This window comes from Benincasa hispida, chromosome 8 (assembly GCF_027475165.1).
Source record: "Benincasa hispida cultivar pf3 chromosome 8, pf3_genome.v1.1, whole genome shotgun sequence".
Lineage (NCBI taxonomy): Eukaryota > Viridiplantae > Streptophyta > Magnoliopsida > Cucurbitales > Cucurbitaceae > Benincasa > Benincasa hispida.
The window spans coordinates 31,624,946-31,685,893 of NC_143485.1; the positions used below are offsets into that span (position 1 = coordinate 31,624,946).

At 36.0% G+C, this 60,948-nt stretch overlaps 2 protein-coding genes and 1 non-coding gene across 8 annotated transcripts; 1 reads left to right on the top strand and 2 right to left on the bottom strand.

Moving 5' to 3' along the window:
- Positions 1–10,716: 10,716 nt before the first annotated feature.
- Positions 10,717–10,823, bottom strand: LOC120084342 (small nucleolar RNA R71). The gene has a single exon (XR_005483702.1). It is a non-coding gene; the product is annotated as a small nucleolar RNA R71 (small nucleolar RNA).
- A 269-nt stretch (positions 10,824–11,092) lies between these two features.
- On the top strand, positions 11,093–12,409 carry LOC150034509 (uncharacterized). The gene is made up of 2 exons (XM_090316763.1): positions 11,093–11,188; positions 11,783–12,409. The coding sequence occupies exons 1-2, from the start codon at positions 11,093–11,095 to the stop codon at positions 12,407–12,409; spliced, it is 723 nt and encodes a 240-aa protein (XP_090172889.1).
- A 9,459-nt stretch (positions 12,410–21,868) lies between these two features.
- Positions 21,869–50,371, bottom strand: LOC120082786 (Vacuolar sorting protein 39). Of its 6 annotated transcripts, none has more exons than XR_016531356.1 (15): positions 49,000–50,371; positions 42,537–42,812; positions 41,816–42,012; positions 40,861–41,002; positions 35,485–35,754; positions 35,311–35,383; positions 33,206–33,254; positions 27,001–27,271; positions 26,725–26,780; positions 26,317–26,385; positions 26,074–26,185; positions 24,613–24,717; positions 24,435–24,524; positions 23,512–23,682; positions 21,869–22,207 (listed from the first exon to the last, which is right to left on the bottom strand). XR_016531356.1 is itself a non-coding variant. In XM_039038089.2 (14 exons), exons 1-14 carry the CDS (start codon positions 50,161–50,163, stop codon positions 22,115–22,117), a joined length of 3,033 nt encoding a protein of 1,010 aa, XP_038894017.1. In that variant the 5' UTR covers positions 50,164–50,371; the 3' UTR covers positions 21,869–22,114. The 6 variants fall into 6 exon arrangements, 2 of the variants coding, with proteins under 2 accessions (XP_038894017.1, XP_090172667.1); XR_016531355.1 differs by having other exon boundaries at positions 26,051–26,185; XR_016531354.1 differs by lacking the exon at positions 24,613–24,717 and having other exon boundaries at positions 26,051–26,185.
- Between the last annotated feature and the right edge of the window lie 10,577 nt (positions 50,372–60,948).

The following is a 60,948-nucleotide window of genomic DNA, read 5'->3' on the forward strand; positions in this document are numbered from 1 at the left end:
TGCACGAACTGCGCTACAAGGCAGATCTTTCCGAGATCCTCCCTAGGGTGATCGAGTGGGAGAGTTGTAAGCCTTTGTAGGGCTCCCCCTATGACAATCAGGATACATGAACATCGCTACAAGGCATACCTTTCCGGGATCCTCCCTAGGGTGATAGAATGGGAGAGTTATAAGCCTTTGCGGGGCTTCTCCCATGACGATCAGGATGTACGAACGGCGCTACAAGGCGGACCTTTCCGGGATTCTCCTTAAGGTGATCGAATGGGAGAGTTGTAAGCCTTTGTTGGGCCCATCACATGACGATCAGGATACATGAACGGTGCTACGAGACAGACTTTTTCGAGATCCTCCCTAGGATGATCGAATGGGAGAGTTGTAAGTCTTTGTGGAGCCCTCCTATGACGATCAGAATGCACGAATGGCACTACAAGCTAGACGGTGATCAAATGAGGTGGTTGTAAGCCTTTGCGGGGCCCCCCCATGATGATCAAGGAGCATGAACACGAGCGCGAATGGGGATATAAAAGAAAGACCATGTCAGGGTCGTCCTTATATGCACCAAAGAATCGGACACGCGGTCGGACATTTCTAAAAATAGGAAAAAAAGGAATTTGTGACGAAACAAAGCTTACGAGAGGAGGACCCACCCTTTAAGACTACTAACGGGACGGTGAGATTAAAAATTGCTTTGTTGTGCTCCCTTGGGTGTGCTGTAACTCCTCCAAAAAAGTAGTAAGGGGGCAAGTTAGTAAAAAAAAACAATTTTTTTTTAAAAAAAAAAAGAAAAAAAAACTTTGCTAAAAGAAAGAAAAAAAGGGGAATTTTCATTAAAAAAAAAAGGAAAAAAAGACGACATTTTTTCATCTGAAAAAAATGTTTTAAAAAAAAAAAAAAAAAGAAAAAAAAAAAGGACCCTACGACGCCCCCACCCCCCCTAATTTTTGGCCGCCGAAGTACACGAGCCTGGCGAGCGGCCGGGAAAAGAGCGGTAGTGACAAGCAGCATCGGTGGTGAGCCTCCGCGAGCCTCGGATGTCGAACGAGCGCGACAACCAAACGAACGAAGCTTCGACAACGATCGACGTCTGCGGCAGCCGAACAGACAAGCGGGTGGTGGCCTTCGACAAGCGGACGACAGGTGCAGCATCAGCGAGTTCGACGACGGCAGGCATGCGGTGGTTGGGTCGATCGGGCGAAGACGCGAAGAAGAAGCGAAGGCAGGTTGACTTTGATTGGGCTGCTGCATGAAGGCGCTGGAGATGGCTCTCGGCTCCAACGACTCAAGCAAAAAAAAAAAAAGAAAATGGAAGAAAGGAGGAAGTTTTTTTTTCCTCTAGCTTTGACTGCTAGGGATGAAAATACAGAAGGCTTTGAGTGGACTCCACTAAACCTAGTATCCGATCAGGAAATCTTAGATTTTATTGGTTAAAAAAAAGATATCTTTTTTTTTTTTATCACTCAAATCTTATCTTTGATGATTTCTTTTTTTCAACCCTCATTTTCTAAAACTTTTGGCCATGCTCCAAACCTTTCTATTAATCGCATTTTAGCCTCAAGTTAAATCCCATTTGGGAAGAAACTTATTCCTTTACTTTTAAATTTTAGATTCCTGAGTTTATCACCAAAATCAAATTAAATGGGGACAAAACTCAATTTTTTTTTTCGAAAATTTGGCTATAATCCAAATTTCTTTCTTAAAACCAAAATTTTAAGTTTTTCATCTCCAAATTAAATCAAATTGGGGTGAAACTTTAATTTCTATTTTTTTTTAATTAAGAAATTGTTGAGTTTTATCCCTAAAATAAAATTACATTGGGATAAACCTCAAAGTTTTCTTGTAAAATTGGCCATATTCCAAATTTCTTTCTTAAAACCAAAATCTTAAAGTTTTCATCTCCAAATTAAATTAAATTAGGGATGAAACTTGAATTTCATTTTAAATTCAAAATTTTTTCATCTCTAAATCAAATTAATTTAGGATGAAACCTTAATTTTCTTTTTGGTTAAAAAAAAAAAGAAAAAAAGAAAAAAAAAATTGAGAATTCATACGTTTTATCTCTCCAAATAAAATCAAGTATGAGATAAAGATTGGGATTTTTGTTAAATTAAAATTTTGGTCGTCCTCTATTACAAATTTTAGTTAAACTTGTCACTAAACTCATGGTTTAATTAAATTGGGAGCATCGAAGTCAAGATCGAATTACTTGCATCTCGATGTCGGCTTTATCTTTTTCGAGATTCATTCACCCACATCTGTGCACAAATCTTGAAAATGGGCATTTATTGGAGGAGAAATTTTGGACCAATCATGGATCACCACGTCATTTATTAAATTAATGATCAAATGGCAACATCAATAAATTTAGGACCAGTTAAGAGTCGAAGTGGATCCCAAATTGGAATTGAAGATAGATTCTGATGATGTCACGTGTTCCCGTCAAGAGCATTGGGTTGAGTAAAATTAATTTCGCCTAATTTGACGTTATAATTTGGGCGTTGGCCCAGTTACACCCAAATATGAGCTTAATTTGGGCCTAAAATGCTAAAATTGGCCCAAAGGTCAGGCTCAAGTCCAATTAATTGGGCCCAAATACCAGGCCCAAGCCCATGAGGCCCATTAGAAAACTCTATAAATAGAAGAGCTCTTCTCATTTCAAGGGTCGGCAACTCTACATTCAGGGAGCTCAGAGAGAATTCATCAACAAGCAGAAGACTCCCTAGAAGAAAAAAGACCTTGAAGACACAAACACTCTTCCAAGACTTCTACTTCAAGAACGTTCGGTGCTTTTCTTCTTCAAGTCAAACACATCCACCCAACAGAGAGAGAATCAGAGGATCAAGTACTAGATATCGAACTACATCGCATCAAATCAACCTCAACATCAACACCAACTAAAGTTCAACTCCACGAAATGCATTTCTCCAGAAGCCTCGTGTGAACAAGGCCTTTTAAGGATTTTTATTTTACCGTAATTATAAATGTCTAAAATTACAGATGTTCGACATCTTTTGATAATTATTTTGTTTGTAGGAATCTTAAATAATTATTTTTGTTTCATAGGATTTCTAGGAATGTCCTAAATTTGTATTATATTCCAAGAATGTTCTTGCGTATATTCATTAATTTTTAATTAACTGACCATAATTTAAACTTATATAGCATCTTTGTTTTTAGGGTAAAATACACTTTTGGTCTCCAAGATTTGAGGTAGGTATCTATTTGGTCTCTTAAATTTCACAGAGACACTTTTAGTCCCCGAAGTTTGAAAAATAGATCTAAATAGTTCCAAGCTTGTTTAACCGTTAGTTGACAAATGGAAGGTGATATGGCATAGATGATGTGACACTTTTTTAATGATGTGCATTTTTTTTTTATTATTTTTATATTAATTTTGTTTCATTTTCCACTTTGAAGATAGGGAGAAGAATGCTCCATGGTGGTGGCTGCCATAAAACTTATAGTGGTAGAGAAGCTTAAAATTTACACGATGGTACCCCACTGTTCTCCCCATTTGTCCTCTCCTCTCATTTCTTCCTTCATCTAGCCTTTCTCCCAATCGTCACTCCTCACTCCCCACTCCCCACTCCCCACCCCCTCCCCCCTCCACCGCCACCATGATTAAGACCCTCACTCCCTTCACCTCCACCAAAAAGACAGCGAAGTTCATATCCAGGTATCGCCCCATTGCCCCTAAGCCCAAATCCACTAATCGTTCTCATAACATTCCCCATTCCACCTCCTTCTCCACCTTTCTTTGAAAATATATGGTCTTGGTCAGTTACAAGCTAGACCCATTTGGACAGTCGTACTTATAGGAAAGCTCGTCCTTCCCCTATTTCTCCTCATGCCTTGAAGCGATCCATAACTACAGCGCCTCCCAGTTTCTCCTTCCACCATCCCTTTTCCATTGCTTTTTTACTTCTCACTTTCTCTTCCATTTATTAATGTTGGGTTTGAAGATGTATCTCCTAATTCTAATTTTGTGACACTTTCGCTTCTTCCTTATGCTCTATCGTCCTCTGTTTCAGATAAAATCAAATAGCTTAAAGTGGTGGAGAAACTTAAAATAAAATTAGTATAAATATAATAAAAAAATCACATCATTAAAAAAGTGTCACCTCATCTTTCCATTAGTTAACTAACGGTCAAACAAGTTTAGGGACCATTTAAACCTATTTTTCAAACCTTGGGGTCTAAAAGTGACTCTTTTGAAACCACAGGGATCAAATAGATACCTACCTCAAACTTTAGAGACCAAAAGTGTAATTTGTTATTTTTTTTATTAAAGGAAAATTATATAGCAATCAAGCCTGTAGTATTTGCAGATATAGCACAATCTAAAATAATTTACAAATATAATAAAATTTAGATCCAGCTAGTAAATGTTGAGATTTATGCATAAAGCCTCGTAGCTAGTTAGTTATTTGACATAACAGTTGATTATTTTAAATATGCAATAATGAGTTATCCATTACAGTAAAGATCAAAGGTTATTTCATGAGACTTGAACAGTATGTAATTGACATACAGGTGGATAATGTTCAAGTAATAACCTAAAAGGTCTATAACGTATGGATAAGATTGGGTGCCTTAACCTGATAACATTATAGATACAACCTACTTTTTAAGAGTTAAAAATGATGTGATCTAAATCATTCGTGTGGAGACATGCGAGTGAATGGTATCTTTTGTTGGGGTTGATGCCCTAAATCTTGTAGGGTTTTATAGTTTATAATTGTATTGTACAAACATTTTATTTATGTAATAAAATATGTGATGTTTTATTTCAAAAATAGTTGCATTAACCACAAACCAATAAACTAACATCCAAGATTTTGTAGTTTAAATGTGTATGTACAGACCTACAGGTAGATCATGTTTGAGTGATAACCTAAATGGTCTGTAGTAGATGGATAAGACTGGATACTAGTCCTAGTGACACTATGAGTATGACCCGCTTTATAGATATTACAATTGTTGTAAAGTGCTACAAATGAGCTGATCCTAATAATTCATGTGGAGACATGTGAGCAGAGATATTCTATACAAAGAAGTTTGTGTAAGTCCGAACCACGAAATGTTTAGTCTCATTATATAACGCCGTTCATAGAGACTTTCATTTCACCAGAATGACCATAGGTAACATGACACGAATCCTGAGTGAGTTGTGAACTCTTGCCTATGAAAGTGGTTCTTTGATTTGTATGGGTGAGAGTGGCCAGATTGCCAACTCAACAAACCTACCATTTTGGAGATTTGTCTGATTGGGGAGCTGGGAACACAACTACACAAGAAGGAATTCACTCATTCCCCAATGTTGGGGTAAGTAGATAAATTGCTCCCTTAAGACCTGATTTCGGGACTTGAACAATGTGACGTCACACCCTCTCCTGGCCTTAGAGGGGTTTGGTCATAGTTGGACTATGATTTATTGTTCATTAGAGGGATCAGTGGTACTTAAAGAGTTAGATGTAACTATAGGGGCAAAACGGTAATTTTGGCCCAGTTGTACTTACGAGCAATTTGTGAAGGGTCATCGTACTGTTGATTGGTTATATCTAATGGACATAGAAATATATCTATGGTGCGAAGAGTGTAACTGTCGATCTTTAGCGGAGTGCCCGATAGTTAACGGATGGTGAATAATTTAATTAAAGAAGTTTAATTAATTATTTACGTACTATTGGAGCTTCAAGCTACAGGTCCATAAGGTCCTCTCTGTAGCTCAACGGGAATTAATGAGAATCAATTTTTGGATTAATTTGAATTGTTCAAATTAATTGAGGAAATTAATTATATGTGATATAATTAATTTAATGTATTTGATACATTATAATATAAAGTTTATTTGAGAGGAAATAAACCTTTGAATATGATTCAAATATTAATTATATAAATTTGATTCATATAATTAAATTTAATATAAATGAGATTTATATTAAATGCCATTGTTGAGAGAATAGAAATTATAGGTTATATTGTATTTGATACAATAAAGAATCTATAGGTTATGTGTTATATTTGATATAACGTAGAGTTTAATATATATATTATATGAGAAGGTACTTACCATATAAATATATATTAAATTGATTTATGAAATAAATTAATTAACTTTATTTTATTTTAAAAATCATTTTGGGAGGGATTAATTAACTTCTTCTTCCTGGTGTGTGATTTTTTCACAAGGTGAGATACACAGAAAAGTTCTGTGAGAAGATTGGAATATCATCTCTTCCTCTCAATACTCTAAAAAACCATCTGTTCCAAAATAGCCAGAGCCCACAAAACTCCTGGATTCTCAGAATACAGAAGAAACATTCATGGTGGTTTCCTCATTGATGGTTAGCGGGTTCGAGATTGTTCGTGACAAGTTTTGGAGAATAAATCTCGTGAAGAATAGTTCTTCAAGGGTAAGTTTTCTTAAACCCTTTTACTATTCTGCAATTTTTGTTTTAAAACATACTGAATTTTTCTTTTAAATGCATAATCTGTTTGTTTTTTGTTGTAAAATTTATGTTATGTAAAATTTGGATATTTGGTCTGATCCCATGCTTCCGCTTAAGGACCTTCAATGAGTCTTTCATCTTATACAATGGGTTTGTATAAGATTGGACTGCGAAATCATTAATCTCTCTTTGTAACGTTGTTGACTGAAGAGATTAATATACCATATGTAACTCGATTTCAATCCTGAGTGAGTTATGAACTCCAAACCTGTGAGGCTTGTCCTTTGATTTGTATGGGTGAGAGTGGCCCGAGTCACCAACTCAATAAGCCTATCATTTTAGAGACGAGACCAATTGGAGAGCTAGAAACATGTTGGGATTAGTGTCCTAAATCTCATGTGCCTTGTAGTATATGGATAAGGTTGGGTGACTTATCCTGATGACACTGTGGATACGACCCACTTTGTAAATGTTATAATAATTTTAAGTGTTACAAACGATTTTATCCAAATTGTTCATGTGGAGGCATGTGAGTGGAGGTATTTTGTATAAAGAGTTTAGATAAGAACAGACTATAAAATGATTGATCTCTCTTTATAACATCGTTCATTGAAGAGACTTAACATTTTATAGGATGACCATAGGTAACTTGATCTCAATCTTAAGTGAGTTATGAACTTCCGTCTATGAGAATAGTCTTTTGATTTGTATGGGCGAGAATGGCCCATGTCGCAAACTCAATATGCCTACCATTTTGGGAATTTGTTGAAGTAGGGAGCTAAGAACATAGCTACACAAGATGAAGTTTACTCCTTCCTGCCTTCAGAGAAGTAGATGAATTGCCCTTTTGAGTGTTGACTCTGAGTCTTGAACAAGGGGCCTCTCCCATTCATTGGCCTGATAGGGATTTATTTATGGTAGGACCATAAATAGGTTGTTTATTAGAAGATCAGTGGGACTTAAGAAGTAAGAAGTAATTATAAGGGTAAAATAGTAATTTGATTCAACTGTAATTACGAGTAATTTGTAAAGGGTCAACTTACTGATAATTGGTTATATTCATAGACATAGACATATATCTACAGTGCGAAGAATGCAACTGCGAGTCTTTAGTGGAATGACCCACATGAAAGAGTACGTGAATACTCGTAGTAGAAAGTTCGGAGTCCCAATTTTAATTTTATAGAACATAAAATACAGAGGACGGAAACCTATGATAAACACAAATTACTTTAAGCATGTTGGCATAGTTGGAGAGGAAGAAGGGATCAAGAACTTACTCTTGAAGACAAAACTCTTCACGAATCCTCTCCCGATCTACTACACGAATAACTCGTACGTGCCTCACAAAACACACGAACGCAACAACAAACACAACAATGTAAAGCTAAACTGAACATCACCACTAAATGAATCCTCGTTATTCTCAAGAATGAGAGTCACTGAGAGGAGCGGGCTTCAATAATTAATTTTGGATGAGAAGAGTCTCTCCAAAATCTTTCATTTGGAATTGGGCCACTAGCCATTGTTTTATATCAGTAGATAACTTGTAGAAATACAAGTTATTTTACCTATTTTATCTAGAACAATTAGGAAAAAAACTTGGAAAATGTGACAATTTGGTAAGAAATTCATGAAATCAATTATATCATGCGATCACATGCATACAAAATCTCACAATCCATGAAAGATATAAAACTCGTGATTTTTAGGTGCAGGAAATCTATTTATGAGATCACAAGGTATCACTGCAAAGGAATTCCTAACGCCAACATTGGAATCGCATAGTTGAAAACATAGACTCATGCGATAAAAGGTGACATGGCGCATGGGCGGTGGAGGTCATATCAGAGACCAAGTTTGTAGTTGATAAGAAAGCTTCACAGTAGAGCCAATGAACTTCTGATGTGGAGCAGGCGGTGCATCAGGGTATGAAAATTAATGCATCCTATTAGTACAATCATTAGTGAGAGAGGAATAAATGCTCCTTGAAGCCTATAAATACTTAACAAGATTTTCATGCAAAGAAGATAGCCAAGACATTGGAGGAAACTCTACATAATTTCTCACTTCATAAACACTCCCCTTTGGGCCCTCGTGAAATCTTGAGTGAAAGCTTAAGATTTCTTCTGGAAAACAAATGGGAGACTTCACCTTCAGCACAAGCTTGCAAAGTAGTCATCTACAGAGCCAGAAGAAGCAAGGAATTTCACCCCACGACTTGATATTCTATCTTTATCTCTTTTCCTCTGCTTCCAACATCTAAATGCTGGAAATATTTCCATAGGAAAGCTATTTATGTAATCACAAGGCATCACCACAAAGGAATTCCTAACGCCAATATTGGAATCACATATTTGAAAACATAGCCTCATGTGATAGAAGGTGACATGATGCATTGGTGGTGGACGTCAAATTAGAGAGCAAGTCGGTAGTTGTTAAGAAAGCTTCATGGCAGAGCCAATGAACTTCTGACGCGAAGCAGGGGTGCATCAGGGTATGGAAATTAATGCATCCTGTCAGTACAATCATTAGTGAGAGAAGAAAAAGTGCTCCTTGACGCCTATAAATACTCAACAAGATTTCCATGCAAAGGAGATAGCTAAGACATTGGAGGAAACTCTGCACAATTTCTCACTTCATAAACACCTTCCTTTGAGCCCTCATGAAATCTTGAGTGAAAACTTAAGATTTCTTCCGAAAAACAAAAGGGAGACTTCACCTTCAGCACAATCTTGTGAAGCAATCATCTATAGAGCCGGAAAGAGCAAGGAATTGCACCCTACGACTTGATATTCTATCTCTATGTCTTTCTGCTATTGTTGTTATTTATATTGTGTAAGACGTTGAAAAACTTCTTTTGTCAATATGAATGCATCTATAGTATTTCGTTTATCTATCTTTCCATCTTCTACCATGAGCAACTAATTTCCTTATGGGTTGAGAAACATTGCAAGTAAGATGAACTAAGTAAAGCTTAATCGTGTGTTCAACTTGTTTTATTTATGCTTTATAAACTATTTGAATAAGTCGAAAAATTGTCCTAAATAGAATGAATCTATGTTTGAAAAAGCAAAAGATTTAGACTGCATAAAACAAAAAGAGATTATCTTTAGAAATAAAGAGATATCTTGCATCAAATACTCATCGCATGCATCCTAGAAATAGGATATGATGGCTAAATACACTGAGAAGTGTAGGTTATGATTTTCGAGTGATTTGCTTGAATGCATGATTTATGCAGTTACTTAGGAATTGTTAGTGAATATTTTTCTCAACCCTATCTATATTCATTTAAAATCTATATCTCCTTGCATAGGTTGTTTTACTTATGATTGTGATTCCTATTGCATCCACCACTATTTTTTTAGCTATAGAATAGGAACAAACTCATTGCATATTTAACAAACAATTTGCATCAAGATCGAGACAATCATTGTCAATGCATTGATAGAACGCAATCCCTGAGTTCGACCCTGAACTCACTAGGATTCTAGTTGGATTTATATTTGGGTCTAACTTAGGTAAAAAAATGTGTTTATAAGATATTACATAGCAATTAATCGACAAAGCTTTTGGCGTCGTTGTCGGGGATTGCGGTAACTAAGTTGCGCTAAGATTATTGTTTCTGATTTTCACAAGTCTCGGTTTTTGGCGTATTGTACCCTAATTTTTGAAAAAGGTACAAACATTTTATGAGTGAAGAATCAACACCTGATCTAGTATATGACCTAGAGATCGAGAGGACCTTTCATAGAAGAAGAAGAGCAAATAAGAAAAGAAGACGAAGGAAAAAAGCTCAGAAGATGGAATATTAGCGAAACAATCCAGAAGAGCCAAATGCAGTAACCAATGATAATGTGGATGCTCTTGCCAACCCCATTTTCTAGCTAATGATCGTAATAGACCCATCAGGGATTATGCTTCGCCAATTCTATATGATTTCTCACCTGGAATTCTACATCCAACACTAGATGGTTCCAAGTTTGAAATGAAACCTGTCATGCTTCAGATGATTCAGACAACTGAACAATTTGAAGGGAGATGAGGTGAAGACTCTCATGCTTATTTAAGAAGTTTCATCGAAATCTGCAACACAGTTGTATTCCCCAACATTACTCCTGAAGAAGTTAGGCTCACCTTATTTCCATTTTCACTATGTGAAGATGCCAGGAAGTGGGCTTATTCACTCGAACCTGGTGAAATCACATCATGGGAACAAGTCATGGAAAAATTTATGAAGAAATATCCACCTATAGAAAACATAAAAATGAGAAGGGTAATCACAAATTTTCAACAGGAAGAGAATGAAACATTAAGCGATGCATGGGCGAGGTTTAAAGGGCTAGTAAGAAATTGTCCACATAATGGACTCTCTGATTGTTTACAAATGAAGATTTTTTTATTATGGCCTGAATTCAACATCTCAAACTACTGTAAACGTTGTCGCAGTAGGCAGTTTATTGGATAAAACTTATGTTGAATCCAAAAACATTCTTGATCACATTTCAAAGAACCATGAGGACTAGAAGGATAGTAAATATGGTTCAAGATTGAATAAGATAGGAAGAAATGCACATTGTAACGATGATGTTGCATTACAACAGATATAGGTGAATGCGATGACTAGTTTGTTGCAAGCAATGACAATGACAAAAACTGACGTCAGAAATGGGCAAGTGAATACGGTTACTCAGATGTCTAATGATGTTCTCTGCGAAGAAGCTCACTCATTTGAGGTATGCCCATGTAACCCATAATCTATCTGTTTTGTCAAAAATAACCCGTTTTCGAATACCTATAACCCTTGTTGAAGAAACCACCCAAATTTCTCTTGGGGTGGAAATTAACAAGCACACACTAACCATTATAGTGCCCTAGAGATGGACCACCTAGGTTCCATCAAGGACAGAATGGAAACCAACAGGCATCAAGCTCATCGCAACAACCAACAACTTCACCTTTAGAAAATATGTTAAAAGAATACATATAGAAAAATAAGGTGGTTCTGCAAAGTCAAGCAACATCCATTCAAAATCTTGAACTTTAAATGGGGCAGATCGTCGGGGAATTGAAAAATAGACCACAAGGCTCTTGAAGTTCCTTGCTAAGCGAGAAGTTCAGGCAAAGAACAATGTCACGCAGTGACACTGAGAAGTGGTCGCATAATGAAGGAAGATCAAAAGGAAAAATCAATCAAGCTTACTAATGAAGTGCATAGACAATTTTTTTATGAACAAACTGACAAGCAACCAGTGTAGGAAAGATAGATACCATCGCATGAAAATCAAGAGGAACGCAGAGACTCATCTACGAAAACTTCTACATCGAAGGCATCAAATGAGGTGCAACTCCCTCCATACCCACAAAGATTGAGGTGGAAGAATGATGAAAACCAATTTCAACGCTTCCTCGGAGTGTTAAAGCAGTTGCATATTAACATTCCACTCATCGAAGCGTTGGAGCAAATGCCATCTTATGCCAAATTATTAAAAGATATCATCTCAAAGAAAAGAAAAATAGGAAATTATGAGACCGTCACACTGACACAAGAATGTAGCACAATTATACAAGAAAGTATTCCACCTAAAATGCGAGATTCAGGGAGTTTCACCATTCCCTGTTCCATTGGAGGAGTTTACATAGGCCAAACCCTATGCAACCTTGAAGCTAGCATCAATCTCATGTCATTATCAATCTTTAAGCAACTGGGAATGGGAGAACTTGTACCCACAATGGTTACTTTGCAACTGGCAGACCATTCTTTGGTACATTTAGAGGGAAAATTAGAAGATGTGCTCATGAAGGTGGAGAAATTCATCTTGCCAGCTGATTTCACTATATTGGACTACAAAGCTGATAAAGATGTACCTATCATTTTGGGAAGACCTTTCTTATCCATAGGAAAAACCAAAATTGATGTGTATAAAGGTGAAATCACCATGCAGGTTAATGGTTAGAAGATGAAGTTTAACATTCTTAAGGCGATGGAATATCCTGATGAGACCAACACATGCCAAGCAGTTGAATTGGAAGAGGATTGGCCTTGTAGGCTGAAATTTGAAATTAATGAAGTGATAAAATTGAAGGATAAGGTGAATGCAAGATTTAAATCCTATTATACGATAAAAGAGATGCAAAGGAATTGTGAACCTTTGGATTTAGAAAATCGAGAAGGCAAAATCAAGCCATTGCTCGAGCAATCGCCAATTTTAGAGTTGAAAGCGCTCCCTACTCACCTGAAATATGCATTCCTTGGTGAGAACGATATTTTACCTGTAATTATTTCAATAACACTCTTAGAAGAAAAGGAAGATGCACTTCTGAAAGTTTTCGAAGAAATACATTAAGGCGATGGGCATGGACCCTAGATATCAAGGGAATCAGCCCATTCTATTGCATGCACAAAATTAAACTTGAGAATGGAAAGAAAAGCTCTATTGAACACCAACGAGGCTCAATCCTGCGATGAAGAAAGTTGTCAAGAAAGAAGTCATTAAATGGTTGGATGTGGGGATTGTTTTTCCTATTTCAGGCAGCACATGGGTCAGTCCCATGCAATACATCCCAAAAAAGGCGGAATGATTGTAGTTCCCAACCAAAATAACGAACTCATTCCAATGCGTATGGTTACAAGTTAGAGAATATGTATGAACTATAGGAAGCTCAATGCAGCGACTAAGAAGGATCACTTTCCCTTGCCATTTATTTATCAAATGTTGGACAAATTTGCAGGGAATCACATCTTCTGCTTCCTAGATGGCTATGCGGGGTACAACCACATCATGATCACACCCGAGGATTAAGAAAAAACAACTTTCACTTGCCCCTATGGGAAATTCGCCTTCCGGCGCATGCCCTTTAGACTATGTAACGCCCCGAACACTTATCAGAGGTGCATAATGGCCATCTTCTCTGATTACCTTGAAGAGTTAATTGAAATTTTTATAGATGGGTTTTTAGTATACGGCAAGACATATGAATAATTTCTAGCAAATCTTGAGAAAATTTTGAGGAGATGTGAAAATACCAATATAGTTTTGAATTAGGAAAAATGCCAATTCATGGTGACATGAGAAATTATGCTTGGGTACAAGGTGTCTAAATTTAGGCTGGAAGTTGACAAAGCTAAAGGCGACGCCATAGAAAAATTGCCACCATCTACAAATGTGAAAACACTTCGAAGCTTTCTCGGATATGTTGGATTCTACCGTAGATTTGTTAAGGACTTCTCTAAAACCGCACGACCTTTGAATTTGTTGTTGGAAGTTGATAGACCTTTCGAATTTGATCATAGCTATTTGAGAGCATTTTAGACATTGAAGCAAGTGATCACATGGGTATTAACTGTTTAATAGCATTTTAGATGATAACCTGTAGAAATACAAGTTATTTGACCTATTTCATCTAAAAATTAGGAAAAAGAAAAACTTGGAAAATGTGACAGCTTGGTAAGAAATTCATAAAATCAATTATATCATGCGATCACATGGGTACAAAATCTCACAATCCACAAAAGATATAAAAATCATGCTTTTTGGGTGCAAGAAATCTATTTATGCGATCACAAGATATCACTGCAAAGGAATTCCTAACGCCAACATTGGAATCACCTAGTTGAAAATATAGCCTCATGCGATAGAAGGTGGCATGGCACATGGACAGTGGAGGTCAAATCAGAGACCAAGTTGGTAGCTGACAAGAAAGCTACACGACAGAGCCAATGAACTTTTGACGTAGAGTAGGCGGCACATCAGGTTATGGAAATTAATGCATTCTGTCAGTACAATTATTAGTTAGAGAGAAAGAAGTTCTCCTTGATGCCTATAAATACTCAACGAGATTTCCATGCAAAGGAGATAGCCAAGACATTGGAGGAAACCCTGCACAATTTCTCACTTCATAAACATTTTTCTTCGAGCCCTCATGAAATCTTCAGTGAAAGCTCAAGATTTCTTCCGGAAAACAAAGGGGAGACTTCATCTTTAGCATAATCTTGCGAAGCAGCCATCTACAGAGCCGGAAGGAGTAAGGAATTGCACCCCACGACTTGATATTCTATCTCTATCTCGTTTCCTCTGGTATCATTGTTATTTATATTGTGTAAAACGTCGAAAAACTTCTTTTACCAATAGAATGCGTCTATAGTATTTTGTCTATCCATCTCTCCATCTTCTACCATGAGCAACTAATTTCCTTATGGGATGAGAAATATTGCAACTAAGATAAACTAAGTAAAACTTAATCATGCCTGCAACTTGTTTTATGTATGCTTTATAAACTATTTGAATAAGTCAAAAGATTGTTTTAAATAGAATGAATCTATGTTTGAAAAAGCAAAGGATTTAGACCGCATAAAATAAAAAGAGATTGTCCTTAGAAATAAAGAGACATCTTTTGCATCAAATACTGATGTCATGCATCTTAGAAATGGGATATGGTGGCTAAATACACTGATAAGTGTAGGTTATGATTTTCGAATGATTTGCTTGAATGCATGATTTATGCAGTTACTTAGGAATTGTTAGTGAATATTTTTCTCAACAATATATTTATTCATTTAAAATTTATATCTCTCCGCATAGGCTGTTTTACTTACAATTGCGATTCCCATCGCATCCACCACTATTTGTCTTAGTGATAGAATAAGAACAAACTCTTGCATATTTAACAAGCAATTCGCGTCAAGATCGAAACAATCATTGTTAGTGCATCAATAAAACGCAATCCCTGAGTTCAACCCTGGACTCACCAAGATTCTAATTGGATTTATATTTGGGTCTAACTACGTAAAACAATATGTTTATAGGATATTACATAGTAGTTAATTTATCGTATAGACATTGTCTGTTTATAGGATAATGGATCCTCAATGTCGCCATCAGATATGACAGTTAGGGTTTCTGTGAACCCATATAACGAATAGCCGGGTTCGTAACCCTCCCACTATTGGAATATAAAGACAGCATGCACAACGGAAGTAAAGATCGATAACGTTCTAATTACATTAAAACTAAGTATAAGCATGCAAAAAAGGTTAGAAAATACAACCTTTGTAGAATCCACTATAATCTTCCTCTCCATGCTCGATCGACACCACACCAACAGCAAATCATCACTATTCTCCGGTTGAAGAACACGGTTATAGGACCGAATTGTTAGTAAAAGTTAGGGAATTTTACCAATTAAATTGGAGAGCCAAAGAGAATTTGTGAAAAAATATATTGAATATTCAAAGAAGCATTAAGTTTTAATTTTTGAAAATCCAACCTATTTAAAGACAAAATACATGCAAAATCCCATCTTGCATATCTTCCACCTCAAACTCCACTAGCATGAAATCTCTAGATGTCAAACTTTGGAAGAGACACTTCAAAAACCACTTAGTGGGAAAATCTAACAAATGGATTTTCCACTAACTAATTTTTTAATTAAAAAAAATTATAATAAAACAATTTTTTGGCAAAAATATGGAATAATATTTTCATAATTTAGAAGTTATTTAATTAGAATAATTTTAATTAAATAAATAAACAAATTTAATATCACATATTAAATTGTCTTTGACACATAGCTTTTGATTAATCACATTAATCAATTTTCAAACACTTTCATGCTAATATTTTAATTAAAAAAACTCTCCAAAAATAATTAATTAATTATAAATTTTATCTTATATAAAATACAATTTTTCCTAAAGATCGAATTTGTATATTTCAAATTCTCACTTCACCTAGTTCTTCAATTTTGTCTGTAGTGAGCTAGTAAGGAGACCGATGGACCTACAGATCATGGACTCCAACGATTCAAGACTAACTGGTCAAACTATTTAACCTAGTTAATCAATATTCGTTAACTAACAGGATTGTCTACCATAGCCTGTAGTTGCACTCCCCTCACTGTATATATATTATGTGTCCATTTGATATAACCGTCATCGATAAGTTGATCCTTCACAGGTTGTTCGTAACCTTAGCTAGGTCAAATACCGAAATACCCCTAAGTTACATTTTTCTCCTGAAGTACCACTGTCCCTTTAATGAACAATTTATTTAGGATCTTAATCACTAAATCCATTCCCTCTTAGGCCAAGGAAAGGATGGGACCCCTTGTTCAAGACCTGGGATCAACCCTTAAGGGAACAACCTTTCTACTATCCCTAAAAATGGTAGGAGTGAATTCCATCTTGCAAATTCTATGTCTCTAGCTATCTACTCAGTCTTATTCCTGAAATGGGAGACATATTGAGCAACCCCGTTGAGCTTACCCTCACCTATGTAGATCAAGGGACAATCCCGAATAAATAGGAGTTCATAGATAGCTCAGGTTTAGATCAAGTTATCTAGGACATCAAAAAGTGAAATTAATCAGTGTTAATAGTAAACGGTGTTAATACATAACAGTGATTATTTCATGGTCAGTCTTACACAATCTCATCGTGTAGAATACCCCCGCTCACATGTCTCTACATGAACGAACTGATCACATCGTTTATGACACTTTACAATATTTGTAACAATCATAAAGCGGGTCGTATTCAATAGTATCTCCAGATATAGGTACCTAACCTAATCCAAGTACTATAGACTATTTAAGCTATTTTACTCGAACTTGATCCAGTTTATGTCTCCACACAAAGTCCAAGTACTCATTACAATAGCCAAGAGTTCGTAGTTTATTGGATTTAGAGTTATCAATTCATTTTCATTCAACAACATTTGTCTGAATAAACTTCATATATGTTTAGTATTTACAGACTACGAGTTTTAGTACATACAACCCAATACCCATTACCTCGAGGTTCCCTCAATGGTTGAGGTGGATGAGATCTACTAGATGAACCGACATCAACAACTCTTGTTGATGTACTAGGCTCTTCAACAACTCCTGTATGGGGGTCAAACGATTGGGAGGGGGAATCCCCGATTCATTATGACAGGAGCTTTCCCCAAATTTTTGTAATTGTTAATTTATATATATATATATATATATATAACTAATAAGCTATTGTTTTAGTTAATTTTTTTTTCTAATTTTAATTTTTTAATATAATAAATTTAACTTTCATTAAATTCATAATAAAAAGTACTAAAATATTTTTGTAATTATGAATTTAAACATTTATATCTAATAGAAATACTAACTTCTTACATAAAATTTACAATTTCAATATAAATACTAAATTTAGTTAATTTTAAATAATGAAAAATAATAAAATAAAAAAATAAAAAAGTGAAGATTTTTTCCTGTGGGGACCCAAATCCCCGAACGGGATTCTTCGAACCTAACCTCGACCCCCCAAAATGGAGAATGGGGTGAGGACTAATCCCCACGAGGATGAGGAAGGGGAATGCGTCCTGACTCACCTTGACCTCATTATAAGTTATTAAATTATGTTATATGTTATTTTTCTCCACAAACTAATATATATACTTTAAGGTTTTTTATCAAATAAAATTTAATTTTAATTTTAATTTCAATATCTTTCTAAAAAATATACAAGGATAATTATTTTAAATGGTAAAATTGCTAAAAATATTTTCAATTATAGTAAAATGTCACTGTCTATTAGTGATATACCGCGATAGACTTCTATCACTAATACTATGTTTATCACGATTTATCGCGGTCTATCACTAATAAATAGTGATATTTTGCTATATTTATAAATAAATTGGCTCATTTCTTTTATTTGAAAACAACCCATAAAACAATGAAATAACATAAAGAGTAATATGGTTGACAATGTTCATTTTAATAATAAAGTACAAATAAAGGAGAGTTATATATATATAAGGGGGAAAAAATAGTAAAAATGTATAAGGGCGATGCCTTTGACATGAGAATCCATAAAACTGATGTTTTATGAGTGTCACACCCTTTCCCAGATTACCCTCTTAATCTAGAAATGGATGTGAAGACAACAAATATCAATCCTCTTATGACATTTACTGCCCACCATTTTCCTGTTAAACCCGTTCACGTGTTTGACCTTATAAAATATAATATATCTATAACATGCAACCAACTCTTTCTTAAACTCTTAGGCAATCATAAAACTTTATACATATTTGGACCCAACATGCATAAATATTTACAAACATATTTATACATCCAGAAGGTTCTTTTCATCCCTTTTTGACATGTTACAAAACACCTAGGCAAACACAAAGTATGTAATTAAGACTTAGTAAGACTCCGTTCTGTTTGATAGATTGAGAATGTCGCAGACTGTCTATAGTAGGCTAGTATCGAAAACTCGTTCTTTACCTGGATAAGAAAACATTTTAAAACGTGAGTTGGAAAGCCTAGTGAGTGACTAGTTAAATATAAACATGTATGGAAACATTAATAGTCAATGAGAAATCAAGAATAGGTTTTTAGAACTTAAAGTTTATAAATATGCTTGAAAATTAACTAGCTTGGCAAAACTAATAACATCAAAAATCATTTTCATAATGTCAAACCAGGAATATCAGAAAAACCTTGAAACATAGAATATCATCCTTGAAAATATCACAATTCATAAAACATACATAAAACTTATACCATAAGTCTTAGTTGAGGTAGAGCAAGTTTAATACACTCAACGTTGATAACCTTAGTTGATGTAGAGTAATCTCAACACAATTAGCATCAATAACATTCATACGTGCACATAGAAATATCCCAAAAAGGTTAAGCACCCCTACACACAATCAATGCCTATATGTATGCCAAGGTGGGTCCCAAAGACCTATCATACTCAATCTCTAGACTTCCTAGATACCTTCATTTTCTTGGGTATTGAGAGTCTCTAAATCAGGGTAGATACTTCAAAGTTAGAAAAACTGTACTTTTAAATTGTCCAATTCACACTCACACTTAGAAAATTCTCCAATTAAGGTTATTTACATAGTTTCATAACTTACTTCCAACACTCAGACAACTTAGTTGCCCAATTTAACATTCAACTAGCACTTCTTTTTTACTTTACATTCTCCAAAATTTTTATCCTTAAGCTTCAATCACCTTTTACCATTTTAACTACACATAATACTTAGGATAAAATCCCCTTATTCTAATTCTAATTCTAAAATTCATTTAAGATAGTTATAAATCAAAGAAAAGACAAACCCTAAGAGGAAAAAGTCTCTTATGGTAATAAATGTCGGAGAATTTCAACCCATAATAAAAAACGGAAAGAAAAATAAAGCACATATCAACTTTAAAGATTTCTACCGGAATATGGAACCTCATATAAGTTTTATTTCAAACTTGAAATTTTCTAATCCTATACTGAAAATTATTAGTGAGTTTGTTGTTATTAATTGCTAACTTAAATATGCATGATATAATTATTTTGTTATAATATTTTGTCTTATTTATGGGATTTTGTGCTTAAGAAAATAGTACTCCCAAATTGAGCCCCAAGTGTTCAACTTATAATAATTAAGAAGCGATTCTAACTTGAGAGTGGAGGTTAATGTTGTGGTTGAATTTGGACCAATGAAATAGGCCAAAAGTAGGAAAAGATAAGTGAAGATAAATACAAGATAAAATGGACTTAATTCAAATAAGTCTAAATATCAACTAATTAGTTATCTCATATATAATCCTAACTTATTAGGATTAGGCACGAGATTTATGGTTTGAATCTCCATATTCCTAAATGTACTAAAAAAGAATACAAATAAATCATCTAAAATTTTATGAAAAAAATAAAATAAATATAACATTTAGATGCCAAAATAAATAAATTATATATATGTGTGGATTATAGTTATAAATAGTTGTAAGTTAACCAATGCCATTTCAATGCTAGAACCAAATAACATTATTACTCATTCTTTTCTTCATTTTATATTTAATTTTCCCCCTTCTTTTATTTTCGATTGTTTTTTTACGACGTGGAAGGGAAAAATTGAATCTTTTAACTTTGGGACTATCGTAAACACTTGATGCCAGTTTTAACTGCGCTCATTTTGGCTTTTATGTTCAATTGTTGTATCATTGTGTCTTGAAAGATAAAAAATTAGTCATTTTTCAAAGAATGAATTGAAATGTTACGATAATTAAAGAAGACAACAATGAAAAGGCGTATATAAACCACCGCAGTCCATATGAAGTCTTGAATTGATTTCGATTGTGAAGAACTATAATTTTTTTATAATATTAATTTTCTATCAATATTATACTATTTTTCTATCATATATCAATATTAATGATCTTTTTATATTCTATAGGAACTCAAATTCAAGTGTGATATATAATGAACTATTTCATAATCGGAGTAGAGTTGTTTTTAATTGTTTTTTTAGTTTTATTAATAGAGATCATTGTAATAATATAGAACTTCTTTACCTTCTCGAATAAAATTATAGAAAATTTTAAAACTTATGACATTTCGTTTACTTTTTAAAAAAAAAAAAAAAAAAAAAATCACAACAACAAACTAAAGAACAACATCAAGAGACAACAAAAAAGATAACCATTGAATATAAGGAGTATGAAGGAGAGAAAGCATCTACTCATTCAAAGCCTTTTTTTGCAAGAGAACGCACTAAAATGGTGTCAGTTTGAGTAAACGAGACGTTCCCAAAATTGTTGTGCTGCTGAAAAGTCTGAATAAATGAGACATCCCAAACTCATGGGCCCTAATCATGATCCTCAACCAGGTAATGTTTACCCCTATTTTTTGCATTTAATACTATTATTTCATTTTTTTGAAATGCATTCAATCACTCATATAGTGTATGGATATGCATTGATTGATCAATGCAATTCTCATTTTCTTAATACAATAATCATAGATATCGTAGTCACTAATGCATATAGATGTTAGTTGAGCAATACTCAATTTGACAATCAATACAATCCTTAATATCTATTTGTTATACATTTAAAAATTGTAAAGTTTCTTTTATTTTGATAAGTATAAAGTATAAATTTATGTGCTAGTGATTCATATACATGTGGTTCAAATTCCTTCTCCATATTGTACGAAAAAAAAAATCTTTTATTTTGATTGTTATATATTCATTTTAAAAAAACATAGGCAGTTTAAATTATATAAACTAATTTTTCCCTTATAAACTATTTAATTTAATAAATAGAGTTGAGCTTTAATAATCATAATTATAATTATCAATTCTTATTGAAAAACACATTACTCTTAACGGCTACCACATGCATAAAACGTGCTAAAAACTACTATACTTAAAAATGGAAAGCAAAACAGGTAGATAAAGATTCTCTCATTTAGCCACTTTTAGCTATAGTTAGATAAAGACAAGATAGTATAGATACAGAATATTTTTACTATTTCAAATTTATATTGAATTCACTCTTGTATGATAACTCAACAGGCTCAATTCTCCTTTTTTTTTTCTTTTTTTTTTTTTTTTTTTATAAAAAAAATCCTCAATTCTATTCAGAACTTCGAACAAAGAACCAACTTCATTGGCACTGAATTCAAGCCACAGATTTCTCTCCAAATTACAATCTTCATGAAAAAAGTACACATCTCACTAAGATTTACAATACAATGACAGGGAGCTAGACGTCATGCATAAGTTAACAGGGAGCTTATAGCTTATAAATATGACTTGGTTATTCTCGACCTCCCACATATTAAAAATTGATTTACATTTCCAGCCTTCAAAGGCTGCGTCGAGTTTTCAAAATTAGTCCATTACTAGCCAACCAGGTTTGATCAGGATATCTTGTTTGAAGTTGCGGCCAGAGACCGATGTCGACTCCCCCTGACGACGGTAGCACTGCATAAGAAATCAAATGCAAAACAATGAAGTCCCTTAAGACTAACCAAGAATATAGCAGATTGTATTTAAGGTTGAGGAGATACACTAGGCTGCTGGTACTTCATTGTTTGGGAAAGCTATCTTTAGAACTCAAGGACACAATTGTACAACCTATAAAACAAATCTTTTTATCCAAGTAAGGTCGTGTTTGAGAAAGCTGTCAAAACTAGAAATCTTACTTTTGTGCCCAATAACCATTTGTTTTTTTATTTTTGAGAATTAAGCTTAGACATTACTTCTACTTCCACTCATGGGTCTCTTTGTTTTGTTATATACTTTTTGGGATATTATAAAAATCCAACCTAAGTTTTTAAAACTTAAAAAAGTAATTTTTTAGACCATGTTTGATAAAATTTAGACACCATTTAGTAACCATTTCATTTTATGTTTTTGGTTTTTGAAAACTAAATTTATTTCCTCCTCATTCCTTACAATGATTTACATATCTCTTAAGTAGAACGGCTGAATTTAAACAAGTTTTTAAAATCTACTTTTTTTTTTTAGTTTTCAAAATTTGGCTTGGTTTTTTTAAACCATTGGTAAAAAGTAGATAACCAAGAAATTTGGAGATGAAAATAGTATCTATAGACTTAATTTTAAAAAACAAAAACTAAAAACGAAATGATTACTAAATGGGACTTTAGTTTTTTAAAATGTGCTAGTTTTCTCACAGTTTCTTAATCATGTTTACATCTTCTCTAAGTAAACATTTGAATTCAATTTTAAATTCTGAAAACAAAATATAAGTTTTTAAAAACTATTTTTTTTAGTTTTCGAAACTTGATCTGAATTTTTTAAAACACTTTCTTAAAATGTAAACAAAAATTAAATAGTTATCAAACAGACTTTAAAAACTTGTTTGAAAAAAAACAAAAATTTCATTAGGAAAGATCAAAATTGTTATAAAAAAATTGTGAGAAGACAGTTACATTGTTTTCAAAAATAAAAAATCAAGACCTTAATAATTAAATTAGTTTGAACAGTATGCTCATTAACCCTCTCCCATCACCAAACTATCACGGGAAGAAACATGAAGAGTCATTTAGAATGGACCTAACTGATAAATTTCATACAATGGAAAAACAGTTTCAAGTTTTAACCAATTAGTCACCGCATCTGAACTTGAGAGAGGACTATGCTAAACATACCAAACTTTTACTTAGTGACTAAAACATGAAATAAACTCGTGGTAATTTTAAATTTATGGGAAACAAATAGAGATAAAAACTTGTAAATGGGTGCAGAAGTGGGCATGTACCAACCTTGTAACAGACAATTGTGTCATCAGGGTACATTGCAAACAATTTAGTTCCAAGGCGTGCATGACAAGAATCACAGAGGCTCTCATCATTGATCTGAACATGTCTTGATCTTTCCTCCAGTCTGGCCAACCTCGCCTCAAGATCTAGAGCACTGGAGGTATTATGTAAAATCTGTAAAGAGTAAGAAGTAATTAAACCTTCTGCAGTTGATCCACCCAGTTTAATCAATTAGCAGGTACCACGCTCCTAATTTTCCACGGAATGAAAAAGACATTCAATTTCTTAATCTGTATCTACAGTTTTTGGAAGGATTAATTTAGAGAAGTCCTTTGTGCCTCTGATGGCGATGGCAACTAGATCAAACCAGTGCCTCCATAAATTTGATTTCGGTTTACAATTATAGCTTCTGAGTGCCTAGGTATTCTAACATCTGTCTGTATAATTCATGAACAAACGGAAGAAGTAATTGGGGTTTGAGGAATCGAGGATGGATGGTTCATAGCAGGAAGAGAGGAGTGGACGACTGCTGCTTCAGCCTCCTCTTCAGTGCCTTAATAGCGCTGAGAGCTCCACTATGACACCACTAGAAACAATAATTTCACCAGAAATACTTCCCAGTAGTTCACAAAATCTTCAAAATCTATTTAACCAATGCACAGTTGTAGAAACTATCACCAAGACAAACATTCTTGTTTTCTTTTACCTTGAGATAAAACAAAAATAGTCAAAGGAATTGGGCACCATGATTTTCAGAAAGTAATTTATCATAGACGGAAAGAGGATCATTTATTAATGCAGAAAATGACTAAGGGGAAGGTGTCATCATCAAATGAGATCAATTGACTTGAGATGCTAAAGAAGAGGGTGGTAGAAGATTAAGTAAAAAGCTGCAGGGAGAGAGAAAAGAAAGAGAATGAGAGAACCTGTCCTTGACAGTTATGATGAAATCGAGCTCTCAACACTTTTAATATTGTTTCTGAAGCAATTTGAAGTGGCATATCTGGGGACAAAGTCTGCACTTGAAACCAAATATTGATAAGAATATAAAAATATATATATTTATTTACAAACAATCAGAAGCGGAATAGAAAGGAAATCTACCATGAAGGAGTAGACCCTTAAAGTGGCTATTTATAGTCCTATTTTAATATGATTTCCACAAAAGGCTTTGGTTCCCTATCACATCCCTAAGGTGGCTATTATAGCCTACAAGGAAATATGACCAATGTTTATTAAAGCTTAAAGTTTGAGGCGCAATAAAAACAAAATAGTATGGGCTTAAGTGCAAGGCACAAAAAAGTGAGGGCTTTTTTTGTAAGTGCACTAAATATAAAAGCAACACAATAAGAAGAGAAAGCATAGTTTAAGTGGAAATATGAAAAAAAAAATCCTAAACACAAGAATTTTTGCATTTAAGCATAGTAAATTTGATTATTCGGTTAATAAAGAACTAATTATTACTATTTTTTAAAAATAAAGAAAAAAGGCCCAAGGCCCAGGGGTTATTTTGTGAACCTCGCCTTTTCAAGGTGAGCCGCGGGACTTGCACCTTGAGCCTATGCGTGCGTTCGAGAGGAATTTTAAAATGCTGAATATGACAAATGACTAATTAGACATGAATACTAATTGAATACTAGTTAATCTAAATGAACAATTAAGGCCTCGTTTGGTAACCATTTGGTTTTTGGTTTTTATTTTTTAAAATTAAGTCTATTTCATCCACATTTCTTACAATGATTTGCATCTTTCTTAAGTACAATGGTTGAATTCTTAGCTAAATTCCAAAAACAAAAGCTACCTTTTGAAAGCTACTTTTTTTAGTTCTCAAAATTTGGCAAGCAATTTGAATATGGAAGTAGTGTCCATAAGCTTAATTTTTTAAAAAAAAACAAAAACAAAAAAACAAAAAAAAACAAAACAAAATACAAAATGGTTACCAAACGAGGCCTAAATAATTATTAACTCAAAGATACCAAGTATCTATTAAGCCGCCTCATCAATTTTGGTTTTTTAGGTAAGAAATAGCATAATGATATAGAATAAAGTACACTCGAAGGGATCATTAGATACCTTCTCACATACAAAGGCCAAAGAACATAACAAACCAGCCAAAGTAGTTAACAATAGAGGATAATCACAAACCCCACGGGCAAGAATATACCAGTGAATATATCTTGAAAATTCTACCATTTCTCTCTTTCAACAACTCGCAAAAGACAACAAATTGTTCAGCTTGGCTTATCAATGAATTAGAGGCCAAAACATAGATGGTAAAGGATATCCCTCTGGCCTCTGCTTTTGTCCTTTTGTATTCTTTCACTTACCTTAATGAAAATTTGGTTTACAAAAAGAGGAGAAGATGCAAAAAGAAAAACTAATGAAGTTTCTGTCTGTTAGCTATGGAATTTTGTAGTTATTCTCCTTTCATTTGGAGAGATTTTCACTAATCTTCTTTAGGTGGATTCCCTAACTGACATTTTCTGTTTTCGTTTTGAAATCGAGGAAATCAATGTTTATAAATGTAGGAATAGGTGATTACTTGAGGGATGCAGTATCCGATACCTCTAAGACTCGCAACGGATCCAATGATTCTCCATGGTTGTGGAGAAGGCGAACAGCAGCTTTAAACATAGGCTCCTTACCATTTTGAGGATCCAAATACATATCAAGTAACCTACAGTTGTGTTGTAAACACAAAGCGTTCTTTAAAAAATGCACTGAGGTCTTAAACGCATCACTGAAATTGAGGTGTTTGGGGCACGTAAAACTGAGAGAACAAATATGAGCAAACAGAAGAAAATTAACTGGACATAGGCATCTGATCTGCCAATTTCAGCACAGTACTGCTCAGCAGCTTCACTGTCTTCAAGTTTCCTGACATATCATATGAGTTTCTGTGAGTAATTGATTATCATGTTCATGAAAAAAATATATTCATAAGTTAAATAATGCTGCAGGTGTTTATACATTATAAATTCACATGAGAAGATATTCAAAGTCCAACAATTTGCAGCCAACGGGGCAGTTGCTCTAAGTGAAACAATTCTTCCAATTCCCAATGAAACTCATTTTAAAAACAAGAACAGATTAGATAAGAAATAGTTGTCTAAACAGAACAAAGATAAACACAAAAAATATTTTTCAGCAAGTGATTATATGAATAGCAATTCATATTTAGCCCATGAACTGTTTAGAATCTCATATGAAACGTACAAGGCTAGAATCCGGAGCACCAATGCCTCTTGCCCTAGTTTGCGGTATAGAATAGCCTGCCCAGTCATACAAGAAAAAACCATTAGAAAGAAACACAGACCAGTAAGTAAATAAATGCCAGCCTGACGTAACCTTAAATAAAAGGGAACTCCGACATATAACACTTGTCATTGTGTGTAAAGAATAAAGACACACACGTGTAGATAAGGATTTGATAGAAAACCTCAGATAAAAAATTCAAATGAAGGATACTCGATAAAATAATATCCAAACAACCTTTTCCAACCATAATTCTGATCCTTCAATCAAGTGTAAAACCTCTTCTGGATCATACAAATCCGAAGACTGTAAAAAGATCTGTAACCTTTCTCGGATTGGCTGTTCAAATATTGGGTTAAGTCTCTGATCAGAGATTTTTGTGTCAGATGAGGAATCAAGGCTTTGAGTACTTTCGACTTCGACTGCTGACTTGGCTAATGAAAGAGCATATAGTGAGTGGAAGTGAGGATCGCAAGACTCTTTCTCTTCAATCAACCATTGAATATACCTAAACAGATGAGGATATCAACCAGAAAAAAAGGTCTATAAGACACAAAATACAAAACTAAGAAAATAGCATATATGCACACATATATGAATGCAAGTACAGTTTCTCCTTTCATCGAGAAAAAATGAAAAAATACAAGGCATACAAAAAAAACCAAGCCCACAAAACCCCTTAGAGAAAGGATTTCTAATTAAGTAAAATATTACCTAGAGAATAATTAAAAAAAAAAAATCGAGACCAAAGCCCAAAGAGATATGAAACTTCACTAAGGATCAAACCTCACTATGGTCTCTCTCCACATCATGAAGCACTTTATTGTTTCTCTCCCTCCAAAGATCCCACAAAATAGCACACACCCCGCATCCCACAAAAATCGGCCTCTCTCTTTGAAAAGCGGATGGAGAAGGAATCCTCCAATCATCAAGTATAGTTTGATAAGAATCAAAAAGAATATATTCACCAAAAGAGAAGAACACAGACTTAGGGATGAGGGATCCCTAAGCCTAATTTGGAGGATAGACAAGGAAAGACCTCCAATCTAAGTGGATGAGGAAACAGTGTGTATGACAAAAAGAATTGTGTAAACCACCCTAAGAAAAAAGAAGGGGAAAATACCTTTTCCCTGAGTTTTGAAGAATAGGCGGCTAATTTGAAACATGAGGGACCAAATGCACCTATTTTTTAAAACTCAGGGACCAAAAAAGTATTTTTCCCAAAACGAATTTAGATGTGAAACAAAACATGACTAATAATAACAGTTTCCTCACCTATAGTTTGAGTTTAAATTTCATATCTATAGTTCTAAAAAGAAAACCATTAAGCCCAAACCATCATGGATTGGCCTAATGAGAGAACATCCCCTTCATAAAAGACTAAGAGGTCATAGGTTCAATCCATGATGGCCACCGACCTAAGATTTAATATCCTACAAGTTTTCTTGACACCCAAATGTTCTAGACTCAGGCGGGTTGTCCTGTAAGACTAGTCGAGGTGTGCTGGCCCGAACATCACGAATATTTATTAAAAAAAAACCCACCAATGTGATAGTTGATAGGAATTAACCAACATGCACTTCAAAAATGGATCTTTTTTCCACAAGAAATCTCCAAAAAGAAAATCTATATATATCTATATAAACATATATACTTTATATTTTTGAACAAGATACAAATTTCTCATTGATGTAATTAAAAGAGACAAAATGTTTAAAGGAAACAAAAAATTCAGAAGGCATGAGGGAAATGCAAAGTAAAGAAGAGAATAAAAATCGCTAGTGAGGGAAAATGAAAGCCACTGAAATCATACAAATTATACAGGGAGAAAATGATTGAATGATTGAACAACAAAAGAGAGAACACTGCAAAGCTTTGAACATAGTAGAAATCTAAGTAGAGGCATGCTTTTTAAGACATGATTTGAGGCTATTATAGTTCTAATATTAGGGATTTTTATTATCGTAAATACCTTTGTTATATTTTTCTTTTATGGCCTTTTCTATGCTTTCTTTCTTTGGTCATTCTAGTACACTATGAATGGAATAAAATATTCTGATTTTCTCAAACCTAAGAGTTTTACATGGTATCAGAGTCCAAGAAAATTAGGGTTTTTTATGAACTTTAGGGTTTGAGAATTTAGAATTCGTTTGTGTTACATTTAGGGTTTTGTGGAGGAGTGGGTTTATACTTTTACTCACCGTTGTTGTCTTCGGCTTGTTCACCGTCGTCAGCTGCCATTGTCTGCCATCAGCCGCCATTGTCGTTGGAAAAAGGTGTTTTGTTTTTCTTCGCTATTTATTGGCACCGCCCAGTCCATCGAGGAGCTCAACCGCCACTCTATAGAATCCCAAAATCCCACGTTCATCTGACTACTGTGTGAGGCTCACGCGTGACCACCTCCCTCTGCCGTCGATCCATGCGTTGGTGCGTCTAGGCACGTGCGCTGCCTGTTTTTGCTAGTCTTTTGTGGGTGTCATTGAAGTTTCTTCCTTTCTTTGGTGGTGTGTTTGTTTGGACTATATACTCATTGTTTGGTTCATTGAAGGAAAAAAAAAATCTTTTTGGTAAATTAGGGTTTGCTTCTCTTCTATCTTTTTTTTTTTTTTTTTTTGAGGTAATGGCTGACAAGAAACCAATAGTCATGTCTGAGATGATTCATATGGTGTCAAAAGTATCTGAACACAAATTGAATAGATCAAATTACTATTCATGGAGATCAAATGTTCGCCACTTTATTAGGAGCATTGAGATGGATGATCATATCACGGAAGAGCCACCGATTTGAAGCTACTAAAAAGATTTGGTGGTAGGACAATTCAAGAATGCTTTTACAAATCAAGAATTCTATTGATTGTGAAATCGTTGAGTTAGAAAATCACTGCGATTAGTCAAGAAACTATTTTGGAATATTTGGATTTTCTTTATTCTGGGAAAGAGAATATTAATAGAGTGTTTGATGTTTGTAAGAATCTATATCAACCCGATCAAGGAGAGAAATCCATTACGAGTTACTTTATCGATGTCAAAAATACATGTGCGGAATTCAATTCCTCGATGTCAATTAGCACTGATCCAAAAGTTCTAATGGCTCAACGTGAAAAGTTGTTTATCATGAGTTTCTTAGTTGGTCTTGCACCTATATATGAGATGACCAAAGATCAAGTCTTGTCAAGCTCAAACATCTCATTGTTGGAAGAAACTGGTTGCAAATAAGTGTTTGCAGTTAAAGTCAATCTTGATGGTTCTGTCGCTCGGTTAAAAGCATGCTTCATAGGGAAAGGCTACGCACAAACTTATGACGTTGATTATGCTGATACTTTTTCTCCAGTAGCAAATATGGCATCTGTGAGGTTGTTTATTTCATTAGCTCCAATCAATCATTGGCCTTTACATTAGCTTGATATTAAAAATGCATTTCTTCATGATGATCTTCAACAAGAGGTGTATATGGAGCAACCACCAGAGTTTGTTGCTCAATGGGAGAATGGAAAGGTGTGTCGCCTTCATAAATATTTGTATGGATTAAAGCAGAGTCCACAGGCTTGGTTTGGTAAATTTAATCAGGTGATTGAAAGCTTTGGAATGCAAAAGAGCACGTCAGATCATTCAGTCTTTAAGAGAGGTAAGAGTGGTGCCATCTTGTTAGTCGTATATGTTGATGATATTGTGATTACTGATGATGATGCTTTAGGTATCCAGTCCTTAAAAACCTTTCTTCATAGTCAATTCCATACAAAAGATTTGGGCATGTTGAAATACTTCTTAGGAATTGAGGTAATAAGAAGCAAGAAAGGAATACTATTATCACAGAGAAAATATGTACTTGACTTGTTGATTGAAACGGGGAAGCTAGGGGTTAAGCCATGTAGTACTCCAATGATGCCCAACTTACGGCTCTCAAAAAATGAAGAATTGCTAAAAGATCCTAAAAGATATAGAAGGTTAGTGGAAACACTTAATTACCTTACAGTGACTCGACTCGACATAGCCTATTCGGTGAGTATTGTGAGTCAGTATATGTCATGCCCTACAGTTGATCATTGGGCTGCATTGGAACAGATTCTATGTAATCTGAAGGTTGCTCCCAAGCATGGTTTCTTATATAGGGATTATGGTCATACTAATATTCAATGTTTTACAGACGTTGATTAGGCAGGATCTAGAGAAGAAAGAAGATCAACTTGAAGATATTGTGTTTTTGTTGGGGGTAATTTGATTTCTTGGAAGAGTAAGAAGCAAAATATGGTGTCACATTCAATTGCGGAATCAAAATATGGAGCAATGACATAGTCTGTGTGTGAATTGATTTGGATATATCAACTTCTTGTTGAATTGAGATTTGAAATCACCATATCGACAAAATTGTGGTGTGATAATCGAGCAGTACTTTATATCACTTCTAATTCAATATTCCATGAAAGGACTAAATATATTGAAGTTGATTGCCATTTTGTACGTGAGAAAATTCAACAAGGTTTGGTAACTATAGGATATGTAAAGACTGGAAACAATTAGCAGAAATCTTCACGGAAGCGTTGAATGGAACACGTATAGATTATCTATGTAACAAGTTGGGCATGTTTAACATATATGATCCAACTTGAGGGGGAGTGTTATAGTTCTAATATTAGGGTTTTTTATTATTGTAAATATCTTTATCATGTTTTCCTTTTGCGGCCTTTTGTATGCTTTCCTTCTTTGGTCATTCATGTATACTTGTATATATTCATATTTTTAGTGAATGAAATAAAGTATTCTGATTCTATCAAACCTAAGAGGAGTTTTACAGAGGCAAACAAATAAGAACAAAACCTAATCTAATTGCTCTACTTGGACATCAAAAACTAGATTGTAGGAATATTCCCACCTTTTCTAGAGATTTCATTGACAAAAATGAAAGAATGTAAAGCCCACAAAAGGAATCCTCAAATACAGGAAAGGACTCCAATCCAAAAGAATACAACTGAGCTGATAATTACCAAAACTCCAATTAACTGACGACCATAAGGAGGTATTAAATCTCACCACCTCTCACACATCCTCCAATGACATCTCCATCCCTCTAAAAATCCTACTGCTCCTCTCAAACCACACACCCCACAAGATAGCAAAACAACAAGCCTGCCACAAAACTCTCCACTTATCACAAAAAGGAATTGTGAGTTCATGAAAGGGAGCAAGGAAAATGGCAGCCCAACAAAAGATAACCTTGAACTTCCTCCCACTGTTTGCAGAAGATACACTATTGCAGACACAAAACCAAGGTAGAACGCTGGTAGATGTGACCCCCAAGTGTTCACTCTGCCATGTAAGATTTTCCAAACAAGGAATTTCAAAGAAGAGGAAAAAATTGAGGCCCCTCGACTGGGAGACAGGGAACAAATGATAAGAAAGAACGATGGACAAGAGAAACCCATCCTTTTAGGCTCCCAAACCCGAAGATCCCTTATCCCAAAACCCACCCACCAATGAGAAATAATGGAAAGAAGGTCCACCTCTGAAGACTCACGATTAGTGAGAGGACGATGAAAACCCAAAGAAAGCAAGGGGGAAGGATCAAGAGAAATAAACATGGAAACAATCAAATGTAACCTCTTCTCAAACAAATGGTAGAGCTACAGAAATAGCTCAAAAAGGGGCTCCATCCCCACCCACCAATCCTCCCAAAATAAATATTGGACCCATCCCCAACAGAGCACTTAACAAACTAGAAAGAAAAAAAAGGAAACCTCAAAGCAATAGCAGTCTAAAGAATTTTACTAGAGCCTTTCCCACTTTGCAGGTGGCGATAGGTCTCTTAGTCCATCTTATTCGTAGTTTCATCTTTTCATGAATTTACATCAATTGAAAAATCCTTCCTAAAAAAGACCCTGCCATCTATCTAATTCCACGCACCCTCACTAAGACATTTGTATTCTAACTTTTTAGAATAAAAAAAACATTTCATTAAATGAATGAAATTAGGAAAACTTGAATACCTATAGGTGATTACAAGATATCTCTCCAATGGAGAAGAAAAAAAGCTAGACTATAATATGTAAAAGAAGACTCAGATTTACACCCATTAAAAGCATTAGTAAGAACCGAATAAGAAAATCTATCAAAAAGAAGAATAGATGTCCCTGAAAAGCCGATTGTTACATTCACCCCAAAGAGTTCAAAAGAACCCCCCGCAAAATAACCAACCAAATACTGTTTGGTACCACCAAAAGGATGCCCACAAACAAAGATGCCAGGAGATCAAAAATAGAATTTGGGAAGACAAAAGACCATCCAAAAGCTTCCAAAACAATATGCCAAAAACGTCTCGCAAAAGAACAATGAGCAAAGAAATGAATAGGGGATTCAAAGTTATGGCAACACAGTGAGCACGAAGATGGGGAAAGATGCTTAAAAGGAAGAGAAAAAGGAAGTAAAATGAAGTCAATTTAAGACGCACCTTTGAAGCATTTCTACCTTCTTGGGATCAATAGCCCTTATTATGTCATCTGAAATTGAGGGAAAAAAGGGTTGCATTAACGTAAATATGTTTGGAGGGAGGGAGAACCGAAGTTACAATGGCATAGAATAAATATATGATATAATAGACTTAAAAACTTTTACAATATCAAAAGTAAGTGAATTAAGCATAAAATTTCTCTAATCTGGAGGATCTATGACTTTGGAGACTCAACAAAGGCAATTTTTCAGCCAAATCGCTGATTTCCCACTTTGCTTCGAGCCCCCATTCACCTAATCGGGTTATTTTCAAGAACATATGGAAGTTCACTTGTCCCAAAAGGATTTTCATTTTTCATTTTTTTTTTTTTTTTGACAAGAGACAGAATCACATATTCAAGGGAAAACAAAGGAGAACAACCTAAGGGCAGGGGTTGAGACGACTCCTCCCCCCCCCAAAGATTAATGTATAAGAGCCTTCCAATTGTTTAAAATCATAGAAAGGCTGTAATTACAAAAGAATTTGGTGTAATTAGTGCACCACCAAGAAGTTGTATGGGAAATCACTTGTCCCAAAAGGATTAAATTCCTCCTATGGGAAATCCCGCACTCTTTGTCTTAATTCTATGAACAGACTCCAAAAAAGATGCCCTTGGATCCATCTATCATCTTGGTGTTGTCTTTGCAAATAGAAAAATGAATCCCTGAACCATCTACCTGCTGGGATTTAGGCTGCTTTATTCACTGCTTTTGATTGGCATGCTGCTCCCACTCTGGATTCCCTTGATTTTTTTTGAAAGGGAAAAAAGCCTTTTTATTTATTTATAAAAAGAAAGTACAGGAGTTGGGCTTCAGAATGTTGCTTATTCATCATCCATTCAAGTCTACAAAGGCTCATCTTTGGTCTAGCATGGTCTGGGCTGTTTTATTTTTATTTTTTATTATTTATTTATTATTATTATTCTTTTGTATCTGTGAGTGTTCGGGCTAGTTTATGCTCACCTCGACTAATCTCATGGCACAACCCGCTTGACTCTACAACATTTGGGTGTCAAGGAAACTCGTAAGATATTAAATCCTAGGTAGGTTGTCACCATGGATTGAACCCATGACCCCTTAGCCCTTTGGCCCTTTTTTATGTTCCCACTACCACTAGGCCAACCCATGATGGTTATGGTCCGGTCAGAGACAGCTTTACAAAGTCATAGTTTGAATTTTCTTGTAGTAAATCAGAGACAGCTTTTGTATACTGTATAAAAAGGACCCCTTTTGTATCTCCTGAATATTTCATTCAACTAATGAAACCGTCCATTTAAAGGAAAAAAAACCATAAAATTTCAAATATGCAAATGAATGAACTTTAGAAGAAAGAATAGTCTCAGCAGATGGGGAACTGACTTCAGGATGTTCTCTCTCTTAGTACTTTCATTCCTCCGACTCTTGTATCCCTCATGCAAATTCAAATATAAAAATCTAATTTTGGGTGATGCTCCACCTCTCGTCATTTGAATATGCAAATGAATGAGCTCTTTTGTCTTTTAGTTGCGGAGGTTAGTTTTTTTATACCCTCGTATTCTTTCAACTTTTCTTAATAAAAGTACGGTTTCTCATAATATTAATTAAAAAAAATGTGGCTGCTTCAACTGGGGTCTGGATAAGGCTACCTGCTCTATCTCCTAAACTTCTTCAGTAGGCTTCTGATAGATTTGCCACCCTGATTTATACTACGATAGAGTAGGCTTCCTGTTTGCTGAAGCTACTAATTCAAGTTCTCAAGGAAGGTGAAGCCTTGAGGGAGTTTGGGTTTAGGCTTCCTTCGGACCTCAGGTTCTGGGACATGAAACTTTCTACCCAAGGGTTTGCAAAAGGAATTACAACAAAGGAGTTATTTCCCTCTAGAATCTTCCACAATTGTACACTGAAATTCCATCAAATTCAAAAAATTCCCTCAAGCCTTCTAATCCGCTATGGATTGCTTCTTAAATGTTAGAAGAATATGAACATCATGAAAATTTGTGTTGGTGAAACGGGATAAAATTTTAAATGAAGGTTGAGAAAAAAATTTGGGTAAGGAAAAACATGACTGATTTCAAGTTTGCAAAATACCTGGTGATAATTGAGATGATCTTTTTTCTGATGTCAAAATCTGAATGGCAAAATGCTGGTTGATGCCTGCAATCTGATACAAGCATACGATTAAAATTAGCAAAATATTGTACCACGCCTCAGCATTCCTAGCAAAATTTCAAAGTCCACACTATAGTAAAGTTGGTCATATACCCATCCAAGGTGCTGAAGAACCAATTCCTGATCAGATGACTCCTCAAGAATCTTTGATGCCTCTGCTGCAGCTGTTTCCTTACCAGATGTATCTACAATACTGTTATCCATAGTATCATCCATAGAAGAGTCCTTCAAAAGGCGAGATGGATAATTTCTTCCCAAGATACGCCAAATAGCAAGAGCCTTTGAGCTCATCCCTTTACTAGCATAAAGGAAAGCAAGTGTACGCAAATGTCCAGATTCCTCTAATAAAGTTTCCAACTCCTCCTGCACCGCCGATTGAAGTTGTCTGTTTTACAATGCATAGGACCACTAAGGTTCTGCAATTACCACATCCTCTAATAGGGTATTCGAAACCATATCTATCTTGAAGCCACAGTTAAAACAAATGAACTGTTCAAAGGATTAACAAATTAAAATTTTCTACCAGAATTTAGTTTGATGGCAACTTTTCCCATCCTCTTTGATTTGCCAAATCCAAATTATACAATTTCAAATACAGAATTTGCTCTTAAAAAAAATAAAATAAAATAAAATAAAAAATACAGAATTCGTTCACTTAGAGAAACCTCCATGTTTAGTCTTCCATATTAGGAAACTAAACTCTCAGTTTTTCTGTAGATACTCCGCTTTCTTCATTAACTTAGACGGGAAGGTTTTCATATAACCTCATTTGGTAGGAAGGGGACTCCTCATCCCTTTACCCATTTGGTTGTACCTTTCTTCTTGGTTGGTTTGGAATGAAGTGGTTTGTTTCTTGTTAAAAAGGGAAAAAGAAAGAAAGAAAGGACCGTGCTGAATCTATTTTCTAAGACAGCAAATATGTTGTCTCTCCAATGTACCAGTTTCTTTTATACTTGTGTTGTGCAGCATTAAAAAATGACTGTTGTGCTGAGAATTTTAAATAATAAACAAAAATTACTAAAAGGAGAAACTTTGCAAGAGAAGCCGGAACAAAATATATAATTCCATAAAAAAGGCAAAATATTCATTTTTAATGCAAGAAATTTTCTTATTGTTATTGTACATGTGTTACAAGAACATAGACTTTGGTCCCATCTGACAAAATCTCTTCGAATCTACCTTAATTTTCTTGTTTCCTAAACCCTTTTTTCTTTACGGAAAGAAACCACTCAATGAAAAAATGTACAAGGGCATAAAAAAATATGAACTAACCGAGGGAGTATTTTCTATTTGAGTAAAGAAACGAATTTCATTGAAAAATGAAAAGGAGCTTAAAATGCTCCCTTCACCAAAATGTTACAAGAAAAGACGCCAATCAAAAATCAAAGAAGGAAGACTATAATCTCGAAATGGGTGCTTATGCTTAAGCCAGTAAGAACATACAAAACAAAAGGAGCATTATTACGGGTTAAAAACAGTTTTTTACCACTCTTTAAAATTAAATCACTCTTTACCTTTTTCTAAATTTGATAGAATACATTGAGAAAAAAAATGAAAGAATACAAGGGCATACAAAAAACAAACCCACCATAACACCCCTTCTAAAGGAAGGGATTCCAACTAGATAGGATGTTACCAAGAGAATAATTACAAAAAAAACTTCAATACCGAAGCCCAAAATGACACATGAAATCTTACTAAGGACCAAACATTGTAAGGGCCCCTATCCCTATCTCTAAACACTCTATTGTTCCTCCCTCCCCCCAACACACACACACACACACCGAAAACAGTCTCTCTCTGAAAGGCAAATGGAGGAGGAACTCCCTGATCATTGCACGAATATCCCTATGACTAGCAATCTGAACATCAAACTCCTGCAGGAAGCAACTCCACACGACCTTCGCATATTGGCAATCCCAAAGGAGATGATCAGCCTTCACTAGGACTAAGACTCCAAATACGAATATCCCCCCTCCCATCCCTAAAAGTACACTCCTTCGATAAAGAAGAGAGACGACCTCCGTCATTTCCCTGTTGGACAAATGATGGCAGAACCCCAAAGAAAAAGACAAAGAATTCCCAGACCAAATCAAGAAATCAAAGGTCGGGCAATTTTTTAAGACAAATGATAAAGGTGAGAAAAAGCAATGCATAGAGGGTTATCCCCCACCCACTAATCTTTCCAGAAATACGTATCTTTGCCATCCCCCACAATACAACGGACCAAATGAGAAAGAGAGGGAAACTCAAGCGAAATATTTTTCCACGGATTTCAGTGTGTGCCTTTAATCCCTTTTGCCACCCAATCAAAAGGATGGTGGCCATGCTTACTCGCAATGATCCTATGCCACAAGGATTTAGGCTCAAGGGCAAAACACCAGAGCCACTTGGTCAACAAAGCTTTGTTTTGAAACTTAAATTACCAATCTCCAACTGGTGTATACCAAATGAGAGAAATTTTTTATTGATAAAATAGTGTCTAAATAAGAAGATAATCTCTCTATTTATAGAGAATTGAAAAGTAAACTAATCCTAATCCTAATTAATAAAAGAAACTAATTCTAATCCTAATAAACCAAAGAAACTAATCCTAATTCTAATCAATCATGGAAAATAATCTCAATCCTAATTAATTAAAGATTTGACCATAATACCATAATTTACCCTAATCCTACTAAATAACTCGTCCAAAACAAAAAGAAAAAAAAACAACTCGTCCTCGAGTTCTAAAACAAAAATAAAAGTAAAAGTTAAAAATAAAAAATAAAAAAAAATCCAAGTGACAGTGAAAATTCTCGTCCTCGAGTATGAGGTGATAAAGTGAAGCTTCCTTCTCTTGGCTCATTGAGTGTGATCGACTCAACTTAAAATTCTCTGCGTAAAATTTCCCAAATCCAAATTGGAATTAAGATCCAAGTAAAAATTAAAATCTTGCTCCACAAAAATCTTTTCAAATTGAAATGTGGATGGACTTTTGAATAATTAAGGTAGGAAGCTTTGTTTGAGTAGCCCATTAGGCCCAAAGTGGAAGAGAGGCCCATTAAAGTCATCAAATTGTCAAAACTAATTAGGGTTTTTGTTAAAATTACCATAATTGCCCCTCTCTTGAACTTGCTTTCTTCTTCAGTGTGAAAGTGCAAAGCATCCATAGCCACCACCCTTGTTTTTCCTTCTTCCATCTTTGTCGGTGAGTCCTCCGATAAAGCTTTCACGGCAAACTCCTCCACCTCCAACGAAGCTTCGACAACCGGCGATGACTCTTGCTTCTACTCAACCTCATCCAACGACGTTTCTGCTTTTGAAACGATAAGCTCCTTCGAAAATGTTGCGGCCACGATTGGTAACTTCTCCCTCCGGCAAATCGGTTTCCGATGCCAAAGCAGTGGTTTCTTTTTCATCTTTGACTCTCTCGTTTCTTCGTTTTCTCTGATTTCTTCTACATTACCTAATCCAGAAAGTCCTAATTGACATGATCATAAGTCTTTTCAAAGTCAAGTTTAAAAACAACTCCCCTTCTCATTCGCTCGACAATCCTCAATGGCTTCATTGGTAATAAGGGCCCGGTCAAGAACCTGCCTCTCCACCAAGAAAACTCCTTGCGCCTCAGAAATAGTTGAGGGCAAAACTTTCCTTAAACGATTAGTAAGAGCCTTAGCCAAGATCTTATAGATGATGGTTATGAGACTAATGGGCCTAAATTCCTTAACCCTACAAGCATTCCCCTTTTTAGGTATAAGACATACAAAGGTTTCCACTATAGAACGGTTCAAAATGTCTCTCTCAAAAAACTCTTTAAAAGTTCCACCCAAATCACCCTTAATGAGCTTCCAATTATCTTGGAAAAAACCGTCCGAGCCCGGGGACTTGTTCCTGTCACTCCCAAAGACCGCCTTCTTGATTTCCTCCAAAGTAAAAGAGAGCACCAACTCCTCATCCTCCATAGTCAAAATGAGACACCAATTAATATCTTGCACAAACGGCTTCTCCAGAACAACCGAACTATAAAGATTGGAAAAAGCCAAAAAAACCTCCTCCTCAACCTCCTTGTCATTTCGAGTGCGCAACCCATTCTCCAAAAATCAAAGGGCCAATACAGTTCTTATTCCTTCTTCCACTAGCCACTTTATGGAAGAAGGCAGTGTTGCAATCTCCATCCTTAGCCCATTTGATTTTAGTCTTTTGGCCCCAACTAATACTCTCTTTTCTAATCAAGTCTACAAATTCCCCTTTTAACACATCCCTCTCCCCTTTCAAAGCACTATCCAAATGGCCTTCCAACTCCAAAACATCTATCTCCTCAATTCTAATAAGGATCTCTTTCTTTCTGATCTTGACATCTTGAAAAAATTCTCTATTCCAAACTCTCAGATTTCCTTTTAGAGCCCTTAACTTCCCCCATAAAATGATAACCTTCCCCACTTCCCTTGAATCGGAGTATTCCACCAAGATGGAATATTAGCTTAAAAGATGGATGGTCTAACCACATATTCTCAAAGCAGAAGGGATTTGGACCCCAAATCTGGGATCCTAGGCCAGAGTGATTGGCCAATGATCTGACGTAACTCTTGGCCCCCTTGTCTGTCTAGGACTACTGAACCTATCAATCCAATCCTTAAACAATAAGAACCTATCAATTCTTGTTGCAGCCCTACAGTTAGCCCACGTATACTTCCCGTTGACCAAAGAAGTGTCAAACAAGCTACTCTCATCAATAAATTTATTAAACGCTCTCATGGAGCTAGTGATCCTACCACCTGAAGCCATCTCCACGGGAGAACGAATAACATTAAAGTCCCCAGCCACACACCATCTAGGACCACAGTAGCCAAAAAGGATCCCCAACTCCTCCCAAAAAGCTTCCCTCCCTCTTTACCTTTCATCCAATCAACTAGAAGTTCTTTGAAAAAAAAAATTATAAGAAACAATTTCATTTATGCATGAAATTCACAAAAAAAAAGGAAAAAAAAGAGAGGGAGGGGGGAGAGCCCCAATCCAGCGGAGCTACAATAAACTAAAAGTTTCTCATTTCCTATTAAAAACAAACTGTGTATGGGGCAGGATCAATGGGTCATGACTCGTGAGTGCTGAGAAGCTGTAGGTAATAGTTGGAATTCTTATTTCTTGGTGGGGAAAACAGTACAAGAATAAGTAACATCTTATTGAAAGGCCCCATTCAAATTATTTGATAGTGAAACAACTACATAATTAACATCGTAAGAAGAGGTGTATCTTTCAGATAAAAGGTGCAGAACTAGAACCATCCATACAATAATTGGGGGAATAACCAAGTGCCGATTAGCAAAATGTTTTTCCCGTGTCCATGTTCACATAGTAGAAAAGATAATACAGCATACAGAAAATGTCGTTCTTAAATACAGCCATGCATAACATAAGAAGTAAAAATACGAAGGAACACATGTACACGTTATTATCAAAAGGTAAACACAATAAAAGAGAACTGCATACCACAACGCAACTGTTTGCTGAAGATGCCAGTTTTTCCATCTTGTCAATAGAATTTAAAGTTCTATACAGGCACATTAAAAGAGTGTCAACTCCCTCTCTAACGGCTGATGTCAATTCTTTTTGGCGGGAAGCCTCTAAGTACCTATATTGACAGATAGAGATATTAAATTTTAGAGAGAGAGAGAGAGAGAGAGGCAAAACTTATTACTGAATTTTCAAAAGGTAATGGCCATTGTTATATTGACTATATTAACAACAGAAGATACTGCTACTAACCATGGAGATGAAAATTTTGATAAATATTGAGAAGTATGCTACAGCAATGAAAATTTAAGGTTTTTTCCTTCAGATGTTTTCCCTTTTTTTAAAAAAAAAAAAAAAACAAGACAGAAGCATTCCTCTTCTGGTATTCTAAATTAACCCCGGTATCCCTTAGGAATATTGATTCGTGGGAAAGCCTAGAATCATATGGAGAAATGCTGCGAGACACTATTATCATTCATTGTGCTAAAAATAAACAAGATCTCTTTTTAAGTTAAATACAGGAATTAGAAAGAAGAAAACTAAGCCATTCTATTTTTTAAAATTAAGCTTATAATCACAACTTCCACCTATTTAAACATGTTTTCCAAAACCAAGCAACATTTTGAAAATTAAAAAAAAAAAAATAAATAAATAAATTTTGAAAACTTGATTTATTTTTTAAATTCGGCTTTAGAATTGAAATATGTGTTGTAATAAATGTGGAAAACTTACCAAAAAAACAAAGTGTATGAAATCAAGCATGATTTTCAAAAACATAAAACTAAAAACAAAATGGTTATCCCAAAAATAGCACCATCCTCTTCACATTTTGCTCCGAGAAGAAAATAAATTAAATACAGAAAAAATCCACACTACTAAAAATATCTAAAAAATTATTACCTAAAAAGATCAATAAATAAGATATAAATACCTGATAATATGTTTTACGGCTGACTCCAACAAATCTGACCTACTTGGTGGATTCAAGAGAAAATCATCATTTACGGCAGTTTCTACTCCTACTTTTTTAAGAAATGTGGCTCTTTGGATGGCAAGCAAGCCATCATCTATAACATCTTCAAATGGAGCAGGGGGAGGATGCATTGCCCAGTACCGATTTCTGGGAATCTAAAAATTTGAAATTTAAACATTAGAACTACAATATTGAAACTGTGTACTCTTTTTTGGAGAAAAGACACAAATAAATAATTGAAACTAATTTGAGCTCTCCAATTCTGCAGCTAGAAATAAAATGGACACCCAAAATTTTCGCACTTAGAATACAAGGTAACAAAAGAATTACCAAAATCTAGATTTTAAAAATTAAATACTTCTATGGAATTGAGAAAGTTTTGCTTCTATGAAAAACACATACAAAAGAGTAATATTAAATGATACACATACAAAAGCCAGAATTCTCACACCAGTCACATGTAAAACTTTACCCCTACCATTGTCAACATCCTCATTTTTCTCTTTCAAATTCTCCAGTTCCTTTTCAAGTGGCCCAACATAAAAGTTGAGTTGCAGAATATTTTTCCAATAAGTTTTTTTTTTTTTTTTTTTTTTTTTTTTACGGGATCAACAGCATCAAGTTATTGACCAATATACATGATGCAAGAAAATTAAAAATTAAAACAAAGAGAAAGTACCAGTAGGGACCAACGATTTGGGTCCTTCATCACAAAGGGAAATATTTCAGAAGGCTGCATTGTCTCAGATTGCAAAAAGTGATTTACGGCTTCCTCAAATCGCAAGTCAAAAAGCAAAAGAAATCCAATTTGAGCATGAACAAAGTATAGCATATCCTTGGACATTTCACCTGCACGTTCAAGGTCCTCAGCCAAAGAGATGGCTTCCTTAAAGTTCTTCCTTCTCAGCAGATCTTTAATTTGTTCATCACAAGGCAATTTTTGATAGCACATAACCTGAAGGTTATCAACCCAAGCAACAAAAGTTAACAGCAATGTTACATAACAATATAGAACTAGCTGAGCATTTAGAAACTGTTAAATGAACATCAGCCATGAAGCTATTACATATATTCTTCCATGCTATGCATTATCGGTAGACATCGCATTATAATAAAACAGAAAAGAGAACCATATGCCTCACACACACAGTTTCTTATGGATCATAATATTTATAGTGGTTCCATCGCTCCATCTTCAACAACCCCAAAAGCCTCGGCTTCACCCTCAATTCAGTGTTCGGTCAGCTCCAAAAAGCCAGGATTCCTTCATTTCCAAAACACCCTCTTATTACCAGGTCAGAAAATCCAACCTCTCTCCCCCCTTCCAACCCGGCTGGGCCATTACTGAAAGGAACTCCCAATTTTCCCCCAAAACCTCTAGCAATCATACAGAAGGATTGCCCTCCTGATTCCCCGTTCAGTATTAGTACTGAGGAAAATGATTGGTTCAACAATTCAGAAGATCAAGAAGAGCCAAATACGGAAGCACCCTTGCTTGTTGACCTAAATACTCTGTTTCAAACAGAGGAGGACCTTATTTCTGAGTTAAAAGCCCTCAGCCCTGCCCATCCAACCCCCCCTTCAACCCCTTCTGACCTCCCAGCACATCTACTGAGCATAGTCAATGATTGCAGCCTAATACTGGACTAATCTTCGGTTGGCACTGAACCCAGTTTTCGAAAAAATGAAGATAGTATCCTGGAATACAAGAAGCCTCAAAGATAGTAATAAAAGGTTGGCCCTTAAACGATTCTTAAAGAGAATTAACCCCTCAATAGTGCTAATTCAAGAATCCAAAAAAGAAAATTTTGATGCAAGTTTTATTAAATCTATATGGAGTTCCAAAGATGTTGGATGGGAATTTGTTGAATCTTTTAGTGCTTCTGGCAGGTTGTTGACAATGTGGGACACAAATTTGATTTCAGTAGTAGAAACCCTCAAAGGTGGTTACTCTCTTTCAATAAAATGCACCACTACTTGTAAAAAGACTTGTTGGGTCACTAATGTATATGGGCCAACCGATTACAAAGAAAGAAAATTTGTGTGGGAAGAACTACTTTCCTTGGTAGCTTACTGTGAAGAGGCATGGTGTATGGGTGGTGATTTTAATATCACAAGATGGGCACATGAGAGATTCCCCTTGGGTCGAAGTACTAGAGGTATGAGAAAATTTAATAAGTTCATTGAACAAGCATAGCTCATGGAAATCTGGTTGAGTAATGGGAACTTTACTTGGTCAAGGGAAGGTATCACTGTTTCAAGATCCTTACTAGACTGTTTTTTCATATCAAAAGAATGAGATGAGTTATTTGAAAATTCTAGAACCAATAGACAAGCCCGAATTTTTTCAGATCACTACCCAATTTTACTAAAAGTCGGTTCTTTCAGCTGGGGTCCCTCACCTTTCAGGTTTTATAATAACTGGTTACTCAACAAAGATTGCACCCAAATTATAGAGAAAGCATGAGTTGACAGTAAAGTGCACGGATGGGCTGGTTTTGTACTAAATCAGAAGCTGAAAGAAGTGAAAACAGCAGTAAAAAAGTGGCATCACAGCAATAAGGAAGAACTAAAACAGAAAGAGGAGAGGTTACTGGCAAAAATAGAAAAATGGGACACTCTTGCCGAGATTTCCCCTCTTTCCAGCAATGACTATGCAGTTTGGTCTTCATCAAAATCAGAACTCATGGCCTTATATAGGTGGGAAGAAATCAACCTATTGCAAAAAAGTAAGTTAAATTGGCTCAAGCAGGGAGATGAGAATACAAGCTTTTTCCACAGATTCTTAGCAGGAAAAAAGGGGATAAACTTTATAAATGAGTTAGTTGATGAGCAAGGAGTGCCAACAAAGTCAAGTGCAGAAATTGAAAGCCTAATAATCAATTATTACAGCAGTCTTTTTCTAAAATCCCCAGGGCAGAAGCATCTTCCATTAAACCTAGACTGGCCTTGTGTGAATTTGAATCAGAATCTCCTCCTGCAAAATAATTTTTCAGCCACAGAAATCTTCTCAGCCATAAAAACCCTTGGCAAAAGCAAAGCCCCAAGCCCCGATGGCTTCACCTCAGAATTCTTGCTGAAATTTTGGTCTATTCTAAAGTCAAGATTTCAAGATACCTTTAATGACTTCTACAAGAATGGCAAGATCAATGCTTGTATAAAAGAGAACTTCATATGCTTAATTCAAAAGAAGAAAGTAGCCATCAAGGTCGGTGATTACAGACCCATTAGCTTAACCTCCTTAATATACAAAGTCATTGCTAAGGTGCTAGCTGAGAGATTGAAAGGGATTATACCCAGCATTATTGCTCCCTCCCAATGTGCATTCATAGAAGGAAGACAAATTTTGGATCCCATCCTTATAGCCAATGAAGCGGTTGAAGAGTATAGACCAAAAAAGAAGGGATGGATCCTTAAACTTGATATGGAGAAAGCTTTTGACCGAGTTGATTGGGATTTTCTAGAAAAAGTGCTACGGGCCAAAAACTTCAATCAGAAATGGATAGAATGGATCTTGGGATGTGTCAAAAACCCACTTTACTCGATCTTCATTAATGGGAGACCAAGGGGAAGAGTGGTTGCTTCAAGAGGGCTAAGGCAAGGTGATCCCCTCTCCCCTTTCCTTTATCTTCTAGTCAGCGAAGTATTGAGTGCTTTAATTTCCAGACTCAACCAATCCGGCATTATTGGAGGTTTTTTAGTAGGTAAAGAGCAAGTTCAAGTCTCTATACTCCAATTCGCGGATGATACCTTACCGTTTTGCAAATATGACAGCTCTATGCTGTTAAACATACAGTGGAGCTTTTTGAATGGTGTTCAGGGCAAAAGGTAAATTGGGATAAATCAGCCCTTTATGGCATTAATGTGGACGACAGAGATCTCTATAATACAGCAACTTCTTTAAATGTTTCGGCTGACCATCTTCCTTTTTATTACCTAGGATTGCCGCTAGGGAGTTACTCGAAAAGAAACTCCTTTTGGCAGTCGGTCCTAGACAAAGTACAAGGCAAACTTGACAAATGGAGGAGATTTAATCTATCTAGGGGTGGAAGAGTCACTCTATGCACATCAGTCTTCTCAAACCTTCCAATTCATTACTTGGCCATCTTCCTTATGCCCGAAAAAGTAGTATCTAAAATGGAAAGGATAATACGAAGCTTCTTTTGGGAAGGCAACAAGGGCAGCAAGCAAAATCACTTGGTTAAATGGGAATTGGTTCAAAAACCTATAGCAGATGGTGGTCTAGGTCTCGGGAGTTTCAAATCTATGAACATTGCACTCCTTGCCAAATGGGGATGGTTTTCAATGAGGAAAACTCTCTTTGGGGAAAAGTTGTTAGAAGTATTCATGGTAAAGATGCATTTGATTGGCATACAACAGGAAAAGGTGGTTGAAGCTTGAAAAGTCCATAGATTAGCATCTCAAAGACTTGGCTTAAGGTAGAATCTTTGGCTACTTTCAAACTTGGTAATGACAGCCGAATTGCTTTCTGGTTAGACACCTGGGAAGGATCTTCCCCTTCAGCACCCTTTATCCAAGTTTATTATGCTTCCCAATGGCTCAATTGCCAATCATTGGGACAGTAGCATAGCCTCTTGGTCCATCACCTTCCGAAGGTTGCTCAAAGATGAAAAAGTATTGGCCTTCCAAGACTTGTTGAGGAAAATTGTAAGTAGAAGTCCTTCTCTCTCTTTTGATAAAAGAGTGTGATCCATCTCAACCACCGGCCTATACACCGTTAAATCCCTTAAAGTTCACCTAACACCATTCTCCCCTTTGGAAAAGCCCCTCTTCTCAGCTATTTGGAAAATAAAGAGTCCAAGAAGAGTCAACATTCTCATTTGGATTATGCTTTTCTGTCAACTGAATGTAGCCGAAGTTCTTCAAAGAAAGCAACCAGCATTCTCCCTTTCTCCCTCAGTTTGCCCGTTCTGTCTACAACATAGTGAGGACTCCCTTCACCTCTTCTTTACATGCCCCTATTCAGATTGGTGTTGGAAGAAACTGCTGTGTTTTTTCAACTTTTCATGGATCTTGTGCAATGACTTCAAAAGTAATGTGTCAACTCCTTGCTGGCCCCATTCTCCACAATTCCACCCGTCTGCTATGGTGTAATGCAATAAAAGCCCTATTGGCAGACCTTTGGTTTGAAAGAAATCAAAGGATTTTCCATAACAAAGCTACTAGATGCCAAGACCGCTTTGAAGCCGCCGGCCGTCAAGCCTCCTCCTGGTGCATCCTCTCCGACCCCTTCCTTGCCTACAGTCTTTCAGATTTCAACCTCAACTGGGGGCCTTCACCTCCATCCCCCCCTTTCTTCCACATTGAACTTTTTATTTACTTCCTTAAGTTTTAGGCCACTGTTTTGGCTTTATTATTAGATTTTTATTTTCGATTGTTCTTTGGTTATTGTCCCCTCATTTTGTAATCTTGTTAATGTCTCTTCTAGTTACGAGTTTGAATTGGAAGTGACGAGGGTGCTAAGGGAGTGTCAACCTAGTTGAGACGTCCGGGTGCACCTCCTGGTCCTTTTAGAAGCACTTGTATTTCCGTTTTGCTCATTGTATAACTCTCTTGTACTTTGAGCCTTAGCTCTTCTCTATTTATCAATATAATGAATCGTTTCCTTTTTTAAAAAAAAATGTGACAAGATAACTTGTGGAACTTCAAACTTCATGGCAGGAAAATTACATTTTAGGAAGATTGATTGGAGACAACTACCCCTGATAAGTCAGTTTCCGAGCGGCACTTTCAAATCAAAAGGTATTATATAAAGTGTTGGAATGACTGCATCCAGTATTGAAGTTGATTTAGATGAACTCGACTGATCAAGAGACGAGGGAACACATTAACCAAATGGATGTCTTCCACGGAAAAGACCACTAGCATATTCAATTGTGAAAGCTTGGAGAGGCATTTTATCTAGTATGTTTGGTTTTCAGTACCTTGATCTCAAACAAAACAAGTGCCCCATCCTCTATGTATATGAAAGATGCTCAAGAAAATCAAACATTTTGCTCAGTATTTTGCCACTGGTAGTTTGAATTTGGTTGAATCTAATCATGTGTTTTCCTAGCAATGCATCTCTACCCAAGTTGGTATGTGTTATGCTATAAAAGTAAGAACATGAAGGACCATTTTAATCATAGACCTTTCAGCAGTAAGTACTGGAAAAAGCTCTCAAACATTTTGGTGTCAACTAATGTCACTCAAGCTTGGTCCAAGATTTCTTAATTCCAATTACGCTTGGATAGAAGTTTATAAATATAGTTCCAATCTTGCAGGAGATTACTGTGGGTTGGCCTGGTGGGGCCAACGAAATGGTAAAAGACTCAAACGGTATAGGTTCAAGTCATGTTGGTCATCTATATAAAATTTAGACTCCTACGAATTACCTTGAAAATAAAATGTAATCAGCAGCATTAGTAGTAAAGTATACTTCAACTCCTCCCAAATTTCATTCATCCCATAAGACTAACAAACCTGCAGAAAGGTACTCCAATCAAGCAAAATAAGGCCTAACGAATAATTATATAAGGAATTCATCACCGATGCTTCGAGAGAAATATTGAATCTCACAAGAACCACACATCAAAAGTCTCCCTATCAACCCCTTGTGATTCTCCTATTTCTCTCCTCCAAATAACTCACAAGTCACAACAAAGTGCACAGCCCGACTTGCTATAAAAAACTTCCTTTCCCAGAATAATGGAACAACAAGAGCTCTTGTATCTCCAAGGATAGAGACAAATGCTTGAACATCTTTCTTGATTCTTTATCTTCTTTGGCGCTCACTTGGTGAAAATTTGTAAATTTTTTACCTACTTGTGCAACTATAAATAGCCTATCTTCTGTATGTGCGTCCTTTTTTAAATTTCCTTTGATAGGGGAGTTTTTCTCCCTCCTTTTCTAATTTCATCTCATCAATGGAATGCTCACCTAAAGTACGTATATTCTTTCCCTAATTCTACAAGATCTATGGCACTACTCGATATTTGTCTACAAATTGATCTGTTTTATGCAAAACAGCTAGAACATCTATTGATCTAGTGAGTTTCTTAATTCTTTTTGTGTTGTATTGTAACAGGCCTTCACATCGCGGGAAAAGATAAATTTTTCTTTGACTTAATAAATGGGCATACCTTGTTAGTCACAGCAACGGCAATAACATCCCCACTACCATCATCCTCTTCTGAAACAATGCAAGGCTCAATTCCTTTTCCATTAAAAGTAATAGTTTGAATACAACTACCAGTATTCCTATGATATAACTTCAGCTGTCCACTACTTGCAACAAACACATACGAAGATATCTCAGCAACAGAATTTGGGATATCATGAAACACGAGACTCCCACCAATAGGTTGACCATAAGCGTTAACAGTAATGCCTACTCTATCCACCAATAGTAGCACTTTCCACTCTTTCCGCAACAACTTAAGGCATGGAGGACTCGATAACTCCGGTAATTTGAATATTAAACTACTCTCTCCTGAAACACATGAAAAAAGATAATAGCCACTAGCTGCTCCAACAATTATTGAATCATTGAGCCACACCATTGTTGAAACTCCTTCGTTACACAGTAACTCCTTCAAAATAAGAAGGGATTCAGTGGGATCATTAGTATTTCGCTCACTTCTGCCAGTTCGACGACCTAGAACAACTTCAAATAAAATCAACCTTTTAACAACTAGAGCTGCAAAAACGAAATTACTTTCTTCACGCGGCAATTCTGTTTCCTTGATTTTCAAGCCATTTGTTCGCAACCCACTTCCCAGTCTCTGCAAAAGCCTTTGACTAGAGCTCGCAAATCCAGAATTATTATCCACCCTCCCATACAGGCTAGAAAACTCAGACTCGCTACTCCTAATTCGTTTCGCAATCAAAGAAACTCCTTTCAAACCCGCCAACCTCTTTACTGGCACTAAAAGAAGCGAATCAACGATATACAAAAACCCATCGGAACAAAGTACTAAAACCTTTTCAATTCCACGGAGCACATGCAAACATACAATTGAGGAAACGCTGACCGCAACACTCCTCACAGGTGAAAATCCCTCCGATGAAGAGGCAATTCTGGGAGCATCCAAGCGGGTAGTTTCCGTACCGAGAGATGTAGAACTTGAATATTTCGGAGTTACAGAGAACAAGATAAGTGCCCCGGATTTAGTTCCGGCATATATTAAGGTCTCGAAATCAGAGACAGGGGAGACGGCGAGAGATCTAATTGAAGTACGAAAATGACTGGATATGTCGAACTGCTCACCGAGTGGTTCAAGAACAGCCCTTTCGGGCTTGGCCATTGGGTGGGTGAAAAGAAGATTGATCCTCCAGAATAGCTAATTCAGAAACGCCATTAATGGAAGATGAAGATGGAACGAAAGTAGCTGAACTGAACTGGTAGTTTGATCGGAACTTTGGGCGTTCTTTCGTTGGTGAATTTAGCAAACTGTCATCTCCACGTTAGAAATGCTTCCTCTCTTTTCGAGTTAATTGTATAGCTACCCCACATATGGGGAAATTTGTACGAATGACAAATATCAAATATCAAATTTTTCTGGGTCTAAAATATCAAATGATCTATTTTTAAAAAATAATGTCAATTCACTCTCTGCTGGACATCATCGCCATATCAAATTACTTAAATTGTCACCTCTTCGTCTTCTTACATTTTCACTAAAAACCAACCAAAACTAAAAAAAAAAACTCTTCATTCAAATTTCTCAAGGTTAACGGCTTTGTATCGCTCATAAACTAAAAACTCTTTAGAATCCATCATTTGGGCTTGCAAACGATTCAACTGTCGTCGAAAAATCAAATCTGATCAATAAATCTTTCAATTTGTGCCTGAAAATGTCTTAAACTAATCGGTAATGGGGCTTTATGAGTCATTATGGGTTTAGAAATATTGTGAACCTCTGGTTTTTTTTGTTTGTTTTTTTTTTGGTTTTTGATGTGTTCTGTGGTTGAAGACGAGTAAAGCGAGTTTGTAAGTGAGATAAGTGAGAGTGAATTCGGCGAGAGCGCGATACTAAACAGAGCGACACCAGAAAGGGTAGGTCGTTTTGGGGTTTAGAAATACTGTGAACCTATGGTTTTTTGTTTGTTTTTCTGGTTTTCGATGTGTTTTATGGTTGAAGACGAGTAAAAAGAGAGAATGTGAGCGAGATAAGTGAGAGTTACTAGAGAGAGTGGCACCAGAGAGAGTGATACTATAGAGAGCGATACTGGAGAGAGCAATGCCAGCGAGAGCTATATCGGAGAGAGTGATGCCAGTGAGAGTGAAGTCATCGAGAGCGATACCAGCAAGATTTAAACATAATTTTTTTTACAATTTTTTTCTGAAGGAGTTTACTGATTGAATCTTTATTTCATGTAGGAGTGATTTAAGATGGCAACACGTTTCAGAATACCTATAACCGACCGATTTCCCGGTCAAGTAACGAGTTTGGCTCACATTGCTAATTCAAACAAGATTGTGAAGGAGAAGCTTACCCTAAGGTAGTTAGACATGTTCAAGAGAACAGTTTTTGGGCGATTTGTAGACGTTGACATGGTGTTTAACAACCTAATTATCCATTATATGTTGCTGAGAGAAGTGAAGAGGATGAGATCTGACTCAATGTCATTCTCTGTTTGTGGAAAGATCGTCACTTTTTCGAAGGATGATTTTTTGTTGATGACTGGTTTGTGGCGATCCCCAACACGAGTTGATCAGAATGAGCAGTCCTCGTATGAACTTGAAACAAGTATTTTGGTAATCGAGTGACGAAGAACACCTTACATGTCCGTCTACTTGAAGAAAAATACAAGGAGTTGGAGTTTGAAAATGATGAGGATGCTGTGAAGATCACATTAGTCTACTATACTGAGATTGCAATGATGGGAAATAACAAACAGAAAAATGCAGTGGACCTCAAGCGTTTTAAGGACGTTCAAAACATAGAGTACTACAACAGTCTTGATTGGGGTACCATTATTTGGGAGAGGACACTCGATGCCCTAAAGACTGCATTGAATGATAAGAGTAGTCTATACAAGACGAAGGTGAAAGGAAATAAAAACTACATTGTGAAGTACTCTTTGCATGGATTTCTACAAGCGTTCCAGGTAAATTTGCTTAACATAATAATCATATTGTTTGATTTAACATTACTAATGTTCTTAATATATGTTAAATTTTATTTAGGTATGAACGTACGAGATCTTAGCTGCATCGATAGCTGGGAACATTGCGGAGCGAAGGAGTAAGGTGGCTTTGCCTCGCATATTACTCTGGTCATGCTCCCACTTAGTGTCCTTTAAAGTACTCGAGAGAGAGATATTCGAGTCTGACAATGTACGTTTACTTTATGCATAATATGTTTATTTGGTTGTTAAATTGACACTAACCAGTTTACTGAGTTATTAATGTAGATAAAGGTTAAAGAGGGTATTGTCATGACAGACGTTGAGAGGGAGTTTCGGGATACCCCAGTGGACAGACGACCTATATTTGATCTAGGTGCCGATGATGATAATGCTGAAAGTGGCAATAGGTCGAGTAGTGGGGGTAGTTCTGAAAGTGATGGTGATGATCATCGTGGAGATAATAATGATGAATGTGGAAGGGTGGAAACATGGACGCACATACCTAGTGATGATATATTCCATGGTGTGGTGGGGGACGTACGCAATGAGGACGAGTTGAACCCACCTGATGTCCATCTTGTGGATCCCATAAAGAACGATCTATGGATGAGAAGTGTCCTGAGTGTGCTGCTCGCAGGGAGGGAGCCAATCCCAACGATTCTATTTATTCATACCTGCAGACCATTGACAGCTCACTATCGAGGTTGGGGACCGTATATCGAGTTTAGATAGTTGTGTATCCAATATGGAGGAAAACATGATAGACATGAAAGGACAATTGTCGGCCATCCTATCACTGTTGCAGTCTATGTGCAAGGTTTGTATTTACTATCATTTTATGTCTTTACATGTTTAGTTTTTACGTGTTCGTGAACTCATCGTTTTCCTTTACTAATTGAAGAGTTCTACGGTGAATGAGGAGACGACAAGGTCACCCATCCCATCTCGGGATCCCGATACCACTGATGCGACTGCCTCTGATACTCTCATCTCCTCTGTAGAGCCTTAAAATACCACCACTTCACTTACTCTCATCCCCCCTCTAAAGCCCGATACCGCCACAACATCGCCCACTAACGTCGAACCTATAGAGGCTGACGTCCCACAAACAAAGGCCGACATGTCTGACTTTCTCAACATGCCACATATAGAGGCCGACATGTCTGACATCCTAGAGGCCGACACTTCTGGTATTGTTACGACCACAGAATGAGTTACATTGGTGAGTAATTTATTAATCAGTAATCTTTGTTTATATTTTTATATTTCTTGATGAGTAATTTTTTGTTATCTATTTATGTAGGAATCTCGAAGAACTACTCTTAAGAGGAAAGTTGTTCATAAATATACACCTCTAGCTCAAGTAAAGAAGAAAAGTGTGATTAAGTATCCTCTCCCAGGTGTCGTTACGTCACTATCCAGCTGCATACAACGTAGCACAGACATTCCACATAATATCTTTACAGAAATTATGGGCTGGATCTCAGATGAGAATACTGACAACGAGGTTCGAGAGAATTCCTTTAAACCACTTGCCAAGCAATTTTTCAAGGAATTGATTTCCCCGAGTTCGTGGGTCAAGTGCGATGTAAGTTTCCTAGTCTTAGTCTTGACTTCTTTACAGTTGAATATTTTGTACTTTTACTGACATAGTAATTTTTTGTGCAGATCATAAATACTTTATTTCATTTTATATAAGAAAAATTTTATACCCGGTCTGACATGTGCATGCACAAGTACACATCTTGCCAATTGGTGTAACGGTAAATTTTGATATATTTTGTTGTGCAGAGTCATTTTACTATGGTATATTTCATTACTTAACTTCTCATTTTATTTGGCAGAGTCACTTTAATGCTCGTGAACGAATAAAGAATAAGACGAAATTGGAGGTTTCCCTAGCATGGGAGGATGAAGATGTTGGGGTTGATGCCCTAAAGTCTCATGTCCTGTAGTTTGTAAACAGATTGTACGAACGCTTGTGTTTGTAAACAGATTATAACATGACCTCAATCCTGAGTGAGTTGGGAACTCCTACCATTGAGGGCGGTCCTTTGATTTGTATGGGTGCGAGTGGCCAGGTCGCCGATTCAAATCTACCATTTTGGGGATTCGTTTGATTTGGGAGCTGGGAACTCAGCTACATAAGATGGAATTCACTCCTTCCCCGAGGTAGGGGTAAGTAGATAGATAACTCCCTTAAGGGCTGATTCCAGGGCTTAAACGATGTGGCGCCACACACCTTCTCTTGGCTCGAGAGGTGTTCACACATAGTTGGACTGTGTTGTATTGTTCATTAGAGGAATCAGTGGTACTTAAGGAGTGAGATGTAACTATAGGGGCAAAACGATAATTTGGCCCAACTATACTTACGAGCATCTGTGAAGGGTCATCGTACTCATGATTGGTTATATCTGATGGACACAGAAATATATCTGTGGTAAGAAGAGTTCAGTTGTTGGTCTTTAGTGGAATGCTTGATAGTTAACGGATGGTGGATCTCATGGCTAAAGAGTTTAGAGCTATTCACGGACCGTTGGAGCTTCGAGCCACAAGTCCATTAGATCCTCTAGATAGCTTGGATAAAGTCGAGAATCAGTGTTTGGATTAATTTGAAATGTAAATTAACAAGAGGAAGTTCGATTATATGTGATATAATTGGACTGGTTAATTATATATAATATAATTGACTAAATGTATGAGATACGTTATTTTGGAGGAAATTAGATATAAATATGATTTATATCAAGTAGAGGATAAATTATTATAGTAGATATGTGATATCAAATTATAGGGTAAAAATATAATATGATTGTATTTAATAATATTTTAATTGCTTAATTATATGATAATTAATCCAAAATCAAGTTCGGACGTGCGTTAGTGGGAATATGTCGGTTATTGTAACCAATGAATTAAAATGAAATTTGTTTTCATTTTAAATCAGTCGTCCAAAAAAGATAGAAAGAGCACGTTGGTGAAAACGTAATTGATCGCTTAATTTCGAGAGCCTATACGATAGTTGCTCTACGCCTAAACGATCATCCACTTCATGCCTAAACGATCGCACGCTAGTTTCTACAGGATTGGATAGCTTCCCTAAATAATCATATAGTGTGCCGAGTTTGCTAAACGATCGTATACCTTTTTCTAAATGATTGTTCAGTAAAACCTACATGGTCGTGTAATTTCTCCTAAACGATAAATATATTGCTATACAATAGCGTATTTTTCCCTCTCACTTACTTATCGCCTACATGATCTGTTCTTCCTTCTTCCTCTACCAAATTCACCAAAGACTACGCTTTGGGTTCTCCCTCCGAGAATACCTGGGGATTTTTTCTGGTGATGTCGTCCCCGCTGCGTACATGAGTTTGTGGTTGTTCGTACTGCTGCAGTCGATGCATCTACTGGGCGGTGGTTGATCGGGTAGAGATTTTCGCTGCGTTGAGTTCTGAAGTTTGAAGAACGTCTTCAACTGGTATGGCAACTGTCTCTCTCGTTTATTTTTGTTCAAAGCATGCCTTTAATTGAATGTTTTTTTGCATAACTGTGCGTTTGAACGTATTTGATGTATTTCAGTCACTGTGAAATTGGAGCGATCCGAACGCGCTCATGAAACTCTTTGGTAAAAGATCCTTTAGAAAACACGTACAAGGACTACGTCACCGGTAAATTCGATGTCAAATGGACAAATGTGGATTTTGTTTATACGACAATGAAAATGAGTGAGCACTGGATGGTCCTTGCAATGGACATTAACAGAGGCCACATATTCGTATTCAATTCACTTTTGTCATACACACCAATGACAAAGCTGGTGAATTGGCTGGAGCTAATGTCTGTCACAGTACCATCCCTACTTCACTACTGTGACGTGGATCGTTTAAAACCAAACCTATCCACATCCAGTTGGAAATATCGTGACCCGACATACAACACAGGTCGCTTGATTGTTTCATCTTTGCAATAAAATTACTAGAACATCTGATGACTGATGTTGATCTGTCCGTAATCACTCAAGAGAAAATGATCGAATATAGGATGCAATTAGCGTGTCAATTGTGGGCGAACACTCCGTGTTTTTTATGTGTATAAAACATGTATTTTTTATTGTATTTTTTGTGTATGTAAAAACATGTATTTTTTATGTATGCAAAACATGTATAAAATAATTTATCAAAGTTCAAAGTTTAGTATTATACATTCTATAAAAACATGTATAATTGAGCTACTGCTCTTTTCATCATATCAATGATATATAAAATAATATATCAAAGTTCAAGGTTCAAAGTTCAAACATTGAGAGAGTGAGATTGAGAGAGTGAGATTTTGAGAGAGAGCGAGATTGAGAGATTGAAAGATAGCAAGATTGAAAGAGTGAGACTTTGAGAGAGAGCGAGACTTTGAAAAAATAGAAAGTATGTTACAAGATGAAGATTGCTATTATAGAAATACTCCAACTTGTTATTGTTTTGTATTTACAGAAAGTATGTTACAAGATGATATTGGGATTGGTGTCCTAATTCTCTCAGAGTCTCGTTGTTTGTAATGATACACATTGTTTGATGAATAAAATAAATGTTATTTCATTCTGGCATTTACTTATATCCAATAAACAAAGCTCCATGGTTATCTTATGTAAACTTAAGCATGTATATGTGATATACAAGTGGATCATGCCTTAAGTCATATCCTAAATAGGTCTGTAGTATAAGGATTAAGGTTGGATACCTGATCCTGGTGACACTACGGATACAACCTACTTTGTAGAGGTTTACAAGTGTTGTAAACTGCTACAGATGGTAGATCCTGACCATTCATGTGGAGACATGCGAGCAGGGGTTCTTATACAAAGAGTTTGTATAAGACCGGACCATGAGATGACTAGACTCTGTATATAACGTTGTTGATACTAGAGACTTACATCTCACCTAAATGACCATAGGTGGCACGATCTCAATCTTGAGTGTTTTGGGAACTTCTGCCTTTGAGGTTCTTTGATTAGTATGGGTGAGAGTGGCCAGATTGCCAACTCAACATGCCTACCTTTTCGGGGACTTGTCTGATCTGGGAGTTGGGAACTCAATCCACAAAATGGAATTCACTCCTTTCTCGAAGCAGGGATAAGTAGAGAGATTGCTCCCTTAAGGGCTGATTCCAGGGCTTGAACATAGTGGCCACAACTTCTCTTTGGAAGAGAAGACTCAGTCATAGTAGGACTATGACTTATGTTTATTAGAGGGATCGGTGGTACTTATGGAGTTAGATGTAATTACAAGGGGCATAACGGTTATTGGCCGAGTTGTACTTACGAGCTATCTGTGAAGGATTTTCATACTGCTGATTGGTTAAGATAGACACATAATATATCTGTGGTAAGGAAGTTTAGCTGTCGGTATTTAGTGAAGTGCCTGGAAGTTAACGGATGGTGGATCCCATGACTAAAGAGTTTAGTCAGTTATTCACGTATCAATGGAGCTTCGAGCTACAGATCCATAAGGTCCCCTTGGGAGCTCAATGGATTTAGTTGAGAATCAGTTTTTGGTGTTGATTTGAAATATTCAAATTGATTAGAGGTAATTCAATTATATATGATATGGTTGGTATGATGTATGAGAAACATCTAGTGGGGGATTAATGTAAATAAGATTTACATTAAGTACCATGAAATAGAAAAATAGCTATGGTTTATATGTTTTATGAGATGAAATATTAAAACTATAGGTTATAAATATAGTATGATAAGTTGGTTATCATTTATATTTATAATAATATTAATTATTGGATAATTAAATCTTTTTCTCTAATAGCCAATTAAGTGGGAGGTTATTGGTGGTTTCATGGTAACCATGAGATAAAGGGAAAATTGTTTTCATAATTTTAGTAATGTTAAATTTTGTGAATTTGAGATTTTCTCTCTCGAAAAATAATCTCAGGAAGTTGTCAAGTAAATAGGATTTACTAAGCAACAACTTGGAGCTAGCTAAACGATCGTGTAGTGTTTGTAGGTGACAGATACGCAGCTAAGCAATGAGCTAAACGATCGCTTAGTTTTTGCTAGACGATCGCTTAGTTTTTGCTAGACGATCGCTTAGTTTTTGCTAAACGATTGGGCATCGACCTATACGATAGGTTCAACCTTCTTCCACTTGTTCAATCGTTTACACAATTATTGTTTCTTCTGTCTTCTACCTCAAACCAAGTTCACATAGAGCCTACCCTCTGGATTCTCACATCGAGAATACCAAGGTAACCTTCTTGGTGGTGTCATACTCAACTCGACACCGTCGAGGTTCTGTGGAGGCTGTTCGTGTTGTTGGGGTGTTCATGATCAAGGCTATCGTTGAGTTCGAGTGCGCGATTTTCGTGCAGTGTAACGGTCGTGTTGGACGAGCATTCATGATCAAGGGCCTTGGCGATGAGTCTACAAATGTGTGTAGCATTTCTCCTTGATTATTTGTAGTATCACGCTGTAATTTCTGTATTGATTGCATAACTGTATGTTTCTGTTTATGATTGTAATTGTAAAGTTCATATATGATTATAATTTGGAATGATCTTTTCGCTACTCATGGAAATCCTCGTGTTCGATTTTCTTTAGATGAAGTATGTTACAAGTATGAAAAACTAGAAAGTATGTTACAAGATGAAGTATGTTACAAGTATGAAAAACTCTTCTTTGGGGCCTGATCAATGGTATTTATAACATATACCAACAGACCGTTACAAGATAATATGAGAGTATGTTACAAGATGACATATGTTACAAGTTAGTTATAAGCTAAACTAGATGAGAGGTGTTTGCGTCACGATTTCTGGCATTTTTAGCACGTCACATGGTTGTGAGCGGTTCGCTATAATTTTGGCGATTATGCCCATAATTCCCACACCGACCACATTTCATTTGCCTGCGAAATTCTCCTCTAGATGATATTCTTCTCACTCTCTATCGTTTGGCTTGTGCCACAAACTTCGGAGGAAGGATAGTCTTTTCTACATATCCAGGAGGTCTCTTACATTCAGATATGTGCCCAAGTTGATTTATAGACTTCGCATACGCAGTTATTAGAAAGTCTACTGTATAAAATCGACTGCAAAGACTCTGAATGGGTATATTTCATTCCTTGGCAGCAAAAATTGCATACGAACACGGGATACCAAGTGAGTTGAATTTCTTACACGTGCACTTCTTCATGTGAAGATTGACAATACCGTCCAATCGATTATCTCACACGTGGACCCGATAACAATCAACAAGCTCAACTCGATATCGTCTGCCCTTATCGACCTCACTTGCCAATCGGGTTTCACAGTAGTTAGAGTGCAATGTCGTTCGAGATGCTTAGTAATTCCTCCGTTCGTACGATTGGAGCATTCCTCTAACATGTTCAATCAAGCATACTATGGGTAATAGTCGATACTCTTTAGTTAACAAATTGAAACACTCTGCACTGTTGAACATCATATTATCATATATTCATTCTATTTGGTAAACCCGTGCCCACCTTTGAAGATCGATATTTTCCAAATATTTCATGACAACACCGTCTCGAAAACTACGGAATTCGTCCCATTTTGTTTGGAACTCTGTCATGCGAAATGCCCTTGCTTCATCTCTAAATATCCCAACAATTGTGCTATCTTTAAAGTTTGTAACAATATTTTGTTCTATATGCCATGTGCACAATTCATAAAATGCCGTGGAAAAAAATGCACGAATTACATTGTTGATAGATACCATCCGTTCAGACACAAACACCAGATTATCGGATTCTCCGATACTGCATTTCAAGTTTGACATAAACCATTTTCATGATCGATCGGTTTCATTGTCCACTATTGCATATGCTAGTGGGTATAATTGATTGTTCCTGTCCATAGAAACCCCAACCAACATGGTGCCTTTGTATTTTCTTTTCAAGTGCGACCCATCAACAATTATCACAGGCCGACAGCCTGCGAAACCTCTAATACAAGGCCCTAATACCATAAACATATACTTGAAATGCCTTCATCTTCAAGTTCGATCTCAAAGACTATATCTGAATTCTCTATTTTTAACGCTTCTCCATAAACATGTAGTATGGAGTATGAGTATTGTGGAGCACCTCTAGTGAGATCATATACAACTTCCCTTGCACGCCACGCTTTATCATAACTTATGTTCACGTCATAATCTCTCCTCATATTCTCAACGATATGACAAGGTTTATAAATACGTCCTATTCCCGTGAACTTATCTTTAATCAAATGACCAACAACTGTAGCAGTTGCTTGTCTATGGTCGTGATTCAGAATTCCAATGGAACATATGTGCGAACTGCAGTACTTTATGATCTTGAATATATCAGACCCTTCCATTTTCACTGCACGAAGGCTTCACTTACAAGTCTTCCTAATACATCTGACAGTGAACAAAGATTTAGTTGATTTTTTAACCCTAAATTCAAATTTTTTTTTTATGGACAAAATAGATAATCACATTTTCAAGTCATTTTTACTCAAAAAATAGTTGACTAATTTCAACGTCCTCTGTCCCAGATGAAGAGGTACCAGGCATAACCAACTCTGCCCTATGACTTGAAGACACAGATGGTGGAACCACTGAAGCTGTTGTAGAATGATGCACATCTCCATGATCACATTTCATTTCATTCAATCTTGTTGGTTGCTCATTAACATCCACTGAAGGACCACAACTTTGCTCTAGATGGCCACAATCCATATAATCGAATCTAGATGGTCTCTCATTACCAAAAACTGAAGTACCGCCCAATTCTGAATTCAATCTTGCTAGATTAGTGCGGTCGTTTTCTAGTGATAATGTTGATGGTACATTATTGGTAGACAATGGAATATCGTTCTCTTCCTGACGAAACTGGTATGATTCCTCGCATTGTTTATCCACAGTCGTATCATCATAACTCACATTTCCAAATCTCATTCTAATATTT

What these genes read in the sequence shown, in the direction of transcription:
- LOC150034509 (XM_090316763.1), top strand. Translation starts at nt 11,093, where the DNA reads ATGACAATGACAAAAACTGACGTCAGAAATGGGCAAGTGAATACGGTT. An exon ending in AAGAAGCTCACTCATTTGAG is followed by an intron (nt 11,189 to 11,782) that starts GTATGCCCATGT and finishes TCTACATCGAAG; the next exon opens with GCATCAAATGAGGTGCAACT.
- LOC120082786 (XM_039038089.2), bottom strand. Translation starts at nt 50,163, where the DNA reads ATGGCCAAGCCCGAAAGGGCTGTTCTTGAACCACTCGGTGAGCAGTTC. An exon ending in CAGCAAACAGTTGCGTTGTG is followed by an intron (nt 35,755 to 40,860) that starts GTATGCAGTTCT and finishes TCGGCGGTGCAG; the next exon opens with GAGGAGTTGGAAACTTTATT. An exon ending in ATCATAACTGTCAAGGACAG is followed by an intron (nt 23,683 to 24,434) that starts GTTCTCTCATTC and finishes TACTCTTTACAG; the next exon opens with ATTTTACATAATACCTCCAG.